This window comes from Hibiscus syriacus, unplaced genomic scaffold (assembly GCF_006381635.1).
Source record: "Hibiscus syriacus cultivar Baekdansim isolate YM2019G1 unplaced genomic scaffold, ASM638163v2 tig00110733_pilon, whole genome shotgun sequence".
NCBI classification, from domain to species: Eukaryota; Viridiplantae; Streptophyta; class Magnoliopsida; order Malvales; family Malvaceae; genus Hibiscus; species Hibiscus syriacus.
Window position 1 is genome coordinate 3,015,812 of NW_024062845.1, and position 72,089 is coordinate 3,087,900.

Genomic DNA, 72,089 nt, shown 5'->3' on the forward strand with positions numbered 1-72,089 from the left:
AGGCTCACATCAAAGGAAGAAGTAATAACTCTTCCAAATGATCCACTCGTTCAAGCCTCAGAAAGAAGTCCAGAACAGTAGCAGACTTGCAACGATTTTAATGGGATCCTGATCTTATTTAGTCAACATTTATTCTGGAGATAAACCATTTGTCTCTTATCTTTCCAACGGTTCTTTAATCTCATCAATCTGATATTGAGAACTCCAGATACGACCATTTTAGTGAAGACAGCATGCAAAAATCCTATTCGAGATTAATACGTATTTATGTAAATATTACGAATTTTCAATATTTTATTAATTATTGTAATATAATTTAATATAGGATGATGTATTATCTTTAAGATTAGATTTATTATTTATTAGGAATTAAGGTTGAGCTAAACATTTATTTTATTAGGAATTAGAGTTAAGACTTGTTTCGTTTGTTATTATTTTTATTCATTATTTATTTAGAACCTTTAGAACTCATCCCCTATATAAAAGAGGCTTCATTCAATTTTAAGACATATTTCTTTGATTAATAATACAATGAGAGTTCGTTTTTGCAAGTGTTGATTGCCTTGTGCCTTCGAAGCTTCTTCTCCTGGAGTTCTTTCAAGTTCTTATGAGGGAGATTAATCTTCATTCTCCAATTTGCCTTTTAATCACGACTAGGAGGGTTGGTTAGAGCCAATATTATCGAGTTTGCCTTTCATTACGACCATGAGGGTTTGATGGGACACATATCCATCTATTTTCCACAAATTCATCCTGACCAACATCATCTTTACCGTTCACCTTCACAAGAGAGATCTTTTGATTTCTTGGTTATCATATTTTATTCTTAATTCTTTGTCTTTATTTATATTGTTATAATCTTGTTTCTTACCTTGTTTCCAACACTTAAAAGAAATCTAAAAGACCCTAGATACGCCGCCACCTTCTCTCCCTTTGTTCTTCATCGAGTCTAGAGCTTTCTAGGTTTGATTCTTCAACAAGAGCAACTTTATTAATCCGCCACCGCTTCCTTATCATTTTGCCTATAATAATATTTATCAATCGAAACAGTCAGTCCTCAAATGAGCGTAAACATAGAACTTTGTTGTGTTGGTCAGAGCTCAATGAAGGGAAAATAGTGGGTCTCAATTTGGTCAGAGAAATAAAAAAAATTATTATTTTAGGGTTATTGAAGGAAGTCTCCGATAGACAAGATCTATGTAGATTTAAAGTGCAAGGATATAGTTTATAATTAGAACAAGGTGTTCCTCAAGGTTCTCATGGGAAGAAAGTACTTCACTTCAAATGCAAGGGAAAGTTGGCCCACGCTTGCTAGGGTCTTACGAGGTATAGAGAGAATTGGACCAGTGGCTTACCGATTAGCTATACTCTCAAAGCTAGAACATCCATAATAGCCCATGTATATTGCTCTGGAGATACCGATCTGATCTTCCCATGTCAAACCATCAGAACAGATTGAAATGATCCAAGACATAACCTATGAGGAATAACCAATAAGGATCTTGGCAAATGAAGTGAGAGCTAAGGAATTAGAGGATCCCCTAGTAAAGGTTCTATGGAGGAACCACGGTACCGAGAAAATGACATGAAAAACTGAGGACATGCACTTCAGTACCTTTCTCTTTTATTTAGGCAAATTTCAAGGATAAAATTTCTTATGAGGCCCAAACACAAGTTATGTCTTGGGTTAACACAAGAGAACTTTAGATCAATTCATTGGCTTGTAAAAAGGCTTATTCCAATTTGGGTTTAGTTTAGGCTTGGTTGAGCCCAATGGATATAAAGAAGACATTTTTAATCCTAATGGAAAGAGGCGTGAGTAAAGAAGAAATATCCCAATCTTTGAAACAAAGGCTGATTTTCATTAATTTTGGGCGATCCATGTTTTGGACACTCTTTTTCTTCACTCTTTTGTCTCTTATTTTCTTCTTCATCTCTCATTTTCATTCTCCTCAATTCTATAAAGGTGATAATTGTGTTAATCATTCATCCGCTTTATGAGATTTCAAGGTAAGAAAGGAAACCTTCATCACATAAGTTTCTTTTCAGCTCATCTTCTCATGTTTTAACCATGGAAAACCTTAGGTGAAGGTTTTATGGGTTTAGGTTGGAGGTTTAATGATGTTTATTTTATTTTTAAAGCTTAGGGATCATGTTCCTATCCTACTTAAGTATCTAGATGGGTTAGTAATTCGTTTTATTACATGTGACTAGTGAAAGAAGTATGAGAAAACTCTAAGGCAAAAGGTAAAGAAGTTGATCTTGGTTAAGACGACGACGTTTTCCAATACCTAGCATTACGGTAACATATTTCTAACATATCTATACCACTTGTAGCTCATTAGGTGTGTATTTCTGGTTAGTTGAGTTCATGAAGAATGATAGGCATTTCATGGTAGATTTCAATTATGTTATTCACATGAAAATGACTCCTTATAACCCTAATAACTCACATAATACTTATAAAATACTTCATAGAAGGGCAAATGAGCAGTTTTAAGGCACATTTTTGTGCTCAAAAATAGGGTATTTCTAGGCTTGGGTATTAGTATTGGATGAATAATACCGATACTATTATTCGTGTAGTGTATAAATAAAGGGTGTTTAGGCGAAAAATATCGATACTCGTTTATGTCGTATAGTACCACCCTAAATTTGAGGCTAGTAGTTTTGAGTTTATCTGTGAGATTTGTGGACCTCGTGGAGTTCATAATTGAAGTTGTTGGGCTGAGTTAGGGATTAACTAGATGAGAATTGGGTCCAATTAACCATGAAAATAGATTGTTGCATAGTGGAAGATGAGAAAGGGATCGAAAACATAATTATCTCATTTTAAAAATATGGGAGCTTTTATATCTCACTATTCATCTTCTTTCATTATCATTGCTTCCTTGTTCCTCTCCAAGTTCTATAGCTCAAAGGTAAGTTCTTGAGTCTCTTCACTTCAATTTATCCAAATCCCTCAAGTAACCTTGTTTAAGGATTCAAGATTTAGGTTTCTTATTTTGCTACAGAAAGCGAGGGTTTTATTATCCAATTCCTAGATAAGAGTGTTGGTTGGCTAAAGGATCTTCTTTTGGGTTTGAATATCAAGGTAGTGTATTTCTAAACTTTTTTAGTGTTGAGGCTTTCATAAGCATGAAGATTTGTGATTTTGAGCATTATAGATTTTATGTTTTATTTCATGTTTAAATGAAATTTTAGATGTAAAACATGTGTTTTATAGTACTTTATGACCCTAAGTAACTTCCTTAAGGTTTAGCGCACGTTTTGGGACCAAACTAAGACCTTTGGATAAATTTTGAATGTTTATTTAGCTTAAACATGTATTTTTAGGTTTGAGTATCGATACTGGATAAACTGGGACAAATATGGGAATTTCAAACATAGAGTATCGATACTAAAGGGGAAGTATCGATGTTGCCACTATAGTATCGATACTGAGGGTAATTGGTACTATTATTGGGCTAATTTTCAGCAATAAAAGTCATTTTTTGGTATCGATACTCAAGGGAGTATCCATACTTGACCTTGGGGTATCGATAGTACTACAAGTAGAGTATCAATAGTACCCAGTTTGGATGGTCAGGTTTGACCTCATTAAGGCTCGTAAGAGTTAAGATGATATGTAATGATGGAACTTAGCCCGTGAGGGACATAATGGCCAAAAAGGCCCAGAAACACTCGTAGAAGTAGGTTAAAACTGAAGTAACCATACTAAGCGTAATATGTCCAAGTGTCTTCAGTCGAGCACGTATCAAATAATTAAGAATGGGGATCATTACAGAGTATGTATCAACTATCGATACAATAAGTAATTAGATTACATAATGCAGAATCGCGTACTTGAAGAAGTTAGTGAACTAAAATGCTAAGTCGTCCTCCAATTCAAGAGGTATTGAATAGAAGTGAGATATGAGTGATTATAGTGTCGCTACTCAGTAATGAACTCGAATCAGGTATCCATTTAGTAAATAATACAACAAGTGAACAGAAGATCGATAATCATCATAAAGTCATGAAACACATAGATATAAAAATAACTAAAATAACCTTAAGTGCTAAGGACTAGAATAGAGTAGCTTAGTAAATTATAATAAATAACAATACTAATAAACATTCATATAACGTTTTAAATGACAACAGCAATATAGCAGTTAGTGAGGGGTTGACCTCACTTTAGTGTGTCGAGCTACAATAGTATGTAGTTAGGCTATCCCAGTACCCTAGTGGGGCATTGTCAGTGTTTATGGCTTAAGCCCTTAGTTAGGCATGTATAGTTTGCATCAGCCCAGTACAACATATATCCTTAAAGCTTGGCTTGACGACTGTTTGAGATCAGGTAATGCTTTAGTTAAGCGGGAATTGTACCGATGTTATATGACACCAAGTTCCCCTCTATGTTCTACCTGATTGTTATGTGAGATTAGGAGATCATTTAGTAGCTTAGTGGGAATTTTATCGATGACATGTGTGCCAGTTCCTCAGTTAACTAGTATCTGTCTATGTAAGACCATATACTAACAATGAGTTATTCATAATATATAGTAGTGTCAGTGTTATATTCAGATAATGCCCAGTAATGTTAGGATAGTATTCAGATAATGAATAACAATTAAATTCATTATGATTAGAGACCCATTAGAGGTGTACACATGGCGAGGCTCTTATGAGAGGATTAAAGGAAGCATAAAATTTCTACTTCATTGACAGAAAGAAAACCCTAAGTAGCTAGCACTTGATTAAGATCATGCATGTACCTACTGCTTAGTATCATGTCTTTATCATGACTGTGTTTATGAAACTCACAATGTTTGCTCTAGATTAACGTTACACTGCTAGGATTTTTAAACTCAACGTTGAATGTTTATGTTCGCATGTTATTAGCTTGAGTCGTTTGTGGAGCCCGTCATGACAGGACTTTCAGTATCTCTTTTAGAGTACTGTAGTGTAGCTTTAGTGGGCATGTGTATTAATAGGACCCTTACTATTGTATTAAGATTTTATAACCTTGGTTGTATTCTTTTGATTTTAAACTATGTCACGGAGCTCTAATCTATAAAAGTGCTTTTATAACTATTATTTTTAAGTATATTATGGTATCATTCAATATGATTTGAAATAAAAAATGAATTGATTTTAAAAATCAGGGGTTGTCTCAATAGTCCAATGTGGCATTTTAGTCCAATCGGGTTTAGGGTGTTACAATATATTGTTCAATGAGTATCGATACTTCAAAACGTAGTATCGATACTAGTATAGCAATTTAGATTCCAATAGCCAATTTTGGTAATGGTATTCATGGGAGTATTGATACTGAGGGTAAAGTATCAATACTCTTAGTAAGGGTATCAATACTATGTTATTTTCCAAAACATCGAAGCAAAATTGGTATTGATACTCGAGGTAGTATCGATACCCTACTGTAGGAGTATCAATACTCTAGCTAAGGGTATCTATACAACCTAGTCCTCTCAGAATCTAGTAGCTATTTTGGCATCAATACCAAGGGTGAGTATCGATACTCAAGGGTCAATATCTATAGTGAAGATTTAGTATCGTTACCCTCATCCTGAATTGGGTAAGAAATCCATTTCGATCTAAGTGTTGATAGAAGGATCAGGGTCATCTGAACTTCATATAATACTACAAGTGAGAACAACAAAAAACAAATACAAGCATAACTAGAAATGGTGTAATTAGGATGACATAAAACTAGCCTTTTGTATAACGCTCGGAACACAGCTAGGAAACCTGAGCTACTTTAGCAATTGATGATCATTTTTTTTTAAAAATTGTGGATTACTTACATTGGTTTCCTTGAAAATCAGCAAAGATAGCAACGACTAATGGTGATCATGGACGATTTGAATCCTATCTTCCATAAAATATCGTCGACCTCTACTCAGTTCACCAATGAAAAGCGTTGAGAGAAAAACCTTTTTTTTTAAAATAATTTCTAGGAGTTTCAGAATTTTCAAAAGGGATTAAGGCTTCTAGACCAACATATCCCTTATATATAGTGTCGCCCTAGCTATTAAGGTTTTTAAATTCAATTTAATTAAAAGTATAATTACATTATTTTAATTAAATTCGGTATTCATGTGTAATAAAATTACTGACATATATATCATAAATATCACACACACACATACATATGTATATTAAATACACATTTTATTCATGTACAATCAATTGTACATATGTGACACATTTATAAGTTTCTTTTTTTAAGCATTGAGTGTGACCCTGTAGGTTCTTGTAATGTAGTAGTAATAATTGAAACTAATCTAATATTTCAAACAATAAGTGACGTCTAGCAATATATCATTGTTACCTAAGTTACGGGAAGTCTGATTCGACATAACATATTTATAACTAACTCTTTTATGTATTATATCCTTTTGTCCTACATCTAGAATAGGCACAAGTCTTGGAAAGTCACACTTGTGTAGCCCATCTATTATTTATTGATATGTAGAGTATACTATAATAAGCGAATAATTTGTGAAATCTCATATCAACTTATTCTAGCATGGCCATGAATTCTAGTCTCACTCAATCAAGTGGCCATGTGATATATTTCCTATTATGTAGAAAGGACGAATCCTATCTCGATCACTCACACCCCACTACATATTGTGATATGTTCAATGTCAGTCTTTATAGTGAAACTAGTTACTGAGAATGTTTAAGTATATCAAAAAACATACAACAATATGCTAATATTGTAATGATCTCAAGTCTAAGGATATACTTATAGTTATCACTATGAGCAATATCGTGACCATCATATAATAATATAAGACATATGCTCAAAGCAGGCCAATCCAAAATATTGTTCTCCTAACAATATATTCATGTATTCATTTTGACATCTTCATTAATCAATAACATGTTAGTCTTAAGCGTATTATTACTATCCATGCCCATAATAATACTTGACTAGGGATCTTCTAATAATAATCACATTAATATACTGACATTATTATCTTTTAGTTTATTTAAGTACATAAATACGATAAAAAAACAATGGAATGCCTTTGTTTGATATATACTGTAGATAAAATTGTCATACAATCATCATATGATTGGTTTTTGGGCATACTCTAACAATATCCCACTAGCACTAAGACCAATCACTCATATATCTAATATCGAGACTCAGTGTGACGATCATGCTTCTACTATGCCAGAGGCTTAGTCAAGGGATCAACAATGTTGTCATCAGTGTGTACTCTGCATATCTCCACATCTCCTCGATCTATGATCTCTTGAATGAGATGGAAGCACTAAGAATTTGTTTGGACTGTTGATGAGATATGGGTTCCTTTGCTTGTGCAATGACTCTATTATTATCATAATTGAGTTCTACAGCATTTGATATACTAATAACAACCCCTAGTTCAGATATAAACTTATTGATCCAAACAGCCTCTTTTGTTCCTTCATTGACAGCCTCTTTGTTCCTTCATTGGCTACAATATACTCAGCCTCTGTTGTAGAATTAGCTATTGTGTCTTGCTTTGAACTTTGCATATCACGTCACATCTGTTAAGACAAAACACAAAACCCGATTGTGATTGTGAGTCATCCTTGTCAGTTTGGAAGCTGACATCAGTAAATCTTTACAGTAAGCTCTTCTTCACCTCCATAGACAAGAAAAGTATATTAGTTCTTCTTAAGTAGTTAAGGATATTTTTAACTGTTACCCAGTGATTTTCACCAGGATTTTCCTGATACCAACTCCTCATGCTTAAAACATACGATACATCTGGTCGAGTACATATCATGGCATATATGATATAACCAAGAGCCGAAGCATATGGAATCTTACTCATTCATTCTCTTTCTTGTAGAGTTGAAGGACAAATTTCCTTCGAAAGAGAAATACCATGTCTCATAGGAAAGAATCTTTTATTGGATTCTTCCATACTGAATCTTTTTAGCACTTTGTTTATATATGTACTTTGACTTAGACCTAGAAGTCGTTTAGACCTATCTCTATAAATCCTAACTCCTAAGATGTACACTACGTCACCCAAATCTTTCATAGAAAAATAACTACTTAACCAAGTCTTAACAGACTGTAAAGTAGGTATATCATTTCCTCTGATATGTATGTAGTCTACATATAAGATTAGGAAAGAAACAATGCTCCCACTAGCCTTCTTATAAACACAAGGTTCATCTTCGTTTCTGATAAAACCAAACTCTTTGATTGCATCATTGAAATGAATATTATAGATTCGAGAAGCTAACTTTAGTCCATAAATAGATAGCTATAACTTGAAAACCTTTACAACATTTCCTGGATTGATAAAACCTTCTGGTTGTATCATATACACATCCTCTTCGAGTTTTCCATTAAGGAAAACAATTTTGACGTCCATTTACCAAATTTCATAATCATGGAATGCAACTATTGCAAGCAAGATTGAAATGGATTTAAACAGCTACGGAGAAGGTTTCGTCATAATCTACACAATAAACTTGTCGAAAACGTTTAATGACTAATCGCCCCTTGTATGTTTGTACATTACCATTCATGTCTGTTTTCTTCTTGAAAACCCATTTACAACTTATAGGTTTAACCCTTTTAGGTGGTTCAACCAAAGTCCATACTTGGTTTACTAACAAGGAATCCAACATAGATTTCATGGCCTCTTAATAAGTTCTAGGCTCATCTTGATCCATAAGAAGAACATCTCCATGTGTGGTAACGAGAAATCTATATCTCTCAGGTACGTAGCATTCTTTTGTCAATCTTGGTAGTGGTTGTGTTTCTAAATCTATTGATTGTTCCTCAACTACTTGTGGAACTTGTTCAACCTTTGGTTCACTGATATTTTGTTCTTAAACTTCTCTAAGTTCAATATTTCTTCCCTTCCCTTTCTTTGAGAGAAATTCTCTCCGAGAAAGACTTCGTTCAAGCAACAAACACTTTGTCTTTTAGGGTTAAAGAAATAATATCCCTTAGTTTCTTTAGGATATCCAACAAATATAGACTTATGATATTTAGGTTCAAGCTTTGTAGGTTCTAATGTTTGATATAAGCTTGATAACCCCAAATCTTTGTAAAAGGCATACTAGGAGGCTTCTCATTCCATATCTCATCTGGTGTCTTTCAAATCGATAAAGTTGAAACATAGTTTAGTTTGAAAACGGTTATTTCAAGTGCATGTACCCATGAAGAAGTCAAAAGATCACAATAAATCATCATTGATTGAACCATATCTAACAGTGTTTGATTTCTCATTTCATGAACCCCATTCTACTATGGTGTACCAAGTGGTGTAAGTTGTGAGACAATCCCACACTCTTTCAGGAGTTCATCAAATTCTATGCTCAAGTATTCTCCACCTCAATCCGATCAAAATGCCTTAATACTCTTTCCTAGTTGATTCTATACTTCATTTTTTGAATTCCTTAAACTTTTCATGTGCTTTAGATTTATGACACATAAGGTAAATATAACCATACTGACAAAAGTCATCAGTGAATATAATAAAGTACTGGAATCCACATCTAGCTTGCATATTCATTGGCCCACACACATCACTATATATTAATCCAAATAAATTTCTTGCTCGTTCACCTCTACTATTAAAGGGATCCTTAGTCATTTTTCCTAACAAGCATTATTCACATACATCATATTGTTCAAAAACAAATGAATCTAAGAATCCATTTTTATGGAGCTTTGATATGTGTTTCTTATTTATATGGCCCAAACAACAGTGCTAAAGATAAGTTTGATTTGAGTCATTTGTCTTTGATCTTTTTGTATTTATGTTATAAATAGTGTTATCTTGATCCAAAATATATAGGCCATTAACTAATTGTGTCGAACCATAGAAAACACTACCAAGATAAAATGAACAATAATTACTGTTTATAATTATCTCAAAACCAATCTTGTCCAAACAAGAAATATAAATAATGTTTTTAGTCAAACCATTGCATAAAATAAAAATCCTCTAAATTTAAATCAAGTCAACTAGGCAAAGATAAAACATACGTCCCTATAGCTAATGCATCAACTCTTTCTCCATTTCCCACTCATAGGTCTACATCTCCTTTAGCCAGATTTCTTCTCTTTTGCAGTCCTTGTATAGAAGTACAAATATGAGAATCACAACTGGTATCCAATATCTAAGAAGTAGATTTTGACAAATGAACATCAATAACATAAATACCTGAAATAAACGTTCCGTTTGCTTTTGCCTTCTTGACTTCTTCAAGGTAAAAAGGGCAATTTTTCTTCCAATGTCCAGTCTTGTCGCAATGGAAACATTTTCCTTCCTTGCTAACTCCCCCTTTAGGTTTCAATGCATCTTTTCCATTCGGCTTGGCCTTACCAGTACCCTTAGACTTTGCCACTATATTTTCTTTCCCTTTCCTTTTTCCTTGAGGACCATCAGAATGGGCTTAGGTCCAACCTTTTTCATGTTACTTTCATCAGTTCATAACATGCCAAGTAACTGTAGCAAAATATTGTTAATTTCATTCATGTTGAAATTAAGGAAAAATTGGTTGAAGCTATCAAGCAACGATTGCAAGATAACATCGGTAGCCAATTCATCTGTGAGAGGAAATCTTAGTTTTTCCAACGTATAGATGTAGTTCATCATCTTGATTACAGGAGATCCTACAGGAGATCCCTCTACTATTTTACATTGAAATAGAGCTTTAGATGTCTTATACCTCTCTTGACATGCTTTCCCTCATATATTTCCATGAGATTTTGAATAATCTCATATACAACCATGTCCTCATGTTTCTTATTAAGCTCAGGAGTCATATTGGCAAGCATTAGACATCCAACGTCTAACATATCATCCATATGTTTCTTAAACTTGTCTTTTTCAGCTCTAAAAGCATTACTTGCTATTTAATCAGGAACATGTTCTTCAATGGCATATCCATTCCTTTCTTGTTGAGAACAATTCTCAAATTACGGAACCAGTTAAGGAAGTTTATGCCATTAAGTTTCTCCTTCTCAAGAGCGATTGCAAGATAGTGTGTTGTTTGTCATTAAATTTACAAAAATGTAAATATTTTTAAAGTAAATTTACCAAATTTAAAATTTATAAATAGGTCTTTATTTACAAATTTCACCCATTTTATTCAAATTAAAAAAATCTTGTTTTAATTCGAAAATATAGCTCGAAAGTTTTTCTAGTGAGTGAGGATTCATATTTCACCCTCTTTATAAATCAACTTTGGCTTTTCTTTTAGGAGAATGGTTTTTTAGGTAAGTAACACCTTACTAATTACATCCCATGTAACTCCATTTGGTGAACAACTCTTGTTCAAATCATCTCATGATTCACCCAAATAATTAACCTCTAGGTTTCTAATCCTATTAGAAAAACCTAGCTATGTTATTACCAATATTTCAACCGGTGAATATCACTTGCTTATTCTTTGTGTTTAACTAAGATAGACTTATGTGTCATGCTTTGGCAAATCCCACATAATATCGATCAAAGTCTTAATGAGGGTAAATATTGGATGGTTAAAAATAACTTAGATTATTTAGAGGGATTTATAATTAACTTATCAATGTTTATTTAATACTATGCCCTTATTTATCTCATAAATATTCATTATAACATTAGCATGCTAACATATCATTCATAGCATCACATATATGATAGATATAAACAGTAAATAAGATGTAATGATTATAGCCCAAAAATATTAAAACTTAGGTTGCCCATCCTAAGCCAATAGGAGACCAAAGAATCCTAAAACTAAGACTACTTCTCAAGCATCTTCTCGCATTTATGTCAATTCGTTCTTATGCTCCATTGAATCTTCATAGGATTACAATTTTGGAAACTCGTTTTACATACAAGGGAGTAAGATGAAAAGAGAATACAACAAAAGTGTAGAGAGGTTGATGTGTGCAAATGTGTGTGTTGTAGCACGCAGATCTGTGCAAGTATACACAATCTATGCAAGTAATATAGTAGTGAGTGAGCATCATCTCCATAGGGATTAGAGGGCTTTTAAAAGATGCTACAGCTAGGACTAGGTGTCACTAACTAATCCTAAGTATCTAAATCTAATGATATAAAGAAGGAAATAGCAATGGTTGGAAAAAGTTTGGCTGAGGCAAGAAAAATGTTAAACTGAAGTGAGCAGAAAAGTTTCATTGAGGTAAGAAAAATATGAAAAGTTAGACAAATAAAAGTTGTCAAGGCTAAAGTTGTCAAAACTCTGTAAATAGACTGGAAACTTCACACAATCAGACTTCTAAAGGAGCACTTGGTTTGGATTTGCTACGACAAGAATTTATTCTATGGCTAGATGATCTAGTATGCTATGCCTATGTTGCCGACAGGATTTACTAAAGTATTCTAGGACTTTTGCTATGACGATACTACTCAGCGTGAACTACAACCCTTGGTTTGTCAAAATGTTGTTGCAGTAATACCCTCAGCGTAAACTGTAGTTTTTCACCTATCTTACTAAGTATATACCCTTTTTAGTTGAATAAAACCCTCTCCTTTTCTCTAAGGTAGATTAAAACATCCCCATCTTAGATTAGTTCCCTTTCATATGATCTAACCTAACTCTCTCGATATTAGGTATCAACTCCTAGAAAAATGGCAATCTCTCAAAACCTCTTACAAAGACTACGAATGTTTTGTCGTGGCACCAGGCAATCTCTCAAAAGCTCTTACAATGCCAACGAAAAATATTAAAACAGTGAACAAAACAACACTTAGTATAAACAAACATAATCATAAATTAACAATCAAATAAAATATCATCCAAGTATCATCCAACGCCAAATAAAACAATTTATGGTGTGGTAAATATCATCCCAAAAATTAATCTTTAAGTACAATCCCTTAAGTGATATATAAATAAAAAAAAAGGAAGAAAAACTCCCAGAACAAAACTCTATCGTGACATCAAACCACCCCTATGACTGCTCTAGCGGCTAGTCTCTGTCAAGGGCCTAGCCGCTGCTCCGGCGAAGCCTGGCTATGGAGAGCACCAAGAAAGGACGAGTGGGTAATAGTGGAAAAGAGTACGCCATGGCCGCCTTTTTCCAAGCCTAGGTTATTTTCTCTATATAATTTTGAACACTTTATGAAGAGTTATAATGGGGTATTTATATTGGGAATTTCTAGGGTTTAGTGCCCTTGAAAAGTCCCTAAATACCCTTTATATTAAACCCTTTTTGTCAATAACATAGCAACTGGTAGTGGTCAAATTCCTTGATGAGGGCATGATATCACGTGAGGTGAATAAGCCAGCTGGCCAAGTGACGTTAGCAGTTCCATCAGACTTGCAAGATAAAACTGTCCTTGGCAAAAATTTGTTCCTCACTATCATTGTTTTCTGTTCCACTGGCCCTATCAAATTAATTTGTCTCGATAGATGAATTCATCCTTAGTCATTTCCTACGTCATCACAACCAAAAAACAACCTTTCTCCTCGGCAACATCAGTTTAGCCAAATAAATTTTGCCTAGGCAAAACTTATCTACCACATGAAAATATGTCCTAAATGCAACTATATGCAGCTAAAATGTTATGTCAATGGATTTCAGACAATCAATAACTTAAGTAAAAACACCTAAAATATAGTCTTTTTACGGAGTTATCAGAGGTACGACACGCAAGCTGTATTTTAAAATTTTACAACCATTAATAAAGGGGCATAAACCATGCATGTAAAACACCGTACAAATCAACATATCATACATATTCATTACAAGTTATTATTAATAACCGATATGGGCCTACAACCTTTGTTTCCTACAAAGGGGTCAAGGGGCGAAGCCCTTTGTAGGGTCTAGGGCAGAGCCCCTTGCAGCACGACCGTCAGAAATTTTGAAAAATAGAACCCACTATCATTGTGAAAAACCTAACGATTTCATAACTTTTATCAACTAATCGTGTTTTGGAATTTTCAATCCCTAATGTTTTTTCACACTAGAACAAACCATTGTCCTCTACAGAAACTGATCTTCCCTCACAACCGTAAGTACACAATATTAACAATTAATATATGAACACTTAATTTAATATCAACAATCATATGATTAACATTTTAATCAATGATAGTAATATTTTTTTACTGGATTAAGAAATTAATCGCGACACTCATTGATTTAAACACAATCGAAAGACATACTCGCCCAAATAGTAAAACGAACATGCGTCTCATATATATTGCATCAACCAAGAATTTTAACTGATTTCGGATCATACAAGTGGCTCTGATGTCACTATAGGACCGTCGGCGCACCCCATGGCACAGCGGAAACAAAACGCGAAGTCTCACCAGCGATCCAAGTACATCAAATCTACAATTGGGAGGAAGGGATACGATTACTTACATTGGATTCCTTGAAAATCAGCAAAGACAGTAGCGGCTAATGGTGATCACGAACGATAGAATCCTAGCCTCCATGAAAATTTGTCTCGATCTATTCTCAGTTCACCCGGTTGAAATCAGTTGAAAGCAAAACCTTTCTCTAAAACTGTTCTAGGAGTTTCAAAATTTCAAAAGGAAGTAACGGCTGCTAGACCAACATATCCCTTATATATATGTGTCGCCCTAGCTATTAGGTTTTTAAATTCGAATTTAATTAAAGTTATAATTACATTATTTTAATTAAATCTGGTATTCATGTAGTTAAATTACTCATATTTTATTCATGTATAATCAAATTGTACATATGTGACACATTTATAAGTTGCCTCTTTTCAACCATTGGGTGTGACCCTGTAGGTTCCTGTACGTTAGTAGTAATAATTAGAACTATTCTAATATTACAAACAATGGGTGACATCTAGCAGTATGTCATTGTTACCTAAGTTACGAGAAGTCACGATTCTACATAACATGTTTGTGACTAACTCTTTTAATGTATTATATCCTTTTGTCCTATAACTAGAATAGGCACAGATCTTAGAATAATCACACTTGTGTAGCCCATCTATTATTTTTTTTATATCTAGAGTAGACTATAATAAGCGAATAATTTGTGATATCTCATATCAACTTATTCTAGCATGACCATGCATTATAGTCTCTGTTGAGTTAATCGAATGACGAAATTTGCCAAGAGGGGGGTGAATTGGCAATAAAAATTTGTGGAAGCTTTTGCAGAAAATTGAAAGTAATTGCACAGCGATTTACAGTGGTTCGACTTTCTCAAACAAAGTCTACGTCCACTACCTTAGCTATCCACACTAAGGATTTTCCAACAAATTCACTAATTTGTTCTTTCTTTGAGGCCAAAGAGATAACCTTACAATTCCCTCAAGAGTATACCCCAACTCTTGAGAACACTCTTTTCTCAAAGAAGATTACAATTTGCAAACTTACAAGAAAACCTCACAAGGTAAGATGTTTGCACAATTCTAGAACAAAGAAAAGAACACTCAAAGATGAATACAATTGAGCACAAAAAGTGTTCTTGAAAGCAAATGAATATTGAATGAAATAGGCTTGAAATGCTCAAACTTGAGTTTGATGCTTTCTCTTGATTCTCTCTTGATTCTAGTTGCTTGATGTTTCTTGTTACTGATCAATGGCTTCTAAGCTTGCTTAAATACACCTTGGATCACTTCTGAACGTTGGGGATGATTAGAGAAGATATTATAGCCGTTTTAGTGTGAAAACATTTAATAAAACAGCTTGGAGCGTGGGGGGAATCGGTACCCCCTATGGGGAATCGGTTCCCTAAGTGTAAATTCAAATATTTCGACCGGGGAATCGGTTCCCTCCGAGCATACTGGAATTCTCGGAGACAAACCATTCAGGGGGAATCGGTTCCCTCTGAGCAATCTGGAATTTTTTGCTTTGAAATGGTTCGAAATACTTTGTAAAATTATTTTGAAATTGTTTTATGATTAAAACTTAATTTTACACTTAAGTAAGGATTAAAATGATTTTGAAATATTTGGAGTAATGTTTGATATTTGAATAGTTATATCGAATATACTTAGAAAATCATTGGAAAATATTAAAATCCATTTAACTTAATTTGTTATATCGAAATATCAAAATGTTTCAACAATCTCCCCCTTTTTGATATAACAAAACATTTTAGCAATTTTAAGATTTTTGAAATCAAGTTTTGAAATTACTCCCCCTTTTTAATTTTATCATGTAAAACATTTAACACCTATTCTTCTCCCCCTTTTTGTTAAATCAAAAAGACATTGTAAAACAAGGTTTTGAAATCATTTAGCCAATTGATTTATTAATTATAAGCTTAAGCTGCTAAGATCACAAGCAAAAGAGAGGTCAGCCATTAGTTTCATCAATATTCATAAATAATGTGATATGGAAAAATTGGTCATATTGCTACTAATGATGTAAATGATGCAATAACGAATAAAACACACCAAACATATAAGTTCACACTATCCATAAATCCAAAATCCAACAATCCACAAAATCAAGCAATTCAAAATGTTGAAATAGTATTTATTTTGTTCAAAGTTTTAAAGCTAAACATAAAATCAAGCATCCGGATCGTAGGAGGAAAACGGGCTCGCATAGCAGCCATTTCATGAGTTAGTTCATTGATACGACGTTTGGTTGATTCATTGTTGCACGCATCTCCTGAAGAATCTCTAATTGTTGAGCTCTCATTGGGATAAATGAGACTCTATAGAGGAAAAGCGCGAGTCCATGGTAGCGTATCGGAAATCGAATGTCTCCATAAATGATTGAAAATATGGAGGCATTTGATGCGTTTGTTGTGCTTGCTCCTCGGGTTGCTCTTCGGGCTGATCAGGCTCATCTTCGCTTCATCGATATCTTGCATTAATTGCTCAAGCTCGGATCTTCGTCAGCTTCGGGTGGAGCTTGTGAAGAACTAGCTCCCGGAGTAGAAGATCGAACCCATTCACCGGTTTCTTTGTTCTTTACCCATCCCGCTCTCGTTAAGGAAAGAAGATTTATTTGTTTCATAAGAGGAAAAACGGCATCTAGACCGACTCTAGGCCCAGCTTTGGAAAACAGATTACTCAAAAAGCAACCGTAAACTAGAGATGAACAAAGTTTCTTGTTAGGAACAAGATTTACGGTTTCAACAATTTCAGCAAAAATAATCTGAGGTAGGTTAATTTTAATACGGTTTTTGAAACAATGTAACCACCAAAGATCCAAAGCTCTAAGAGTAGAATAACGACCTCCGGATGGTCGAAACCACCAAGAAATCATTAGATGAAGAAAACGCTCATGTAGGTCTAAGACACTCGCACTATCTCTTCTTTATAACGAGAACCTAAAATTTGTTTTTCATTCGAAATACCATCATTATCTAATCCAAATGTATTGGCTATATATGCCGGGTCAATATATAAGAATTGTCCTAGGAGTAGGAACGAATTCCTATGGTTTCGGTTTCATCTTGATTTTTAATACAAACGGCATTAGAGTAGAATATACGAACAAGTTGATGGTAAACGATGGGTTCAAGATCAAATAGTTTATCAAATTTCCATTCTTGTAAAATGGGAAGATATTTAAAATCGATAGCTATCATAGCTTGACGAGAAGGAATACGTTCTTCCCGGATTTTGTAAGAATCGAAATATTGATAATACCAAAATCGGTGATTTCTAGACCCAGGATGATTAAAACACGAATTTTGAATAGTCAGTTAGATCAGTGGGATTGGGATTATAAATTGGAATAGAAGGAGGATTTGGAGTGGATTTGGTTGACGACTAGAACGACTAGATGAAGACCTAGGACGTTTACGATTTGACATGGTGAAGGAAATCGAATAGATAGAATAACCTGCAATTTTAAAACAAATGTATGCAATTCAGTTAATCCCAAAACTCAATTGAGTCCTCAATATTTCAAGGTTCTCTAAATCAATCCTAATGGGCAAAGTTTTGAGAAACTTTTGAAAATATGGTTTTGAGAAACAATATATGTATAGTTTTCATAATAACAACATAATTTAATCAAAACACAATAATTTGAAAAATAACATTTTTTTTATTTCGAAAATTTAAAAAAAATTGAAAATTCTTATGTTTTTGATGAAATTAGTTGTAACATCTAGTTTCTAATCACTAAATAATCATGCCCGATCACTATTTCAACCTAGAACTAATTGAAACTAATCCTATGTTCAAAATAATGAAATAGAGAGTTAAAAAAAATTACCTTGAAAGATGAAGATTGAGGGGATTTAGATGTTGTTTGCACAATTTTAATGATTCCAACAGGTTTAGAAGCAAATTCCGATTAATATCGTTGATTTGAAGCAAAAATGGAGATTTGAGAGATTTAGAGATGTTAAACGGCGGAAGAGAAAAGAAAATGAGAGTTTTGGGGTTTTGGGGTATTCTGTTCGATTTTAACAGAACCCCAGGGGGGTATCGATTCCCCTGTGGGGGGAATCGGTTCCCCTTCAAAGGGGGAATCGGTTCCCTCAAGGGGGGATCGATTCCCTCTGCACCAAAATGCTAAAATCCAATTTTTTAAGCACAAAATGCTAAATTAATCTTTTCTAGTGGTATTGGCAACTCATATATCAAAAATTAATTATGTTCAAACAATTAAATTAATCTTTAATCGATTTTTGAACATAAAATTAATTTTCACTAAGAATCACAAACTCCCCCTAACTAATAGCAAGAAGCAATCAAAAATTATTATATAAGCATTTTTCAAGATTTATTAAAAGTGCTAAAATTATTTTAAACACTAAGTGAAGATAGGTTGGTCAAACCTAATTCTCTCCTAAGTGTCCAAAATCTTTCCTTGTCTAAGGGTTTTGTAAAGATACCGCTAATTGGTGCAAAGTATCAACAAATTCTAGAACTACATCTTCCTTAGTGACATGGTCTCTAATGAAGTGATGTCTTATTTCAATGTGTTTAGTTCTAGAGTGTTGGATGGATTTTTAGTGAGACAAATAGCACTAGTATTGTCACACTTGATAGGAATGGTACCTACTTCAATTCCATAATCAAAAGTTGTTGTTTCATCCATAAAACTTGTGCACAGCAACTACCAGCTGAAATGTATTCGGCTTCAGTGGTAGATAATGCAACACAATTTTGTTTCTTTGAAAACCAAGAAATCAGCATATTTCCAAGGAATTGGCAAGTACCGGAGGTGCTTTTCCTATCTAATTTGCATCCTCCATAATCCGCATCAGAAAAAGCATGCAAGCTAAAGCTAGAGTCTCTAGGATACCAAAGTCCTAAACTAGGAGTGTCCTTAAGGTATCTAAAGATTCTCTTAACAGCTAGTAAATGTGATTCTTTAGGACATGATTGAAACCTAGCACACAAGCAAACACTAAACATAATATCCGGTCTACTTGCGGTCAGATAAAGCAATGAGCCAATCATGGATCTATATAATTTAACATCCACACATTTACCTCCTTCATCTAAGTCAAGCTTTGTTGAAGAGCTCATTGGAGTGTTATGAGGTTTCCCATTTTCCAGTCCAAACTTCTTGAGCATATCTTTGACGTACTTAGCTTGATTAATGAAGATGCCATCTTTTCTTTGCTTGATTTGGAGTCCCAAGAAAAATGAGAGCTCCCCCATCATGCTCATCTCAAACTCACTTTGCATTAGCTTAGAAAATTCTTGACAAAGAACATCATTAGTAGAACCAAATATTATATCATCAACATAAATTTGAACTACTAATAAATCTTTACCTTTTCTCTTTAAAAACAATGTAGTGTCAACCTTTCCTTTTAAAAAACCTTTTTCAATTAAAAATTTGACAATCTTTCATACCAAGCTCTAGGAGCTTGTTTTAAACCATAAAGAGCTTTTGTCAATTTTAAAACATGATCCGGAAAATTTGAATCTTCAAAACCTGGAGGTTGTTCCACGTACACTTCTTCTTTTATAAACCATTTAAAAATGCACTTTTAACATCCATTTGATATATTTAATTCATGAAAACATGCAAATGCTAATAAATTCTAATTGCTTCCATCCTAGCTACGGGAGCATATGTTTCATCGTAGTCTATGCCTTCTTCTTGAGTATAGCCTTGAGCAACAAGTCTAGCCTTGTTCCTCACTATATTACAACTTTCATCAAGTTTATTTCTAAAAACCCATCTAGTACCTACAGTAGATTTATTACTAGGCCTTTCAACTAATGTCCATACTTTACTTCTCTCAAATTGATTTAATTCTTCTTGCATAGCCATAATCCAATGTTCATATTTTAATGCTTCTTTGATGTTCTTAGGCTCTATGCATGAAATAAATGCAACATAATTACAGATATTTCTAAGAGAAGATCGAGTAGTTACCCCTTTTGATGGATCACCTATATTTCACCATCCTTGACATAGTTGTACTCTCTTGGAAAAGATACTTCCCTTTCTTCAATGGTTGGATTCTCGAGGGGATCATGAGTTTCCTCATCTTTTGTTTCTTCCTTTGATGATGATTCTCCAACGTCATGTCTAACGTCATTTGCTTGTACAATACCTACATCATCATTAACAGAAGAATCCTTCCTCGGAAGGGGATTATCATCGAAAACAACATGTATAGACTCTTCTAAACTAAAGTTCTTTTATTAATACACGATAAGCTTTAGAATTAAGGAATAACCCAGAAAAATTCCTTCATCACTTTTAGCATCAAATTTACCAAGATTTTCTTTACCGTTGTTTAAAACAAAACATTTACATCCAAAAGGATGAAAATAACTAATGTTAGGCTTTTATTTTTGAGAATTTCATATGGAGTTTTCTTTAAAATTGGCCTAATCATTACTCGATTTACAACATAACAAGCGGTATTTGTGGCTTCCGCCCAAAAATATTTTGGCAAATTATTTTCACAAAGCATGGTTCTAGCCATTTCTTCTAAAGTTCGATTTTTCCTCTCAACAACTCCATTTTGTTGAGGGGTTCTAGGTGCTGAAAAATTGTGGCTAATACCATTAGAATTACAAAACTCAATAAATCCAAGATTTTCAAATTCAGTTCCATGATCACTTCTAACACTAGTGATAGAGTAACCTTTTTCATTTGGATTATTTTTGAAAATGTGATGAAATTTTCTAATGCTTCATCTTTAGTACTTAAGAATAGAACCCAAGTGTATCTAGAATAGTCATCTACCAAGACAAATGCATATTGTTTTCCTCCCAAGCTAGTAGTTCTAGTTGGCCCAAAAAGATCTAAATGGATCAATTGTAATACTCTACTAGTGATACATCATTAATAGATTTAAAAGAAACTCGTTTTTGTTTTCCTTTAGCACAAGCATCACAGATTTTATCATTATCAAATTTAAGCTTAGGCAATCCTCTTACTAAGTCTCCTTGAATTAATTGTTGCAAAACACTCATACTAGCATGACCTAGTCTCCTATGCCATAACCAACTATCATGCTCATCCTTAGAAACTAGGCATAAATTAGTCATATCAATAGAATCTAAATGCACCATGTAAATGTTTCTTATTCTATGACCAACAAGCATAATCCGATTAGATGCAATGTCAATGACTTTACAACCATTAATTTCAAATAAGACATTGAATCCTTTATCGCATAATTGACTAATACTCAATAGATTATGCTTTAATCCATTCACATATAAAACATTCTTAATTTGTATGGAAGAGGTATTACCTATTGTACCAATACCTTCAATGTGACCTTTTGAATTGTCTCCAAAAGTCACTTCTCCTCCATTTTTGGCGTTAAGCTCAATGAACCGGCTTTTGTCTCCGGTCATATGTCTTGAGCATCCAATATCAAGGTACCATGAATTTGAATTTATTTCCCGTGCCTTGTAGCAATGCTCCTTTCCCTACAAACATAGATTAATTTTTGATTTTTGGTACCCAAATTCTTTTGGGTCCATATTCATTAGTTTCCAAAATCCTAGTCCCCTTAGGTATCCATTTGTGTAGGATATTTTTATCTTTAGTAGTAATGAGTTCTTTAGGAACCCACATACTTCTAATGATTTTTCCATTAGAGGTTCTTTGGGGACCTCTATGATTGTAGTTTCTAAAACTTTTTCTAACAAAGTTGGATTTTGAATTTCCACCTTTTTCAAAATGTTTTGTTCCAACTTTATCAAAAGAAGTTTTAAGATCATCAATTTTCTTTTGATGATCATCATTGATCTTTGAAAGTAAATTTTGCAAATCTAAATTTTTCTTTTCAAACTCTTCTAGTTTGATTTGCAAATCTTTGATTTTACTTTCAAGATCATTGTTGGTTTTGGATATGAGTTTGTTTTCATTTTTCAATTTTGAAACATCATTTTTATATTTTAAAAACAATTTCTCATAATCCGAAGCCAACCCATTGTATTCGTCAAATAACTCATCATAAGATAAATCATCAAAATCGGATGAGTTAGAGGTTACCTTAGAATCTTCCCCGAATGCCATCAAGCACAAGTTTGCTACTTCTTGTTCCTCTTCATCGGAACCTTCTTCATCGCTCCATGTAGCCACATGAGCCTTGTGCTTATTCTTTGATTGACCCTTCTTCTTCAATTGTGGGCAATCATATTTGACATGCCCTGGCTTTTTGCATTCATAGCAAATGATCGGGTCTTTCTCTTTTGGTTCATCTTTGAGGCCTTCATTTCGTTTGAATTTTCTTCCTCGGTAAGGTCTCATCATTTTTCTGAACCGTTTGGCAAACAATGCCATTTCCTCGTCATCATCATCATCATTAGAATCACTCTCATCTTTTGTGGATTTGAGAGCAACTCCAATGTTTTTCTTCTTCTCCTTCTCCTTTGGTGTCTCTTCAACTTTATCAAGGTCCACCTCATCTTCAAGCATCATCTCATGAGTGAGGAGTGAACCGATAAGTTCTTCAAGAGTTAAGGACGATAGGTCCTTAGACTCGATGATTGCCGTCTTCTTTGATTGCTATGATTTTGGGAGGGAGTAGACTAACTTCCTCACAAGCTTTTCATTTGAGATGATTTCTCCATATGATTTGAGACCATTGACAATCGTTGAAAATCTATCCGTCATAGCTTTGATGTCTTCATTTGGTTTCATCCTGAAATTTTCATAGCTATGCATTAGAATACTAATTTTTGATTTCTTTACCTCATCGGTACCTTCATGTGTGACTTGAAGCTTGTCCCATATTTCTTTGGCGGTTGTACACGATGAAACTCTTCCGTATTCATCTGGTCCAAGAGCACAAAAGATAATATGGATGGCTTTGGAGTTGAGCTGGAACATTTTTGTATCTCCTTCACTCCACAACCTTGGATGAGTGATAGGCTTAATGTATCCTTCTTCTACGGCATTCCATGCTCCCATGTCACTTGCTTGAATGAAGTACATCATTCTATTCTTCCAATAGGCGTAGTTAGCTCCATTGAAGAAAGGAGGCTTGTTGACGGGCATCAAATCGAGACCGGAGTCGAAGTTTGAAGCGGAGGCCATTGATGACTTTAATAATCGATATAACTCTTCCTGAATCGACTCAAGAGGCGATAAAACCTTCAAATGAGTTAGGCTCTGATACTAATTGTTGAGTTAATCGAATGACGAAATTGGCCAAGAGGGGGGTGAATTGGCAATAAATATTTGTGGAAGCTTTTGCAGAAAATTGAAAGTAATTGCACAGCGATTTACAGTGGTTCGACTTTCTCAAACAAAGTCTACGTCCACTACCTTAGCTATCCACACTAAGAATTTTCCAACAAATTCACTAATTTGTTCTTTCTTTTGAGGCCAAAGAGATAACCTTACAATTCCCTCAAGAGTATACCCCAACTCTTGAGAACACTCTTTTCTCAAAGAGAAGATTACAAATTTGCAAACTTACAAGAAAACCTCACAAGGTAAGATGTTTGCACAATTCTAGAACAAAGAAAAGAACACTCAGAGATGAATACAATTGAGCACAAAAAGTGTTCTTGAAAGCAAAATGAATATTGAATGAAAATAGGCTTGAAATGCTCAAACTTGAGGTTTGATGCTTTCTCTTTGATTCTCTCTTGATTCTAGTTGCTTGATGTTTCTTGTTACTGATCAATGGCTTCTAAGCTTGCTTAAATACACCTTGGATCACTTCTGAACGTTGGGGATGATTAGAGAAGATATTATAGCCGTTTTAGTGTGAAAACATTTAATAAAACAGCTTGGAGCGTGGGGGGAATCGGTACCCCCTATGGGGAATCGGTTCCCTAAGTGTAAAATTCAAATATTTCGACCGTTATACAAGGGGGAATCAGTACCCCCTGGGGGGGAATCGGTTCCCTCCGAGCATACTGGAATTCTCGGAGACAAACCATTTAGGGGGGAATCGGTACCCCCTTGGGGGGGAATCGGTTCCCTCTGAGCAATCTGGAATTTTTGGCTTTGAAATGGTTCGAAATACTTTGTAGAATTATTTTGAAATTGTTTTATGATTAAAACTTAATTTTACACTTAAGTAAGGATTAAAAATGATTTTTGAAATATTTGGAGTAATGTTTTGATATTCGAATAGTTATATCGAATATACTTAGAAAATCATTTGGAAAATCTTAAAATCCATTTAACTTAATTTGTTATATCGAAATATCAAAATGTTTCAACAGTCTCAATCAATCAAGTGGCCTATGATATATTTCCTATTATGTAGGAAGGATAAATCTTATCACGATCATTCAAACCCTACTACATATATCGTGATATGTTCAATGTCAGTCTTTATAGTGCAACAAGTTACAGAGCATGTTTAATTGTATCAAAACATACAACTATATATGTTGAGATAGTAAAGATCTCAAGTATAAGGATTATACATATAATTACCACTATGAGCAATATCGTGACCATCACATAATAATCCTAGACATATGCTCATAGCAAATCAATCCAATATATTGTTCTCTAACAATATATTCATGTATTAATTTTGACATCTCAATGTCACATCTCATTGTCATCAATCCATAATAATACTTGACTAAGGATCTTTTAATAATAACCACATTAATATACGAACATTATTATCTTTTAGTTTATTTAATACACAGAAATACAATAAAATAAGACAATGGTAATGCATTTATTTCATAAATACGTTAAATAAAATATGTCAATACAATCATCATATGATTAGTATTTGGGTATACTCTAATAGAAATATACGAATATATCTAAGCTAATGCTAAGGCACTTTAGTTGTCGACTGGGTGCATATACCTCAAGGCTCGATGGAGTAAGTTGATCGGATGTATGCTTCCGATGCATAAAATTCCAGATCTCACCCCAATACCCAAGGGTATACTAGGTAGGCTAAGGTGTCGTCTTGAGATGCATAAAATTCCTCCAACCACACCATTAGACATATCTCAGCATGTTTTTGAATGCTTTTGCATGCCCATGTCTCCACTGAGCTTGTGAGCTCAGCGTCCATAATTTGTTTCTGTACGCAAGTTAGTAGAGGGATCGACGAGGAGTCTATCGCGTAGTCACATTCCAGATCAGTTACAGTTTAAAGTATGTCCTGAGTCATTTTAGAGGGCATGTGTTATCATAGACCCTTGTATTATTTCAAGTCGTAACTCTATTTAGAATTTATGTATTTTGGAGACTTACCTTTAGGAGCTCCCCGTATTTAGTAAATTTAAATGTTATCGTTTATTTTGTAACTTCTATGAATGATTTTCATGTAATATTTGCAAATGTTTCTAAAGAAAAGTTTTGGGTCAACCACTTCGGTGGTCCCATGTAATACCTTAGTCCTTCGATCTTCGAGGTGGATCAGATCAAGGTGTTACGTTTGGACTTATTGCTTGTTGTTCAACTTGACTCGTCCCTCGTTAAACTCACCATAATTTTCATCTTAATTATTTAACTATAAATAAAATATACTAATACGATATATAACTTAATATAAACATAAATGAACAAATTTAATCAACAAAATAACAAAAAAATGTATCAAGCAATTTTAAACTCTAAAACTCAAAGTAACAATCTAGAAATACAACACACTAAACTAACATATTCAAAACATTTTTGAAAAAAAAAGTTCAACTCGGATTCATCTGCAATGGTAATTGATCACAAAAGCTATTCAATTTCCGGAACTGAGGGTGACCATTCATTGATTTCCAGTGATGATTTTATCCAGTCTGATGCCGTTTTAGGGAAAACCACAATTGAGGTCAGTTTTACTCGAATTAAAGATGATTTTTTTTCTTTGTCAAAGGAAGAAGATCTGAAATTGTTGGCTTTAAGTTCTTATTTAATTGAAATTTTGCTTGCTGCGAATGTGCTAGGCGCCAGTGCTTTTTAAAGGGATTGCACATTCAGTAAATGCGACCAACAGCCTGGTAAGTTTAAGATGTATGGTGCTTTTTCTTCTGTTTAATATAGGCTAATATTTTTGAGGTTTTTTATTCAATGAATAGGTTTTGAAGGTGCTATCTGCGTCCCCTTCAGCCTATTCTGCTAACCCAGAATCCAAATTGTTGAACCCTCCATCGCTTACCGGATCTGCCATTTCATTGGTCTCAGTCGTGCAGGTATTTTGTTTCCTTATTGAATATTTCACCATAAATGAGCTGTTTATTTCCTTGATAAATTAATATTTTGCTTTGTAATTAGTTTTTGCTATGATGACATTTGGATCCATAACATGAGCTTTTTACTTGATTCCTGTTTTCCTAAGGATCTGGGCGGTTACATGAACTATATATGGTTTATAAGTGTCCACATTTTATTGTTGACAATCCTTTTATGCAAATGCAGGCTAGAAATAATGCCCGGATTATGATCACTGGCTCTTTAGATTTATTCAGTAACAAGTATAGATATCATTTGTGGTGTTTTTGATATCTGGACTTAGAATAGTCTTTTATTCGTTTTCTTTGATAACATTGCTCTCTGAATTCAGGCTATTAGGAGCTTCTGTGCAGAAAGCTGGGAGCCAAGATAAGTAAGTGAGATCAGAATATTTCCTTTTTGTTGCATCTCTGTGTAAATTACTTGTAAAAGAATCTTACCTTGAATTTTTTGCGCAATACTATTGATGATCAGTTGATATCGAGCGTACATAAAATTTTCTTCCTGGATGTAGAAAAACATTTCCTTTGAATTGTAATTTCATTGTGAGGATTATATACATAAATTTGAAATGTTGGTTATTGGACTCCCGTTATCATGCACTACATAAAAATGGTTTTTTTTTCTGTTTCGGTGATATTTTCAATTATGTTACACTCTTCATGACTTTGCTTTACCAGATATGACAAATCAGGAAATGAACAGTTTGTGACAGAAATTAGCAAATGGGTCTTTCTTGAAAGGGGTCATTTGAAGGTGAGGCATCCTGAACAGTTTCCATTTTAATGTTGTCTATATAGTCTCTGAAAGATTTAATTGTTTGACGAAGGAAGCCAGTGGTATTGCTTGTCCAACTTGCTCATAAAACTACTTTTGTAAATTTTTCTCAAATCTTGTTCTTAATATCAGGCTGTTAATCTTAGACACCTCAGAGTCGGGGAAACAGATGAGCCTGCAATGTATAGGATCAAAGATGACCTGGTACCAAATACATCAATTTGTTGCATTAGAAGTTTCTGTTGAAAATATATGTAGTTACGAGAACTATTCACATTGAATTGCCCAAAATATATGTTTGATGCAGAAATTCTCTGTTGAGATACATGAGTGGTCTGGAAAGAGCTGGGAGCTCTATGTGGCAGATGATGTTCAAGTCCAGCCATGATGAGCCCTTACGTGCTGAAAACACTATAAACCAACGGAAAGGTAATTTTTGGCCAGGTTCATGTTTTTTAGACTTTGCAGCTGTGCTTTTGCAATCTTATTTTTATATTTATAATTTTACAGGGTTTGTACCATGCATCTTTCAACGTGCCTGATGTGTATGGGGTATTTCAGTTTAAGGTTGATTATCACAGGCTTGGTTACACTAGCTTATCTCTTTCCAAACAGGTAAGTTTTTAGCTGTCAGAGCCTATGCATCTGTTTTCTCAACCAAGTTTATTCTATATGTAAGATATTTTTGGGTTCTGGATTGATTGGTAAATGTTAATTTGTTTGGTAGTTTTTACTTGAAACTTTTTCATAGTTTACAACCAATAAGAAATCTGTTAATATTTATTAAGAAATCTGCTAACATAATCCTAAGCTAAGACAACGTTTTTCTTTTTGGAAATCTAATTGAGGAATATTATTGATTTGCTGATTCCAGTTCGACCCTTCATACACAATGAATACGAGAGATTTATAAAAACTGCTTTCCCATATTATGGAGCTTCTTTTACTATGGTAGTGTGTTTGAGTTTATATATATGTTGGGAAACATACGTCTTAAAAAATGAATCTGTGTAAGCGTTTTCATTTGGTTGAATGCAGATGGCAGGATTCTTTATCTTCAGCATACTGTTCCTGAATAACAAGTAAGACCTGTCAATTGAAATAAATTGTCTAATCTAATCATCACCATAGTCGTTTGGGTTCTTTTTGAAGCAAAAAGGAAGGAAAATTTACAGGTCATCCTTCTCTTCTCTCAACAAATATATATTTTTAGGTTGGATTATACAGTTAATTTATCCAGGGTTAGATTTCAGAATTTCCATCTTTTGACCTTACCGTTTGAACCTATGATAGTAGCTTTATATTGTTGAGTTGAATTTGCTATATGGTAGTGAACTAGAGACTATTTGGAACGCCATTAAATGGAACATTATTATTATCATACACCATCAGACTTTCATATTGTAAGTGGGAACATGACAACGGAAGTAAAGGAGATCAATTTGGTTGTTTCCTTTATTTAGGATTCTTGGGTTCTGTAGCTGATAAACCAGAGATAGGAATCCTTGACTTCAACTTTATTTAATGCATGAAACATGGTTTATTCTTCTCAAATTATTTTTGTCGGACTTTGCTTCTTTATTGATGCTGTCATCTTAGATGTCATTTTCTGGTCTATTATTATTATTATTATTATTATTATTATTATTATTATTATTATTATTATTATTATTCGAAATGTCTATCTTTCTTGGGTATTCATGACCTAAACTTAGAATTCGAGGATCTTGAGCCTTTCACGTGAGACAAATTTCGAGTTTCTTAGAATTCGATTCTTCATTACGCTACGCTTGGTTATTTAGAAGATCCGGTATTCACGCCTAAGATCGTCCGCAAAGTATATGTTATTCATACAATTGGTCATGGAAGGTTTTGATTTTTGCGATGATTTTAAGTGGACGTCTTGTTGAAAACATGCGCTAAATTTTCAATCTATATTTAATAAACCTCTAAAGTTGTTAATCAATCAAAATATTAGAACTCCATGTAAAATCAATACTCGAAGTAAAAAAATCCTAATTTTTCACAGGTCAAGAAGAATTATTACAAAATCAAGCAACTTTATTTTTCTTATAAAATTAAATTTTAAAGAGGATACGAGAGAATAAGAGAAATTGAACACAAGAGAGACAAAAAAAGTTGGAGATATTTAGAATGTTTGTCAGTTGAAATAAAAGACTAATTTATTTTTATAAAACTGATTTCTTTGATAAAATAGTTTTTAAACTTTTTTATGGGATCAAAACGAATATCTATATAAATTATTATGTATATTAAACAGCTTTCTCATATTTGTGGGGTCAACTGACTACTCTGGTACTGCCACACCACAGCGGCCATACGCCAATCTCGAAATCCAATCTTGGTCCATGTTTTGGCTGCTCTTTGGCTCACATTAAAAACCAATGCTCATCCACTGCCATTAAATGTTTAGCTTACAGTTTTTTTTCCTCTCCTTTTTCATCCAACTTGTCTTTGCAGGAGCTCAACATCCAGCTTTTAGTATTTGAAAAGCCTGAACTACGTTAGAATTTGGTACTTTTGTTCGAACCATCCGCAACATTTTTTCTTCAAATCTCTGTTTAAACTCTTTGATTTTGAGCTTCCCAAAATGCCCAATCTTTAAAAATGGCTTCAGTGAATCTGGGTTCTTTAGTTCAATCTTACTCCATTTTCAACCCATTTTCTTCCCAATCCAGTTCCTTTCCCTTCAATCCCCTTAAAAATCATTCATCTTCAACTCTGAAAAATGTTAACTTTACACCTCTTCTTCCCTCAGTCGCCTGTGTCCTTACCAAAGAAGACATTGTCAATGAAGAAGATCAAAAACCAACCTTTGATTTCAAATCCTACATGGTTCAAAACGCAACCACAATTAACCAAGCCTTGAAGTCAGCTGTTTCACTCCGTGTGCCAATCAAAATCCATGAAGCAATGCGGTACTCCCTTTTAGCAGGCGGCAAAAGGGTCCGTCCAGTGCTTTGTTTAGCTGCATGTGAACTTATCGGTGGCCAAGAATCCACGGCCATGCCAGCAGCTTGCGCTGTTGAAATGATCCACACCATGCCTTTGATCCATGATGATTTGCCTTGCATGGACAACGACGATCTTCGTAGCGGAAAACCAACTAACCACAAAGTTTTTGGCGAGGAAATAGCTTTCTTAGCAGGGGATGCTCTTCTAGGTCTTGCTTTTGAACACACAGCTGTTTCTACACTTGGAGTTTCGCCTAGTAGGAAAGTAAGAGCTGTACGGGAATTAGCTAAAGTCATTGGAACAGAAGGGTTAGTGGCTGGTCAAGTGGTGGATATAACTAGTGAGGGACTAACAGATTGGGGTTGGATCATTTAGAATTCATTCACCTTCACAAAACTGCAGCTTTGCGGGGGCAATTCTCGGAGGAGCATGTGATGATGTGGAGAGGTTGAGGAAATTTATGAGATATTTTAGGAATTTTCTATAGATTGTTATCTTAATTTTTTACTATTTTACCCCTGGTTTTTAGGAGGGTCTCTCCTTCAGTTTCATTCACTTATTCATTCATCCTCTTTTATTCCTTTACATTTCTCTCTACATGAGTAATTTGCTTTCTAGCAAAGATTATTTCGGCATCTCTTTTTTCGGTAGTTTTATTATGGTTAAAAGTCTCACTTCCTTTTCTTATGAGTAAAGAGCAATACTATTCAGAATTTTACTTTCTTATTTCAGAATTTCACTTCCTTATTTCGGGTATATGAAATTTAGAAAATTGTGTCAACCCTAGGGCAATGTCTAATTTTAGGGATTACATTAATCCGGACGAAATTATTTCTGAGACAGTGACTACATGACACAGTAAATCATCATATTATCTTTGTTATCTCATTATTTTTTGTTAGTCAATGCTAATGATGTTGTTTTGCAACATCATTATTTTTTACTAACAATTTATAAGTAAATTTTGTATGTTGTTGTTGAAACACCATTGAGAGCGGTGTCACTGTTAATATATTATAGCAGCACAAAATCTTGGGAATCTGTTACAGTGACATCGTTCAATGGTGCTTCGTTGAAAGTCTGGTATGTTGGCTGAAGGAGGGTCTCTCCATCAGTTTTATTCATTTATTCATTCATCCTCTCTTCTTCCTTTACATTTCTCTCTACACGAGTAATTTGCTTTCTAGCAAAGATTTTCAACATCTTTTTTTCGATAGTTTTATTCTGGTTAAAAGTCTCACTTTCCTTCCTTCCGGGAAAGGGTAACACTATTCATTGGTCTACTTCTTTATTTCGGGTATGTAAAATTCGAAAGACTGTGTTAACCTTTAGGGAAACGCCTAATTTCAAGGAGTACATCAGTCCAGACGAAATTACTTCTAAAGTAACGACTACACGGCACATTAAATTATCTTATTATCTTTGTTATTTCATCATTATTTGTTAGTAGATGCTGTTGCAGCAGTATTAATTTTTACTAACAATTTAGAAGCTAATTTTATATGCTGCTGTTGAAACACTGTTGAGATCGCTATCACTATTAATAAATTAGCGCTGGATCAAATCTTGAGAATCTGTTACAGGGGCAGCGTTCAATGATGGCTTCGTTGAAAGTATGGTATGTTGACTAATTATTGATTAGGGGACACATTGTTATTTCTTTCCCAAGCCTTCGTATCAATGAATTTGCTTTGAAACACTCGCGTATGATTTTACATATTCCTATCAATTATGTTAATGTTAATGTTATTTTATTTTTTCAGTGTCAGAACCATGATGCAAGATGGTGCAAAAAAAAAATCAGGATTCATTGCCTAATTAAAATTCATTTTAGTTACGTGAATAATGAGACCATTGTTGCAGGCAAAGCCAATTTAGTTATTTTTATTTATTTATTATATTATTTTGTTTTGTTTAGAATTAGTACAGATTTCATGTGCCAATGCAATGTTTCATACAATAAACTGAGAGTTTTAACGATAAAAAATTAAAAAAAAAGGAACAATGAAATGAAATTCAAAGGAACTCGCGCGCTTTTGAAAGATATGAGGGGGTCGAATTGAAAGGGACATAGAAGTTTGATTATCAAATTCAAATGTTAGAATTTTGAGGAAAATACTCAAAGGCGAGATCAAAAGAAATTGCATCAAGAGTAGAATTTAAATATCGAATTTTGAAGTGTTGCATGTCAAGATTCATGAGCGGTCTCGTAGTATGACGAGAATTAAGGAAGTTAAGAAACTTATCTTTTGATTATTTTTCTTTTATGAAATTTATTTTATTTATCGAGACTAATCTTGTTGATTTTTTTTTTTCTGATTTTAGACATAACAGATTTGAAAGTGATGGTAACTCAAAAAGTAAATGTTGTTGTAAATTTAAAAGTCACTCTGATTAAATTTGATGAGGAGAGGACATGAGATAAAAAGGTATGTTAAGAACGAATAAGTCTACTTGGTTATATTTTAACCGACAATGCCATATTATTTAGACTTGTTGTCTTTTATCTGTGTTTTTTATCGCATGAAAATTGTTTATTTGTGATTATTATATGCTTATGGATGAAAAAATATTAAGTTGTTATGAGACATTTATATATGGTTAATTGAAAAGTAGTGTGATAGAGTAAGAATGTATGTCTAGGATTGGTTCTAGAAAAGACTGTGTTTAAGCGTACCTAGTGTGCCACCTCTCTTTTTCTAGAGACTTACCTAGTGCATTGTTCATTTCTATACTCATTTTTTAATTCATAAAATGATATGACAAGCACACTTTGTAACTTAGAGAAAAAGTTTAAAAGTGAAATTTAATAGTCTATTTTGGTCATAGTAATAGAACTATCAATGATGTCTTCAAACTTAATATTTGTTTAATATGTATGAATAAATGATAGATAATAATTGTAACACCTCGAATCTCGAGTTAAGAGTTTCAGGTTAATCCGAATTGGGCTTTGGATAAAACTCATGGCTTGTAGAAAGCATTGACCCAATTTTAAGTGAAATTGAACTTGGATTGACCCAATAGTGAATAAAAAGTGGCATTTTTAGTTTGTAACCAAAATCAGGAGGACCAAGGAGGTAATTAAACCATTTTTATTTTGAAAGGCTAAAAACCCATTAATTTGGGTGATCTCATGTCTGACTTCTTCCTCATTTTACCAACTCCCCTTTGTCATTTTCTTCCACTTTCAAGCTTCCTTATTCTCTCTTCTTCTTCCTTCAAGTATGCAAGTTAAATGTGATAACTTGCTAACCTTGCAACTCTAGTTCAACAACCTAAGGGGGTGTTTGGTTCAAGGATTGTGGGATTCCTATGGGATGGGAATCCCACATTCCCATGTTTGGTTGATCGGGAATCTCATTCCCGGTAATATTTTATTACCAATAGTAGATTTTTTGGGGTATATTACCGGGAATGTCATTACCTCCCTTCCCTTAGGTATTGTAACATTACCGGTGTTTTGGACTAAAATGCCCTTAAATTTTTATTTTTTTCAAAAATATCATTCTTCTGTCATTGAATAATAAAAATTCTACGAAGGTTAAATTACAAATTTATCCTTAAATTATTTTAGATTTACAAAAAAAAGTCTATAATTAAAATTTTATATGAAGTTTAGGGGTAAAAAAAATTTTACCCTTTCATTAAACCTTTTTTATATTTTAATTTTGTAAAAAAAAATATATAAATATTATGAATTTAATTTTTTAAAGAAAATATATAAATATTTTACAATTTGTAATATTATACAAATATATAATAAGGACAATTTGGTCAAATATACATTCCAATAATCTTTTATTCCTTTAACCAAACACGGTCATCTTACATTCCTGCTAAACCAACCAAACACAAAATACAACATTCCCAGTAATCCTATTCCCTGGTAAGCTTTTATTCCCACCGGTAATCTCACATTCCGTGAACCAAACGCACCCTAAAGGTAACAATCATAATCTTCACTCCTAGAGCTTCGATTCAAGCTCTTAAACACAAGCTTTAGTCATGGTTTTCAAAAATTGGTTTTGTTGGGGTTTAAGGAACTTGGAGGATTTAATATGTTTTTATAGATTTCTAGTCTTAGGAAGAGTTCTTAAAACCTTCTAAACCTCCAAACTCAACTAGTAACCATTGTGTTTGATTTTTTCTTAGTGAGAGAAGTTTGAAAGAGCTCCAAAGATAGAGGGAAAGAAAAACTTGTATTGGGTTGAGCCTTGGACACTTCCAACAGTCTAGACGTTTAAGGTAACTCACTTCTAACTCATCTCTACCACATGTAGATCACTAGGTAAATTTTGGTAAGCTGCATAAGTTATGAAGCATGTTCATGGTATATTTCAATAATTGGATGTTTTAAGCATGTTTATGGACTCTTTATGACTGTAACAATCTAACCCGTACTCGACCCGGATACGAGTCCGAGATATCACTTTGACTTTTTTTTTAAAACAACGTTCTTAAAAAATCACACATTTGAACTTATATTAATAAAATACAAGTATATATCGACGAACTGTGTTTGTTATAACAAATTTTAAAAAAAATACTTTTTCATGAACAATACTATACGTATGAATAGTGTCGTGCACAGTGATGAACATTACCCGTGAACAGTGAATAGTGTACCGATTCACTGCTACAGTACCATGAACAGTGTACCGATGCACCAAAATTTCGAACTTAAAATGTGTATCGATGCACTGTTACAGTACTTTCCGAAAAATACTTAAATCTCATAAAAACTTAATCTTTCATCACTATAAATTTACCATTTTGTTTCCAAATTAGTTCAATAAAATAAATTGAACATTATTAATTACATGCCACTATCTAAGTCAAAATTTTATCATAGGATGTCTTACTGATATTGAAATATACTCCTAGATGCTTGATGTCACCTTGAACTCTTTATTCCACTACTAGCTTTTTACCTACGCGTGGAAATCATCACACGCTAAGTATATACTTAGTGAGGCAATTAAAACAATAAACAGTGCAATACAATTCATGCATTTCAATGTCAAAATCAAAATACTATAATATTTATTATCAATATACATACCATTTAATCCATAAGCTCGTAAGCTTATTTTACCAATATACTTACCATTAAATCTCTAAGCTAATAAGTTTATTTTACCAATATACTTACCATTATCCCATAAGCTCGTAAGCTTATTTTACCAATATACTTACTATAATTTCATAAGCTCGTAAGATTATTTTACCAATATACTTACTATAGTTTCATAAGCTCGTAGGCTTATTTTACCAATATACTTATTATAATTTCATAAGCTCATAAGCTTATTTTACCAATATACTTACTATAATTTCATAAGCTCGTAAACTTATTTTACAAATACACTTACTATAATTTCATAAGCTCGTAAGCTTATTTTACTAATATACTTACTATAATTTCATAAGCTCGTAAGCTTATTTTATCAATATACTTACTATAATCTCCATAAGCTCGTAAGCTTATTTTACCAATAATACCAATTGTTAGTGTATTTACTAACCATTATAGCTTAAACATTAATAAAAATATTTATTATTAATCTTTCATCAACATTTTCGTCCCAACTTAACAATTCTGACCCTTATGCAACGATGCACTCAATAGTGTATCGATGCACTGCCTATGAATCGATGCACTTATTGCATTCGATGTTTTTCAATTGAAGGGTGTATCGATGCCCCACCAGTGTATCGGTGCACTTTGCCCAGAAACCTCATTTTAAGCACGAAATTTCACTCATTTCAACTTTAATACTCCATGTTTCTTTCCCTTTCATGTTCTTAAGTCACATACACATGCTTAAACTCGTTAATACTCATTTATCCCATCTTTAACTTCAAAATCTTTTCTTCTACAAGAGAATCAAGAATCATACCCAATTTTCAACATGTTCTAAATCATGTTCTACACATTTTCATATCATCCTCTCTTTCCCAAGTAACGTCCTCAATATTATGATTTTGCTAAATCACTTTGAGTAGAGAAATCGTCTTGCTATGCAGTTACTTTATTTCTCGAGCTAAGATCCAAATTGATTCTTCTTCATAAATCAAATCTGGTCAGATCTCAATTTCTTATGATGCAATGACATGTGAAGGATCTAATCGATACTTTATAAGCATCAACACATGAAAAACATTGTGTACTTTGTCTATCTTTAGATCTCAATTACCTCCAGAGTTAATGATAACGGATAATCCATCAGTCTAACTCTTTATAATTTTTCATAAGGTCAAATAAATTTTAGACTTAGTTTACCTTTGCATTTTGAGCGCAACTTGTTTTTTTTTCCAAGGCGATACCTTAAGAAAAACTTTATCACCTTCATGGAATTCAATCTCTTTTCACTTCAAGTCTGTATATGAATTTTTCTGATCAAATATTATCTTGAGATTATCTTTACTTTATCCTCAACCTCTTTTAATAAATCTGGCTAATAAAATTTTGATCTTTTAACTCGAACCAATTTAATGGTGTTCGACATTATCTCCAATATAAAGCTTCATACTGAACCATCTTGTTACTCAATTAATAATTGTTATTATAGGAATAATTCTTCTAAAATCAAATACTTTTCTTTCCCATGATTCCTTGGAATCAATCACACATACTCTCAGCATATCTTCTGATATCTGAATAGTACTTTTTGACTTACCATCCGTCTGTGGATGAAAGATCGTACTGAAATTCAATCAAGTACCCAAAACGTTATGCAAATATTTCTAAAATCTTAAAGTGAACTTTGGATCCCTGTCCGATATAATTAATACTGGCATTCCATGTAGCTGAACTATCTCTTTAGTATACAACTTTGTAAATTTATCCAATGCATTGTCCATTTGCTTCAAAATAAAATATGCTGATTTAGTTAACCGGTCACTATCACCCAAATGGAATCCTTTTTTTTGATATAAAAGGTAGTTCCTTAACAAAATTCATAGTGACTCTTTACTATGAACTCGTAATGTCCATACCGTATTCTAAAAACTATCTTTGGAATATCTTCCTCTTTAATCTTTAACTGGTGATATCCAATCTAAGATCAATCTTAGAGAAAATATCTACTTCCTTAAGTTGATCAAACAAGTCATCAATTCTCATAATAGGATATTTATTCTTGATAGGTACTTGTTTAACTATCGATAATCTATGTATAATCACATAGATCCATTTTTTTTTCATAAACAACACTGATTCACCCCAAGGCAAAATATTTGTTCCAATGTATCCTCAATCTAGTAATTCTTGCAATTGGTTCATTATTCTCTTAATTCAATCGCAACTATTCGATATGAACCCATATATACACGATTAATGCCTTGATAACCATTAATATTGAATTTCCACCTCTCAATCTGAAGGATACCCACATAATAAATCTAGAAAGACATGAAAATTCCCAAATTATGAAAATATCATATGATCTTACTTCAGATACTTAAGTATCTCTTACCTTAGCTACAAAAGCTATGCATCCTTTTTACATCATCTTAAACGCAACCATTAATCACAACCATTGCTGATATCACTTTAATGACGATTTCTCTTTTTTATCAAACATTAAAAATTTTAATTTCTCCGCATTTTTTTCTAAATTAATCGCTTCTTGCGACCTTTAACCCAACATTAATGCAGAGACAGCCAACTTATTATCAAAATGATCTAAAACTCATTAATAATAATACCATAAGATTCGCTTGTAACATAAGTTCTTGAATCTTTATTGGACATTTACTGTTTTTCCAACTAACACTTGTATTATGACCCATAGGTCTTCCTCCATAATAACACTCGATAACAAGTAGAATTGAATATTTCTACTTTGAAATTCTTTATTTCATTATTAAGGAAATATGTATAACTTATCCAGATCAATAAATAAATATTCTCGAGTAGTTGAAACATTTTCCATCTCAAATGATAGTCTAAATATCCACATTGTTCAATAAGAAAATTTGACAATTTGTAGCAATAACTTCATAGTAGTTAATGCTAAAATCACACTAGTAAACAAATTTTCTATTTTTTTCCTCTCACTACGAACCTGACACTTTTAAAGTTCTTGAGATTAAATCTTGATCTATACAATAATTCATAGCAGCATGGAAGGTTAGACAATCCATTTTTGCATATTTACCTCCACAAGGTAACTCTATCCATTTTTATGGACTTGATATATATTCTCAATCCAACTCATAACCATTTGATTCACTATTAACTCAACGTTTTGTAAACTTTTAGCGGACAACATATTTACCACTTATTCAATTTCTCTTACTCAAATCAACAATGATTTAAACAATTTAATGCTTAACTTAAATATTTCTCAATTATTTAAGCTTACCTGGAGAACCTCATAATCATCAATAAATTTAAAATTCTCCTCTGGATCCTCATTCGATTCAACTTTTCTTGTAAGTCGTTCAAACTTTTTAATCGATTCCTCCCATTCAGAAACTTCATTAAAAGCTAGAGCATTTCATCCACACAATGGAGGAACATCCCTTACAACTTCCACCCTTCGGAGGTGTTTTACATAATTCATATCGGGTCCCTTTAGGTCGATTTCAATCTCGAGTTTCTTTTCAACATTTTCAAATTTCTTACTTTTGTATTTAATTTCCAACATCTGAACATAGTCAGAATCATCATACATTAGTAAAGAATAAGTTTACTCCCTATAAGCATCATCATAGTATATATACAACTATAAAAAAAATTGACATCCTAGTGGCATGTATACACTTCTTAACTCAAAACAAACTCAGTTTAGTCCTAGAATCGGCTAAACTTGTAGATCTGATACCATTAAATGTAACAACCCAACCCGTACCCGACCCGGATACGAGTCTCAGATATCACATTGACTTTTTTTTTTAAACAACTTACAAAATCACAACACATTTGAACTTATATTAATAAAATACGAGTATATATTGATGAATTATGTTTGTTGTAAAAAATTTAAAAAAATACTTTTTCATGAACATTATTATACGTATGAATAGTACCGTGAACAGTGATGAACATTACCCATGAACAGTGAACAGTGAACAGTGTACCGATGTACTTCTACAGTACCATGAACAGTGTATCGATTCACCAAAATTTCAAACTTAAAATGTGTATCGATGCACTTCTACAGTACATAGATGCACTGCTACAGTACATTTCGAAAAATACTTAAATCTCATAAAAACTTAATCTTTCATCACTATAAATTTACCATTTTGTTTCCAAATTAGTTCAATAAAATAAATTGAACATTATTAATTACATGGAACTATCTAAGTAAAAATTTCATCATAGGATGTCTTACTGATATTGAAATATACTCCTAGATGCTTGATGTCACCTTGAACTCTTTATTCCACTACTAGCTTTTTACCTACGCGTGGAAATCATCACACGCTAAGTATATACTTAGTGAGGCAATTAAAACAATAAATAGTGCAATACAATTCATGTATTTCAATGTCAAAATCAAAATACTATAATATTTATTATCAATATACATACCATTTAATCCATAAGCTCGTAAGCTTATTTTACCAATATTCTTACCAATAAATCTCTAAGCTCGTAAGTTTATTTTACCAATATACTTACCAATATCCCATAAGATCGTAAGCTTATTTTACCAATATACTTACTATAATTTCATAAGCTCGTAAGCTTATTTTTCAAATACACTTACTATAATTTCATAAGCTCGTAAGCTTATTTTACCAATATACTTACTATAATTTCATAAACACGTAAGCTTATTTTACCAATAAATTTACTATAATCTCCATAAGCTCGTAATCTTATTTTACCAATATTACCAATTGTTAGTGTATTTACTAACCATTATAACTGAAACATTAATAAAAATATTTATTATTAATCTTTCTACAAAATTTCCGTCCCAACTTAACAATTATGACCCTTATGCAAGGATGCACTCAATAGTGTATCGATGCACTGCCTATGAATCGATAAACTTATTGCATTCGATGTTTTTCAATTGGAGGGTGTATCGATGAACTTTGCCCAGAAACCTCATTTTAAGCACGAAATTTCACTCATTTCAACTTCAATACTCCATGTTTCTTTCCCTTTCATGTTCTTAAGTCATATACACATGCTTAAACGCATTAATACTCATTTATCCCATCTTTAACTTCAAAATCTTTTCTTCTACATGAGATTCAAGAATCATAACCAATTTTCAACATGTTCTAAATCTAATTCTAACAATTCATATCTCTTAATTAAGTTGATGACAAGTCATATCTACCATAAAACATTCATAAACCTTCATATTTCATCATGTCACTCAAAAACCCATTTTCTTTAATCTCTAATATCTCATCCATAACTTAGTTTTAATCTCCTTTAAACCTTCCTCTAGCTTCTATAATATACAAAGCTTCAATCCTCAACAAAAATTGAATGAAATAACCATTAAATTGAAAACTTACCTTTGAGCTGAAGGGAAGAGTTTTCCACAGCAAGAAGAGAAGAAGATGAAATAAAAGGTTGACTTCCTATTCCCCTCTTCATCTTATCTCTTATCCTAATCCCATTAAATTAAATATTAAATTCAATTTATTCCAAATGACCAAAATATCCTTTTAATCATCCTTTCTTACAACTTAATCTAAACTATAAATCCTATTCATCATCATCTTTCATTATTTAATTTAATTAAATCCTCTTCTTTTAAATCATTTCGATTTAGTCCTTAAATAAATTTTTGGGCATTACAATTCTCCCCCCTTAATAAAATTCATCCTTGAATTTAAAACTTTCTATGAAAACCTTAACTCCCCTTTATAATAATTGCACTTTCCATTTTAAATTCATAACCTTAATTTAAGGTTATACTGACTGGTAAGACATACCCTCGCCTTATGCTAAAACCTCTTCCGGTCTTGCCAACTTCTTAAATTCTGATTTTTCCTCTTTACTTTAGGAATTTTGTGAAGATCATGCAAATCATTAGATTTTTAACATGTTTAATCCAAATCTTCAACCTGATATGAAAATATCTACACATTTTCATATCATCTTCTCTTTCCCAAGTAACGTCCTCAATATTATGATTTTGCTAAATCACTTTGACTAGAGAAATCATTTTGCTATGCAGTTACTTGATTTCTCGAGCTAAGATCCAAATTGATTCTTCTTCATAAATCAAATCTGGTCAGATCTCAATTTCTTATGATGAAATGACATGTGAAGGATCTAATCGATACTTTATAAGCATCAACACATGAAAAACATTATGTACTTTTTCTATCTTCAGATCTCAATTACCTCTAGAGTTAATGCTAATGGATAATCCATCAGTCTAACTCTTTATAATTTTTCATAAGGTCAAATAAATCTTAGACTTAGTTTACCTTTGCATTTTGAGCGCAACTTGTATTTTTTCCAAGGCGATACCTTAAGAAAAACTTTATCACCTTCATGGAATTCAATCTCTTTTCACTTCAAGTCTGCATATGACTTTTGTCAATCAAATATTATCTTGAGATTATCTTTACTTTATCATCAACCTCTTTTAATAAATCCGGCTAATAAAATTTTGATCTTTTAACTCGAACCAATTTAATGGTGTTCGACATTATCTCCCATATAAAGCTTCATACTGAGCCATCTTGTTACTCAATTAATAATTGTTATTATAGGAATAATTCTACTAAAATCAAATACTTTTCTTTTCCCATGATTCCTTGGAATCAATCACACATACTCTCAGCATATCTTCTGATATCTTAATAGTACTTTTTGACTTACCATCCGTCTATGGATGAAAGATCGTACTGAAATTCAATCAAGTACCCAAAACTTTATGCAAATATTTCTAAAATCTTAATGTGAACTTTGGATCCCTGTCCGATATAATTAATACTGGCATTCCATGTAGCTGAACTATCTCTTTAGTATACAACTCTGTATATTATCCAATGCATAGACCATTTGCATCAAAATGAAATATGCCGATTTAGTTAACTAGTCACTATCACCCAAATGAAATCCTTTTTATTTGATATCAAAGGTAGTCCCTTAACAAAATCCATAGTGACTCTTTACTATGAACTCGTAATGTCCATACCGTATTCTAAAAACTATCTTTGGAATATCTTCCTCTTTAATCTTAAACTGGTGATATCCAATCGAAGATCAATCTTAGAGAAAATATCTACTTCCTTAAGTTGATCAAACAAGTCATCAATCCTCATAATAAGATATTTATTCTTGATAGTTACCTTGTTTAATTATCGATAATCTATGTATAATCACATAGATCCATTTTTTTTCATAAACAACACTGATTTACCCCAAGGTAAAATATTTGTTCCAATGCATCCTCAATCTAGCAATTCTTCCAATTGGTTCAATATTCTCTTAATTCAATCGCAACTATTATATGAACCCATATATACATGATTAATGCCTTGATAACCATTAATATTGAATTTCCACCTCTGAATGATACCCACATAATAAATCTAGAAAGACATGAAAATTCCCAAGTTACAAAAATATCATATGATCTTACTTCAGATACTTAAGTATCTCTTACCTTAGCTACAAAAGCTATGCATCCTTTTTACATCATCTTAAACGCAACCATTGCTGATATCACTTTAGTGATGATTTCACTTTTTTATCAAACATTAAAAAATTTTACTTTGAAATTCTTTATTTCATTATTAAGGAAATATGTATAATTTATCCAGATCAATAAATAAATATTCTCGAGTAGTTGAAACATTTTCCATCTCAAATGATAGACTAAATATCCACATTGTTCAATAAGAAAATTTGACAACTTGTAGCAATAACTTCATTGTTGTTAATGTTAAAATCACACTAGAAAACAAAATTTCTATTTTTTTTCCACTCACTACGAACCTGATACTTTTAAAGTTCTTGAGATAATCTTGATCTATACAACAATTCATAGCAGCTTGGAAGGTTAGACAATCCATTTTCTCATATTTACCTCCGCAAGGTAACTCTATCCATTTTTATGGACTTGATATATATTCTCAATCCAAATCATAACCATTTGATTCACTATTAACTCAACTTTCTGTAAAGTTTTAGCGGACATCATATTTACCACTTATTCAATTTCTCTTACTCAAATCAACAATGATTTAAACAATTTAATGCTTAACTTAAATATTTCTCAATTATTTAAGCTTACCTGGAGAACCTCATAATCATCAATAAATTCAAAATTCTCCTCTGGATCCTCATTCGATTCAACTTTTCTTGTAAGTCGTTCAAACTTTTTAATCGATTCCTCCCATTCAGAAACTTCATTAAAAGCTAGAGCATTTCATCCACACAATGGAGAAAACCCCTTACAACTTCCACCCTTCGGAGGTGTTTTACATAATTCATATCGGGTCCCTTTAGGTCGATTTCAATCTCGAGTTTCTTTTCAACATTTTCAAATTTCTTACTTTTGTATTTAATTTCCAACATCTGAACATAGTCAGAATCATCATACATTAGTAAAGAATAAGTTTACTCCCTATATACCGATGCACTTCTAATGTACCGATGCACTTCTACAGTGAACGAGTATATATCGCAACTATTCGATATAAACCCATATATACATGATTAATGCCTTGATAACCATTAATATTGAATTTCCACCTCTCAATCTGAAGGTAACCCACATAATAAATCTAGAAAGACATGAAAATTCCCAATTTACGAAAATATCATATGATCTTACTTCAGATACTTAAGTATCTCTTACCTTAGCTACAAAAGCTATGCATCCTTTTTACATCATCTTAAACACAACCATTAATCGCAACCATTGCTGATGTCACTTTAGTGATGATTTCACATTTTTTTATCAAACATTAAAAATTTTAATTTCTCCGCATTTTTTTCTAAATTAATCGCTTCTTGCGACCTTTAACCCAACCTTAATGCAAAGACAACCAACTTATTATCAAAATGATCTAAAACTAATTAATAATAATACCATAATATTCGCTTGTAACATAAGTTCTTGAATCTTTATTGGATATTAACTATTTTTCCAACTAACAATTGTATTATGACCCATAGGTCTTCCGCCATAATAACACTGAATACCAAGTAGAATTGAATATTTCTACTTTGAAATTCTTTATTTCATTATTAAGGAAATATGTATAACTTATCCAGATCAATAAATAAATATTCTCGAGCAGTTGAAACATTTTCCATCTCAAATGATAGTCTAAATATCCACATTGTTCAATAAGAAAATTTGACAATTTGTAGCAATAACTTCTTTGTAGTTAATGCTAAAATCACACTAGTAAACAAATTTTCTATTTTTTTCCTCTCACTACGAACCTGACACTTTTCATGTTCTTGAGATTAAATCTCGTTCTATACAATAATCCATAGCAGCATGGAAGGTTAGACAATCCATTTTCACATATTTACCTCCACAAGGTAACTCTATCCATTTTTATGGACTTGATATATATTCTCAATCCAACTCATAACCATTTGATTCACTATTAACTTAACTTTCTGTAAACCTTTAGCGGACATCATATTTACCGCTTATTCAATTTCTCTTACTCAAATCAACAATGATTTAAACAATTTAATGCTTAACTTAAATATTTCTCAATTATTTAAGCTTACCTGGAGAACCTCATAATCATCAATAAATTCAAAATTCACCTCTGGATCCTTATTCGTTTCAACTTTTCTTGTAAGTCGTTCAAACTTTTTAATTGATTCCTCGAATTCAGAAACTTCATTAAAAGCTAGAGAATTTCATCCACACAATGGTGGAAAATCCCTTACAACTTCCACCCTTCGAAGGTGTTTTACATAATTTATATCGGGTCCCTTTGGGTCGATTTCAATCTCGACCTTCTTTTCAACATTTTCAAATTTCTTACTTTTGTCTTTAATTTCCAACATCTGAACATAGTCAGAATCATCATACAGTAGTAAAGAATAAGTTTACTCCCTATAAGCATCATCATAGTATATTTACAACTATCGGTAACTTCTAATATCCTAGTGACATGTATACACTTATTAACTCAAAACAAACTCGGTTTAGTCCTAGAATCGGCTAAACTTGTAGATCTGATACCATTAAATGTAACAACCCAACCCAGATACGAGTTTGAGATATCACATTGACTTTTTTTTAAAACAACGTTCTTACAAAATCACAACACATTTGAACTTATATTAATAAAATATGAGTATATATTGATGAATTTTGTTTGTTATAACAAATTAAAAAAAATACTTTTTCATGAACATTACTATAGGTATGAATAGTATTGTGAACAGTGATGAACATTACCTGTGAACAGTGAACAATGTACCGATGAACTGCTATAGTACCGTGAATAGTATACCGATGCCCCAAAATTTCGAACATAAAATGTGTATCGATTTATTGCTACAGTGGATAGATGCACTGCTACAGTAATTTCTGAAAAATACTTAAATCTCATTAAAACTTAATCTTTTGTCAATATAAATTTTCCATTTTGTTTCCAAATTAGTTCAATAAAATAAATTGAACATTATTAATTACATGACACTATCTAAGTCAAAATTTCATCATAGGACATCTTACTGATATTGAAATACACTCCTCGATGCTTGATGTCACCTTTAACTCTTTATTCCAATATTAGCTTTATACCTACGCGTGAAAATCATCACACGCTAACTATATACGTAGTGAGATAATTAAAACAATAAACAGTGCAATACAATTCATGCATTTCAATGTCAAAATCAAAATACTATAAAATTTATAATCAATATACATACCATTTAATCCCATCTTTAACTTCAAAATCTTTTCTTCTACAAGAGATTCAAGAATCATACCCAATTTTCAACATGTTCTAAATCCAATTCTAACACTTCATATCTCTTAATTAAGTTGATGACAAGTCATATCTACCATAAAACATTCATAAACCTTCATATTTCATCATGTCGCTCAAAAACCCATTTTTTTTAATCTCTAATATCTCATCCATAACTTAGTTTTAATCTCCTTTAAACCTTCATCTAGCTTCTATAATATACAAAGCTTCAATCCTCAACAAAAATTGAAGGAAATAACCATTAAATTGAAAACTTACCTTTGAGCTGAAGGGAAGAGTTTTCCACAGCAAGAAGAGAAGAAGATGAAATAAAAGGTTGACTTTCTATTCCACTCTTCATCTTATCTCTTATCCTAATCCCATTAAATTAAATATTAAATTCAATTTATTCCAAATGACCAAAATATCCCTTTATTCATCCTTTCTTACAATTTAATCTAAACTATAAATCCTATTCATCATCATCTTTTATTATTTAATTTAATTAAATCCTCATCTTTTAAATCATTTCGATTTAGTCCTTAAATAATTTTTTGGGGCATTAAAATTCTCCCCCCTTAATAAAATTTTTCCTCGAATTTTAAAACTTTCTATGAAAACCTTAACTCCCCTTTATAATAATTCCACTTTCCATTGTAAATTCATAACCTTAATTTAAGGTTATACTGACTGGTAAGACATACCCTCGCCTTATGCTAAAACCTCTTTTGGTCTTGCCAACTTCTTAAATTCTGATTTTTCCTCTTTACTTTAGGAATTTTGTGAAGATCATGCAAATCATTAGATTTTTAACCTGTTTAATCCAAATCTTCAACCTGATATAAAATATCTACACATTTTCATATCATCCTCTCTTTCCCAAGTAACGTCCTCAATATTATGATTTTGCTAAATCACTTTGACTAGAGAAATGTCTTGCTATGCAGTTACTTGATTTCTCAAGCTAAGATCCAAATTGATTCTTCTTTATAAATCAAATCTGGTCAGATCTCAATTTCTTATGATGCAATGACATGTGAAGGATCTAATCGATACTTTATAAGCATCAACACATGAAAAATATTGTGTACTTTGTCTATCTTCATATCTCAATTACCTACAGAGTTAATGCTAACGGATAATCCATCAGTCTATCTCTTTATAATTTTTCATAAGGTCAAATAAATCTTAGACTTAGTTTACCTTTGCATTTTGAGCGCAACTTGTTTTTTCCCAAGGCAATACCTTAAGAAAAACTTTATCACCTTCATGGAATTCAATCTCTTTTCACTTCAAGTCTGCATATGACTTTTGCCGATCAAATATTATCTTGGATTTTCTTTACTTTATCATCAACCTCTTTCAATAAACCTGGCTAATAAAATTTTGATCTTTTAAGTCGAACCAATTTAATGGTGTTTGATATTATCTCCCATATAAAGCTTCATACTGAGCCATCTTGTTACTCAATTAATAATTGTTATTGTAGGAAAAATTCTACTAAAATCAAATACTTTTCTTTTCCCATGATTCCTTGGAATCAATCACACATACTCTCAGCATATCTTCTGATATCTGAATAGTACTTTTTGACTTACCATCCGCCTGTGGATGAAAGATCGTACTCAAATTCAATCAAGTACCCAAAACTTTATGCAAATATTTCTAAAATCTTAAAGTGAACTTTGGATCCCTATCTGATATAATTAATACTGGTATTCCATGTAGCCGTACTATCTCTTTAGTTAACCAGTCACTATCACCCAAATGGAATCCTTTTTATTTGATATCAAAGGTAGTCCCTTACCAAGATCCATAGTGACTCTTTACTATGAACTCGTAATGTCCATACTGTATTCTAAAAACAATCTTAAGTTGATCAAACAACTCATCAATCCTCATAATAGGATATTTATTCTTGATAGTTACCTTGTTTAACTATCGATAATCTATGTAGAATCACATAGATCCATTTTTTTTTATAAACAACACTGATTCACCCCAAGGTAAAATATTTGGTCCAATGCATCCTCAATCTAGCAATTCTTGCAATTGGTTCATTATTCTCTTAATTCAATCACAACTATTCGATATGAACCCATATATACATGATTAATGCCTTGATAACCATTAATATTGAATTTCCACCTCTCAATCTGAAGGTAACCCACATAATAAATCTAGAAAGACATATGAAAATTCCCAAGTTACGAAAATATCATATGATCTTACTTCAGATACTTAAGTATCTCTTACCTTATCTACAAAAGATATGCATCCTTTTTTACATCATCTTAAACACAACCATTAATCACAACCATTGCTGATATCACTTTAGTGATGATTTCACTTTTTTATCAAACATTAAAAATTTTAATTTCTCTGCATTTTTTTCTAAATTAATTGCTTCTTGCGACCTTTAACCCAACCTTAATGCAGAGACAACCAACTTATTATCAAAATGATCTAAAACTCATTAATAATAATACCATAAGATTCGCTTGTAACATAAGTTCTTGAATCTATATTGGACATTTACTATTTTTCCAACTAACACTTGTATTATTATGACCCATAGGTCTTTCGCCATAATAACACTCAATACCATTAGAATTGAATATTTCTACTTTGAAATTCTTTATTTCATTATTAAGGAAATGTGTATAACTTATCCAGATCAATAAATAAATATTCCCGAGCAGTTGAAACATTTTCCATCTCAAATGATAGTCTAAATATCCACATTGTTCAATAAGAAAATTTGACAATTTGTAGTAATAAATTCATTGTACTTAATGCTAAAATCACACTAGTAAACAAATTTTCTATTTTATTTCCTCTCACTACGAACCTGACACTTTTCAAGTTCTTGAGATTAAGTCTCGATCTATACAATAATTCATAGCAGCATGGAAGGTTAGACAATCCATTTTCGCATATTTACCTCCACAAGGTAACTCTATCCATTTTTATGGACTTGATATATATTCTCAATCCAACTCATAACCAATTGATTCACTATTAACTTAACTTTCTGTAAACCTTTAGTGGACATCATATTTACCGCTTATTCAATTTCTCTTACTCAAATCAACAATGATTTAAACAATTTAATGCTTAACTTAAATATTTCTCAATTATTTAAGCTTACCTGGAGAACCTCATAATCATCAATAAATTCAAAATTCTCCTCTGGATCCTTATTCGATTCAACTTTTCTTGTAAGTCGTTCAAACTTTTTAATTGATTCCTCCCATTCAGAAACTTCATTAAAAGCTAGAGCATTTCATCCACACAATGGAGGAAAATCCCTTACAACTTCCACCCTTCGAAGGTGTTTTACATAATTCATATCGGGTCCCTTTGGTCGATTTCAATCTCGACCTTCTTTTCAACATTTTCAAATTTCTTACTTTTGTCTTTAATTTCCAACATCTGAACATAGTCAGAATCATCATACATTAGTAAAGAATAAGTTTACTCCCTATAAGCATCATCATAGTATATATACAACTATCAATAACGTTTGACATCCTAGTGACATGTATACACTTCTTAACTCAAAACAAACTCGGTTTAGTCCTAGAATTGACTAAACTTGTATCTCTGATACCATTAAATGTAACAACCCAACCCGTACTCGACCCGGATACGTGTCCGAGATATCACATTGACTTTGTTTTAAAATAACATTCTTACAAAATCACAACACATTTGAACTTATATTAATAAAATACGAGTATATATTGATGAATTATGTTTGTTATAACAAATTTTAAAAAAACACTTTTTCATGAACATTACTATACGTATGAATATTACCGTGAACAATGATGAACATTACCCGTGAATAGTGAACAGTGTACCGATGCACTGCTATAGTACCATGAACAGTGTACCGATGCACCAAAATTTCAAACTTAAAATGTGTATCGATGCATCGCTACAGTGCATAGATGCATTGCTACAGTACTTTCCGAAAAATACTTAAATCTCATAAAAACTTAATCTTTCATCATTATAAATTTACCATTTTGTTTCCAAATTAGTTTAATAAAATAAATTGAACATTAATTACATGCCACTATCTAAGTCAAAATTGCATCATAGGATGTCTTACTGATATTGAAATATACTCCTCGATGCTTGATGTCACCTTGAACTCTTTATTCCACTACTAGTTTTTTACCTACGCGTGGAAATCATCACACGCTAAGTATATACTTAGTGAGGCAATTAAAACAATAAACTGTGCAATACAATTCATGAATTTCAATGTCAAAATCAAAATACTATAAAATTTCTTATCAATATATATACCATTTAATCCATAAGCTCGTAAGCTTATTTTAACAATATACTTAACATTAAATCCCTAAGCTCGTTTGTTTATTTTATCAATATACTTACCATTATTCCATAAGCTCGTAAGCTTATTTTACCAATATACTTACTATAATTTCATAAGCTCGTAAACTTATTTTACCAATATACTTACTATAATTTCATAAGCTCGTAAGATTATTTTACCAATATACTTACTATAATTTCATAAGCTCGTAAGATTATTTTACCAATATACTTACTATAATTTCATAAGCTCGTAAGCTTATTTTACCAATATACTTACTATAATTTCATAATCTTGTAAGCTTATTTTACCAATATACTTACTATAATTTCATAAGCTCGTAAGCTTATTTTACCAATATACTTACTATAATCTCCATAAGCTCGTAAGCTTATTTTACCAGTATACTTACTATAATCTCCATAAGCTTGTAAGCTTATTTTACCAATATACTTACTATAATTTCATAAGCTCGTAAGCTTATTTTACCAATATACTTACTATAATTTGCATCACTGATTTCATTAACCCAATTTATTAATCGTTAATGGAATCCATACATTACATATGAAATTTATATAATTCGTATAATTTCCCTATAATATTAGCACTCTTAGTGCTCTATCTGGAATATCATATACTTAATATGATTTCCTTCTCATTTTAGCACACGAAGTGCCCTATTCGAGAATCCATACCATTAGTATGATTCCTTTACCATTTTTAGCACATTAAGTGCGCTATTCGAAAATCCATACTATTAGTATGATCCCTTTACCATTTTTAGCACATGAAGTGCCTTATATGAAAATCCATACTGTTAGTATGATTTCCTTATCCTTGTAGCACCCTTAGTGCTTTTTCTGGAAATCCATACAGTCAGTATGATTCTCTTACCATTTTAGCACATATAATTCCCTATCTAGAAATCCATATATTCAATATGATTTCTTATCATTTTAGCACATATAATGCCTTATCTGGAAATCCATATATTCAATATGATTTCCTTATCATTTTAGCACACATAATACCCTATATGGAAATCCATATATTCAATATGATTTCCTTATCATTTTAGCACATATAATGCTCCATATGTAAATCCATACACTCAGTATGATTTCATTATCATTTTAGCACATATAGTGCTCCATATGGAAATCCATACACTTAGTATGATTTCCTTATCATTTTAGCACATATAGTGCTCCATATGGAAATCCATACACTTAGTATGATTTCCTTATCATTTTAGCACATATAGTGCCATTTGGTACTCACTATACATACATTAATAAATCATGCTATTTTAACTCTTACCACATGTACGTGCATAATTAGATGCACTCACCTGGTTTGCCTTGCTTATATATCCTGATTAGAAAAATGATTACTCTGAGACTTGGCCCTTTCCATTCGCCTTACTCGACTCGGGAGCTTGATTTCGATTTATCTCCCATTCATTGAGTACATGTATATTACAAATTGTTAGTGTATTTACTAACCTTTATAACTTAAAAATTAATAAAAATATTTATTATTAATCTTTCAACACCATTTCTGTCCCAACTTAACAATTCTGACCCTTATGCATCGATGCACTCAATAGTGTATCGATGAACTGCCTACGAATCGATGCACTTATTACATTCGATGTTTTTCAATTGAAGGGTGTATCGATGCACCACCTGTGTATCGATGCACTTTGCCAAGAAATCTCATTTTTAGCACGAAATTTCACTCCTTTCAACTTCAATACTCCATGTTTCTTCCCCTTTCATGTTCTTAAGTCACATACACATGCTTAAACTCATTAATACTCATTTATCCCATCTTTAACTTCAAAATCTTTTCTTCTACATGAGATTCAAGAATCATACCCAATTTTCAACATTTTCTAAATAAAATTCTAACACTTCATATCTCTTAATTAAGTTGATGACAAGCCAAATCTACCATAAAACATTCATAAACCTTCATATTTCATCATGTCACTCAAAAACCCATTTTATTTAATCTCTAATATCTCATCTATAACTTAGTTTTAATCTCCTTTAAACATTCCTCTAGCTTCTATAATATACAAAGCTTCAATCCTCAATAAATATTGAAGGAAATAACCATAAATTAGAAACTTACCTTTGAGCTGAAGGGAAGAGTTTTCCACGGCAAGAGGAGAAGAAGGTGGAATAAAAGGTTGACTTCCTATTCCCCTCTTCATCTCATCTCTTATCCTAATCCTATTAAATTAAATATTAAATTCAATTTATTCCAAATAACCAAAATATCCCTTTAATCATCATTTCTTACAATTTAATCTAAACTATAAATCCTATTCATCATCATATTTCATTATTTAATTTAATTAAATCCTCATCTTTTAAATCATTTCGATTTAGTCTTTAAATAAATTTTTGGGGCATTACAATGACCCCTATTATCAGACATAACTTTAATAACATTTGGGAACCATAGTATAGAGTTTAGAGTGGAAAGTTAGCATTTTTCATGCCAAAAAATAGAGCATTTCAGGACTTGAGTATCGGTATTGGAAGAACAATATCTATATTGTTCTTGTGAGGAGAATAAATAAGTGAATTTTGAGTGGGTAGTATAGATACTCATTCTAGGAGTATCGATACTAGGGTCATGGTATCGAGACTCGTTGGATTGGTATCGAGACTAATATTTCAGTGTGCTTTTTTGTAACGTCCTAGATCTCGAGTTAGAACATTTGGGCTAACCCGAGATAGACTTCAAATTAAATATCAAATTAGTAGGAAGCTCGACCCAAAATGTAGTGGATTTGGACTTCAGATAAGCCCAATAGAGAGTAAAAAGGGTATTTTTAATTTACAGTTAAAATCAGGATGACCCGAAGTATAATTGGACATTTGTTAAAAAAATAAAGTTGAAACCAATTAAGAATTTTGAGATCATGTCTCATTTCTTCATCCTCTTTTTTCCTCACCTTTGTCTTCTTCTCCCAAACTCTCTTCATCTTCTTCATTTTCTTTCGAACAACCAAGCTAAAGGAGGGAACTTTTGTTTATTCTCAACATTCCTTAGTAAGCCAAGGTAAGCAACAAGTTACTCTCTTTTTAAGCTTCAATTCAAGCTCCAAAACATAAGATTTGGCAATGGTTTGCAAATGGATTTTGTGGGATTTAAGAAGCATGAAAGTTCCATCTCGCTTACGGTGATTTCTAGCCTTAGAGAGTGCTTTTAAACCCTTCTTAACCATTAAATTTAGGTATTAATCCATTCTTTGATTTTTTTCTAGTGAGGGAGATTAGAGAAATCTCTACGGCTAAGGGGTGAAGAAACTCACATTGAGTTGAGCATTGAACGTTGCAACAGAAAATTTTAGCAAGGTAACTCACTCTTGACTCATCTATATCACATGTAGCTCATTTAGATGGGATTGGTGAATTGTATAAGCTTGATGTATGTTCATGGTAGATTGCATCATTTGAGTGTTTTTAGTATGTTTAAGACATTTTTATGACCCTTAATATCAAATAAAACACTTAAATATCATTTGAGGACCTCAATGAGGCATTTGGGGTATGAAACTAAGACAATTTTATTCCTATTAATTTTGAAATCTTGGATGATATGTGTGAAATTATAGTGTTAAAGATTACTATAACTTATAAAAAATACATTATTTGAGTATAAGTCTTTTTATATAGAAAAGTTTAATATTAAGATGATTGTTGAAATCCCTCTCTTAGCATAAACTTGATAAATAGTTAATGAAAATAATGTTTGATATTTTTGAGAGTTTTTATACTTGTTATGGCATCTATATATACCAACAATTCAATATTGGATATTGAAAGAAATCTTAATAATTTAAAGTTTTTAATAACTCAGTGATTATAGTTTATCAAAAAAATATCCTACAATCTTAAAAGGATATTATGATTGTGTATTTGATAATGTATCGATAAACTTCTTTTAGCGGGTATGTATTCGTCTTGGGTAGAGCACTTATGGTGAAAGCATGTGAAAAATTATATTAATGATTCTATTGTGAATTTTGAGATGCTAAGTCAAGACTTACCTAGGCAAGCGGTTGAATGCCTTAAGAAACTATCTTGTTGAGAATTCTTAAATAGAGAAAATTCTTTATCCTTTATGGTTTTACGTGATTCATATAAGTGGTTTAAAAAATCAAGTCTACAATGAAAAAAGTAGAAGTCCATAAAAATGATATTATTAAAATTGATGTGCATGAGGATTCAAGAGAATTTATATTATTCTCTTAACATAAAAGTTAAAACGAAAAGCGATCCATGATTTGTCGAGGGGACAACTTTTAAACCCAATTGGTTGAGGATTTCATAGTGGACATTGATCACGTGTAAATGTATATGCTAAGGCAAGCAAATTTATGCAAGTGTACACAATCGATGCAAGTAATATAGTAGTAAGTAGAATTATCGTCTCCTTAGGGATTGGTGGGAATTATTGATGTTTTGCTATAGCTAGAGCTAGGTGTCACGAGCTAGTCCTAAAATTATTTTCGAAACAAAAAGCAATCAATATTAAAGGAAATAAACGAGTGAAGAAATACTCTATAGGCAAAAAATATTGTGAAGAATGGAGTGTAGAAAAGTATAGTCGAGGCAAGGAAAAATTGTAAAAGTAAACAACTAAAATTATTAAGGCAAATAAAAGTGTTTGGTTCAATATATTCAAAAAAACCTCACACAATCAAACTTCTTACGAAGCACTTAGATTCGTTTTGTTTTGGAGTTATTCTATGTCTAGAATGTCTTAGTGTGTTATACTTAAGTTGTTTGATAGGATTACGAGAGTATTTAAGAACGGTTGCTACAACAATACTACTTGACGTGAACTACAACCCTTGGTTTGTCAAACTATTGTTGTCGCAATACTCCTCAGTGTAAACTATAGTCGTTACCTATCCTACTCAAGTAGTTACCCCTTTTAGTCGAATAAAACCCCCTCTTTATCTCTAAGGCAGATTAGAACCTCACCATCCCGGATCAGTCCCATTGTTCACACAGATCTTCCATAACTCTCTCGATATTAGGCATTTATTCCTAGAAAAATGACAATCTATCGAAAGCTCTTACAAAGTATAAGAATGTTTTTCCTAGGCACCATGAAATCTCTTAAAACCTCTTACAGTGTCAAGGAAAAATATTAAAACAATGAACAAAACAACATTAAACAAAACCAAACTTCTTTATTTAATAACATCCAAATAACGTTTAATCAAAACAACAACCAACACCAAGTAAAGTAGTTCCTGGAAATATCATCCAAGAGTTTAAACATTCAGTACAAGCCCTGTAATCAAATTGGAAATTAAGAACTAAGGGAGAAACACTCTTAAATAGAGCTCTGCCATGACATTTTGACCACCACCACGCCTGCTACATCAGTCAGCCTCTCTCGAGGGCTTAGCCACTGCTCTGGTGAAGTCCAACAATAGAGGGCACCAAGGATGGTCGAGTGGAGGAACGGTGGAAAATAAGGTGTTACAGCTGCTTACTCCAAGCCTAGGGTAAATCATTTCCTTGATTGAATACTCTGGGTGGCTATATTGAGGTATTTATAGTGAGAATTTCTACAGCTTTGTGTCCTTCGAAATTACCTATATACTCTCGTTGAGTTACCCATGTTACAAAAGTAAATGCAGCTGGAAGTGGTCAATTTTCTTGAAGGGCATGATTGCACGTGGGGATGAAGCTGGGTAAATGCCATCAGCAGTTGTTGATCCATGTTAGATCTACAAGATAAATCTTGCCTCGGTAAGAAAAATTTGTTCCTCACTATCGTCTTCTTATGTTCCTCTAGCCTTGGGAAATAGTTTTAGTCTCGGCAGATAAATTATTCCTTAGTTATTTCTTGCATCAACACATCTAACTGTAAATAACCTTCCTACTCAGCAGCATCAATTAAGCCAAATAAATCTTGCCTAGGCAAAACTTATCCACCACATGCAAATATGACCTAAATGCAACTAAAATACTTTGATAACGGCTTTTAGACACACAATAACTTAAGTAAAAAGACAGAGAACATAGTATTTTTATGAAGTTATCACACCCCTAACTTAAGATATTGCTTGTCCTTAAGCAATGGATAATAAGCACCAAAAAATAAATTGCCATGGCAAAACAAAAAAGTTAGGACAATCATGTGGTTTAAAATTTCAGCCCTCAGCAAAATGTTTAGCCTCAATATGGTAGACTGTACGATAAGTCAAGTACCTTTCCTAAGTCAAGACTCTTTATAAGTTTGTGTGCATGATTGTATAACAGTCTATGCCTTAACGTGGTTAGAAAATTCCTAAGTAAGCACTTCTGTTTTGCCAAGGCATTAAATTATTCATAAAACATAGTTTTACTCCTATTTATTCAACATGTATCTTCAACTTTTCTCTTTTTTTCATAATTCAAGGGGATTCAGCTCATCATAACTACCATCCCACACTCTAGGTGAAAGAGAGCATACTTCCACCCCGAGATAGTCAGGTAGAGTTATCCCGTGACTGCTTTCATTCACTCATATGCCGAGGCAACCATTTATTTAAGGGATTTTTTTCAGGTCTTACTATCGTACAAAAGAGTGCCTTTACAATTATCCCAAGGCATTTATTTATAATTCAATACAATTCAAAACATCAAGCAGTTCAATTTAGCTTTTTAAACATTAAATGCCATGACGCGCAAAAAGTTCTTTCCTAAACATTTTATAAACATCTTAAGTAGAAATAACATACAATCGTGTTCAAAGAATCAAGTCCTAAAGTCGATTCTAGCCTTCAATAGTCATGTAAAATAATTATGGCTTAGGCAATAAAAATTGCTTTCATCATCGGCCATCATCAATTTTTTTTAAACATTATCCTAATAAAATTCATGCCATGACAATAGATATTTCAACCAATTATTATCACAAATGCAAAAACTAAATATGGAGTACAACATCTCCCCTAAAACTTAAGGGATGTATTGTCCTCAATGCATGAATACAAATGCAAATGAAAATGAAAATTACTCTAAAATGCTAATGCAAATGCAAATGAAAGAAAGATTACCTCATTATGGTGGAGAGGCTTGACTGGACACGCGTGTTCTGTGTCATTTGAGAGGAGGGGGTTTCGGATCCAGTATCTCCTGAAGGAAGTGAAGAGGGAGATGGCCTAGCAAGATAAACAATTATTCCCTTGATGCAATGTTGTATACTCGATGGACTAGCCTAGGATGGCATTTCCTCGGTATGGGTGGGCTCAGTAGGGGTACCTTGAGACTGGCTTGCTTCAGGGTCACGAGCTGTTCAGTATTGAGATCCAAGGGCTGTTCAAATACTTGTTCTGGAATAGGTTGGTCGGGGACTGGGATGAAATCATCATCATCAAAAACTTCTGGCAGGATTTCTCTAGTCTTATAGGAAGAAGAGGAAGAGGAGATGAGATATTTATCTGTCTCATCGTGGCCTTCTTCATGTATAGTAGAGACATGTGCGACAAGAGGAGTGACATGCACAGGGGACTCGGGTGGAACATTTTGTGCCGAGACATAAAATGTGCTACCACTTGAAGGGGTCATGTGTCGTAGGATTTCATTCGAAAAAGGCGGTAAGTCCTCATTGGTAATCAGGAGCAGCTCCTTAAAGAAAGCATTCATTTTTACATCCCGAGCCTTGACATAGCTAAAAAAGTTCTACATGTGACCTTCCAGACGCTCTAACCACTCTTATGTCTCTCTAGTAGATGTGACCACGGTTGCCATTCTTACAGCGACAACTAATTTTGCTCCTCACTCCAAGCCTCGTGTGGAGCATTGTCATCAAAACTCATAAATTCGGACACCTTCTTTTCAGTGATGCCTTCTTTTGACTTGATAAAGTCCTTGAAAGGCTCCTCAATAACTTTTTTCTTCCTGCACAAAGCGGTTATCAGATTGGGAAAAAGAAGATTACCTCGGGTCCTCTTCTCATACTTGTGAATCTGCTCAAAAATGATCTTGTCGACATCAATCGCGCGCCCGTAGATGATAAAGTGCAACAACATAAATCTTCTTACCAATACTGTCGTGTTATGTGAAGTAGGCATCAACTTGCCTTTCAAAAAATGATTCATGTAACACCCCAACCTTATCCGACCCGGATACAAATCTGATGTGTTACATTGACTTTTCAAATCATTTACTCTTAAAAGATGGTTGAAAATGTAAACTTTTATTTGTATACAAATGGTGGAACCCTTGATCAAAGTATATAAAAAAAAGTTCAAACTCAATTTGAAAATATAAACTAAATAATTTACATGGTTTCAATAAAGTATTTTTTACAAAACTGATCAGAGCATATATGATTCAAACATTTAATTACATGCCAACCAAATTAATTATAACAAAATGCATATGGTTCAATTAGTTTATGATATGATCTTCAGGAAGGATATGCTGTCCTGACTTGCCTAGCTTTGATCTTCTTGATTCTTTTTACGTAAGTGTGAAATACTCACACACTAAGTCTTTGACTTAGTGAGGCATATAATGCATAAATAAAACATTAAAACATTTAATCATATACTAAGCGTTTCATAAAATCATATATAAAAAACCATGGAACACATCATAGAACAAAAGCATACATGTGTATATATATCATCATTATGCACTATTCATTTATATCATTTCTTTTATTAGCATATGGTACATTATTGAGAACTTAAGGTATGTGAGTGCATTGAGGTTGTGCACTAATGTTGTTACCACAACTCATATAAATTGCACCAAAGTGCCGCATAAAAATATCCCGAATAATCACATAGATATCTCCCAAAGGACCACATAGATATGTCCCAAAGGACCGCGTAGAAATGTCCCGAACGACCACGTAGAATTGTCCCGAAAGACCGCGTAGAACTCTTGACTCTTGGCATGCCAATTATACCTTTAGCTCTCATATCACATACTTTTGGGCTTTATCATTTATACCATTTCACATAGACAAATAATCACATAGATCATGTCACATAGCATATATCACATTTTCATATAATCACATAGGTCAAGGTCACATAGTTTATATCACATAGATCATGTAGCACGTAAGATGAAATGTAACACATAAACTATGTAGAACAGTGCATATAACACTTAGACATATGGTTGTATCCATGTACACATAGAAACTATATAAACAATATACTAGTATTCATGAAATCATGAATTTAAAACACTGGAAATAGACTCACCGCAAGTCTTATTTCTATATAATCATATGTTATAGTAATATGCACTCACCTTAGCCTCACTTAGTCAAAGTAAAACTCTTCTCTCTCTCTTGGTCAATCTTATATCGTCGATTCTTCCAGAGCTTGCTTTTGTTCGATATCTACACAAAGATACGGTCGATATGAATATCGGAATTCGAATCACTATTAACCAATCATCAATAACTTAAGCTAAAAGAAGCACTTAATTCACAAATTTCATTATCCACAATATCGGTACCCCAGGCCCAATACCGATACTTCCTTACTATGGTATCGATACAACACTTTAGTATAGATACCCATTCGACATTGTGGAATTTGACATCTAAAAATGGTAACAATGCTTGTCCATTAGTATCGATACCCTTGGTATCAATGCTACTCCTTCGGTATCGATAATGTTTAAAGGATTCAAACTATTTTACCTTATGGTATAGATACTGTTCTCCTAGTATCGATACCCAGCCCAGATTTCACCTACTTTTGCTTTGAAGTATCGATACTTATTATCCAGTACCGATACCCTTGTCCAAAACTTAAATATTTCATTTCAAAAATTTACAAAACCTCAGCTAAAACCCTCACTTTTAACTCCTTTAAGGCCTTTAAACTCTAATATACTTATTAATACTAACTTATATCACTTTAACACACTTAAATTTCCAAAATCTCACATAATCACTTGAAACAAAAAATCATACCAATTATCAACATGTCCCAAATCCATTTCTAACACTTTAAATTTATTATTCCAACTTATGACAAGTCAAATATGACTTCAAAATCCATTTAATAAGTCTTTCTAATCAATTCACTCAAAAACCCTTTTTGTTCAATCATTCGTAACTTGTAAATCTTTTAGTTTATACTTATCTTTAAGCTTTCTCAATCTTTCCTAACACTCCAAGAATCAAAACAAACTTAAAATTGAAAAAAAATTCAACTTATGACCAACTCACCTTACTAATGGAGTCACATGAAGAGAAAAAGAAGAAAAATGAACCAGGTCTCCAGAAATTTCTTTTCCCTTTTTTTAGCCTCCACATCATTAAATATCTCTTAATATGAATTTTATATTCATAATATGCTAAAAGACCTTGTTACCCTTTCATTATTCAATCTTTTCTATTTAATCCTATATAAATAAATTTCTAATTAAATCCCTAAACTTTCTAATTTTTTAAAATTGACCATAAAGTTTTAGAATCTTACATTTTGGCCACTAGCCCGATATTTGGGATGTTACAATTTCATAACTTGGTTACAGACATAAGGGCTTGACGGCCCACACGCTTTCGGTTGGGCGCATTCCCTTCAAACTTAGCCCAGCTAAAACAAAAATCCTCCAGCACACCATCATACGTCTCTTGATCTGCCTTGGCAAGAAATTTTTTATGTTGATCCTCTACCTTGCCGAGTTTGAAATAGTGGTTTAAGGCCGAGGGAGTGAACCATATGGATTTCCCTTTAACATACACCATGTGTTGGGAAGGGTCACCTAAGTGGGCGTAAAACTCTTGGACCATTGTCGGTACCACGGCCATTGGATGCCGGACAATTTTCTCCCATTTATTTTTTCGTATAATATCCATCACCTCCAGTCTAAAGGGTTCTTTACCAACCTTCAGGAACACAAATCCTTCATCCAAATAAACTTGCCATTTCTGTAGGATTTTTGTACTTTGCCTCAGCCTCAGCGGTTTGGAAATGCTCGAATCTTGAAACCGTGGTAGAGGGTGTAGAAGCGCCTAGATTCATCTTGAATTTGGCCATGGTGGTTACTGTGATAGATTTTTAGGGAAAGAGCATAGGATTCTCACCGCAATAATGGAGGGTTCTGGGTGAAAGGTGCAAAATCAAAGGAAAGAAAGGTTGAAGAATAAGTTGAAAAAAAAGAAATAAACGGTGAGAATAAAAAGGAAGTGGGTAGTTTTGGAGAAAAATAATGGGTAATGAGATGTTTCTTGAGAGTAAAACGGTAAAATGAAAAGGGTAATGAGATATGGTATTAATTATGAGATATGTGATTTGACTAAAAGAATTAATAATGGAAAGGAAATATATCTTTCTCTCTTAAAAGTGCCGCCAAAACCAATTTGTTTAAGGTTTCTCTCCCTCCCATGCATAAGCTTCATCCCTAAGCTTCAACGTGTACCCTAACTACAAGAAGAAAAAAATAGAGAAAAAAATAAAAATAAATAACTTCTGTAGAATAAAAATGGATTATTTATGTACAGAGTGCAAATATTTGTTGCCCAGGCAACCAAATATGTGCAGGAAAGAAGGGCAAACTCTTGGGCATCGTGAATTAACGACGTCGGTTTATCATTCATGATGGGTGCTTCGTTGTACGCTTTCAGTCGTTGACCATTCACCTTAAAGGTTGACTCATCGTTTAGGTTCTTAATCTCTACTGCACAGTGGCTATGGACTTGATGTACAATGAACGATCCTAAACATCTAGATTTCATCTTGCCTGGGAATAGCTTGAGTCGTGAATTATATAACAATACTTGTTGTCTAAGAAAAAATTGCCTAGGCAAAATTTTTCGGTCATGTCATCGTTTCATATTTTCTTTGAAGATGCGGGCATTTTCATACGCCTGAGCTCTAAATTCATCATATTCATTAAGTTCTAAATTCTTCTTTCTCCAACAAGCTGCGCGTCCATATTGAGTTTCTTGATGGCTTAAAATTCTTTGTGTTCCAATTCCATAGGAAAATGACACACCTTGCCATATACTAGCTTGAATGGTAACATTCCGAGTGGCATTTTGAACGATGTTCAGTAGGCCCACAATGTCTCATCAAGCTTTGGCAACTAATCTTTGCATTTTTGATTGACTATTTTCTTAAGAATATAGTTTGATCTTGCGATTAGAAACCTCAACCTGTCCATTAGTCTAGGGATGATATGTCTTTACAATTCTGTGACGCACCCTATATCTTTGTAGCGTATTGATAATTAATTTGTGAGTACCTTCATCGTTGATAATTTCTCTTGGTGTTCCAAAATGTGTGAATATATTTTTTTGCAAGAATTTCAACACAGTCTTGGAGTCATTACGGGGTATGGCCATGGCTTCAACCCATTTGGAAACATAGACTACTGGCAAGAGTATGCACATATCACCAAAGGACGAGGGGAAAGATCCCATAAAATCGATCCCCCATACATCGAAGAGTTCAACTTCCAAAATCTTTTTCCATGACATCTCATTTCTCTTTGATATGTTCCCAATGCTCTAACGTGATCAAATAACTTATAGAAGTCATGTGCATCCTTGAATAAGGTGGGCCAGTAAAAGCCGGATTGGAGGATCTTTCCAGCAATCCTCATCCCATCGAAGTGTCCTCCACACGAGGATGTATGGCAATGAAAAAAGATGTCCTTATATTCATCTTCGGGGAAGCACCTGAGGATTATTTTGTTACCATATTTCTTGAATAGGAATGGTTCATCTCAGTAATAATGGCGTACGTCATGTCCAAAATGTTTTCTGCCCTGGCTAGGTAAATCTAGAGGCATAACACCACTAACAAGAAAGTTAACAATGTTAGCATACCACGTCACAACCGTTGGAAATGAAATTTTATCGCCAGGGAAATCCTCCTTAATATCCTTTATGTCATGGTAAATGTTTTTGTTCTCTAGCCTAGACAAGTGATCTACTACTTGGTTTTCAGTACCCTTCTTATCATTTACCTCTAAATCAAATTCTTGCAATAATAATATACATCTAATAAGCCTAGTCTTTGCATCCTTTTTATTAACTAAGTACTTAATAGCAAAGTGATCAGTATGTACAATAACCTTTGTTCCTATAAGATATAGCCTAAACTTATCAAAATCAAATACCACGGTAAATAATTATTTTTCAGTGGTGGTATAATTAAGTTGTGCATCATTAAGGGTACGACTAGCATAATAGATGACATGGAAGATTTTACCTTTTATTTGCCCTAGCACTGCCCCTACATTATAGTCACTTTCATCGCACATCAGCTCAAAAATGGCATCCCAGTCAGGTGGAATAATAATTGGTGTCGAGGTAAGTTTTTTCTTCAGATCAGTGAAAGCATTGAGTAATTCATCTTTGAACACAAACGGTTTATTTTGTTGAAGCAGCAGATACAAAGACTTTGAAATCTTTGAAAAGTCCTTGATGAACCACCTATAGAATCCTGTATTCCCTAGGAAACTTATTATGCCCTTCACAGTGGTGGGTGGAGGCAAATTCTAAATTATTTCTACTTAGGCATTATCAACTTTGATGCCTTGGCGAGAAATTGTGTGTCCCAACATAATTCCTTTAGTCACCATAAAATAATATTTCTCTCAGTTTAACACATGGTTAGACTCCTCGTATCGTTCAACACTTTACATAAATTGTCAAGGCATCAGTCAAAGTCATTTCCCTAGACGAAGAAGTCATCCATAAATATTTCCATGAAGTCTTTCACTATATATAAGAAAATGGTCATCATACACGTCTGAAAAGTTGTCGAATCATCACATAGTCCAAACGACATTTTTCTAAAGGCAAAAGTACCATACTGGCAAGTGAAGGTAGTATTCTCCTGATCTTTAAGTGTTATATCGATCTGATTGTATCCATAATATCCATCAAGGAAACAGTAAAATGCCTTGCCTGCTAATCGATCAAGCATTTGATCGATGAAAAGGATGGGGAAGTGGTCTTTCTTCGTTGCCTTGTTGAGCTTCCTATAATCCATGCATATCTGCCAGCCCATGACGATTCTTGTAGTCAAAAGTTCATCATTCTTATTCTTAACCATAGTCATGCCACTCTTCTTTGGTACGCATTAAACCGGACTAACCCATGAACTATCAGATATGCGATAGATACTCTAACATCAAGCCATTTTATGATTTCCTTCATCACCACTTTTTTCATTATTTGGTTAAGTCTCCTTTGTGGTTATACATAATTTCTATAGCTATATTCTAATTGGATCTTACACATGCATATTGTAGGGTCAATTCCCTTTAAATCAACCATGGTCCATTCAAGAGCTTTTCTGTGATGTGAAAAAACATTCAACAAACTTCCCTCTTTCTTGGGGTTAGACTATAGAAAATTATAACCGATAAAGTTTCATCACTACCTAAATAGGTGTATTTCAAATGTGATGGAAACGGCTTAAGTTCTAAGGTAGGTTCATGTTGTAGTCAAGGTTTTATATCTATCTCAGCACTCGTATATAGATTCATCATTGCTTTGGCGAAAACTTACAATGTCATTGTGGAGTTGGGTATGCATGTTGGGCGGATTGAAGCAGAGTAAAAAACTTTTGCATTAGTCAGCCCAAGATTCTATTGATCCAGAAGATACTCCACTAAGCCAAGCTCTTGCTCGGTCACGTAAAGAGTAAGGGAACAGTTTAAGCTTCATCGCTTCTTCATGCACTCTTTGTTGTCTGAACGAATCGCACACTTCAAGGAATGCATATACATGTTGTCTAGCATCCTTATTAAGTGAGTCACCAAATTGACCAATGGAGTTTAGCATGTTGAGCATCACCAGTTTATGTTCAAAATGGGTTATATGTATTTCAGTGACATGATTCCAGGGTTGAGATCATCAAGAATCAGATTTAGTGATCTCATATTGCTCATGGTCTTTCAGCATTTCTGGGGAGATTATTTTCTGCGACATCGGGATCTGCCTGATCTTTCATACTATTGGCAGCTTGATACTACAGTCGATTCATATAGTCTCTAGCACGCTGGTTACGTCGCCTTTGTTTTAATGATTGTTTGATCTCAGGGTCGAATGGTTCTAATGGTTCACCAGTAGATGTTAGGGTCATGCAACGACAAAAAACTTCAAAAGAAAATAAGAAAATAAATGATTTAAACTAAATAAATAAAATGTGACAAGAAATAAAAATTTCTATGGCATAAATTATCAAAATTCCTCCAGTTTTCAATCTCTGACAACGGTGCAAAAAACTTGATCACGTGTAAATGTATATACTAAAGCAAGAAAATATGTGCAAGTGTACACAATCGATGCAAGTAATATAGTAGTAGAGTTATCATCTCCTCGGGGATTGGTGGGAATTATTGTTGTTTTGCTATAGCTAGAGCTAGGTGTCATGAGCTAGTCCTGAAATTCTTATCGAAACATAAAACAATAAGTATTAAAGGAAATAAACGGGTGGGGAAATACTGTCTAGGTAAGAAATATTGTGAAGAATGGTGTGCAAAAAAGTATGGTCGAGGCAAGGAAAAATTGTAAAAGTAAACAAATAAAATTATTAAGGTAAATAAAAGTGTTGAGTTCAATATATTCAGAAAAACCTCACACAATCAGACTTTTTACGGAGAACTTAGATTGGTTTTCGTATGGCGAGAAGTTATTCTATGTCTAGAATGACTTAGTGTGCTATGCTTAAGTTTCCCGATAGGATTACAGGAGTATTCAAGAACGGTTGCTACAATAATACTACTCGGTGTGAACTACAACCCTTGGTTTGTCAAACTGTTGTTGTGGCAATACCCCTCAGTGTAAATTGCAGTCGTTGCCTATCCTACTCAAGTAGTTACCCCTTTTAGTCGAATAAAACCCTCTCCTTATCTCTAAGGAGGATTAAAACCTCACCATCTCAGATCAGTCCCATTTTCATGTAGATCTACCATAACTCTCTCGATATTAGGCATCTATTACTAGAGGAATGTCAATCACTCAAAAGCTCTTAAAAAGTCTAGGAATGTTATACCAAGGCATCAGACAATCTCTCAAAAACTCTTACAGTGTCAAGGAAAAATATTATAACAATGCACAAAACAACATTAAACAAAAGCAAACTTCTTCATTCAATAACATCCAAGTAACGCTTCATGAAAACAACAACCTAAAGCAAGAAAAAACAGTTCATAGTATGAAAAATATCATCCAAGAGTTTAAACATTTAGTACAAGCCCTATAAGAAAATTGTAAATTAAGAACTAAGGAACAAACACTCCCAAACAGAACATTAACTTAATATTCTGACCACTTTAACGCCTTCTCTAGCGGCCAGCCTCTCTCGAGTGCCTAACCGCTGCTCCGACGAAGTTCGACTATGGAGGGCACCAAGGACAGTCGAGTGGGGGAACGGTGGAAAATAAAGTGCTATAGCCGCTTACTCCAAGCCTAGGGTAAATCCTCTCCTTGATTGTGTACTCTGGGCGGCAATAATGAGGTATTTATAATGGGAATTTCTACAGTTTTGTGTCCTTGGAAATTCCCTAAATACCCTCGTTGACTTACCCATGTTACGAATGGAAAGGTGACTGGAAGTGGTCAATTTCTTGAAGGGCGTGATTGCACGTGAAGATGAAGCTGGGCAAATGACGACAGCAGTTGTTGAGCCATGTCAGATCTGTAAGATAAATCTTACCTCGGCAAGAAAAATATGTTCCTCACTATCGTCTTCTTATAATCCTCTAACCTTGGGAAATATTTTTAGTTTCGTCAAATAAATTCTTCCTTAGTTATTTTCTACATCAAAACAGACAACAAAGAACCTTTCTCCTCAACATCATCAGTTAAGCCAAATAAATCTTGACTAGGCAAAACTTATCCACCGCATACAAATATGTCCTAAATACAACTAAATGCAACTAAAATATTATGACAACGACTTTTAGACACATAATAACTTTAGTAAAAAGACAGAAAACATAGTATTTTTACGAAGTTATGAGATGCCCAACCTAGTCTTCTAAGTTCAATGTGGTCAAACTAAGTCATGGAAAGACTCATAATGTACATTCTTATCTATCCAGATGGAAAATAATGTACATGCATAAGGATAAGTTTTTTCTCTTACTGAATTTATAGCCCATGTTTTGGGTAGTCCTAGTGAGAAGGACTTGATGAATCTACTGACATAAAAGGATTAACCTACACCCTCAATGAATTCATAGCCTAGGATTTGGGTGGTCTTAGAGAGACGAACTTGATAAATTCACTGACATAAGATGTGGAGTTTTACACTCTTAATGACTTTATAGCCCAAAATTATGGGTGGTCCTTGTGAGAGAGATTGATGAATTCACCGAATATTAGGGAAAAAAGAGGTTAAGGTTTATAAATTCTCTTAATCACTTCTGTGGACAGTCGTTTTTGTCCGAATTTGATTTCAATATAATTATATATTATTATATTATAATTACGTTATTATTATTATTATTATTATTATAATTAATTATTACAATTTTACATGTCCAATACACATTAAACCCGAAGGCCCAATTACAACTAAGGCTGATTACAACAAAACCCAAGTGCCTAATCCCAACAGATCAAGACCCAGTTCAGACCCAGTTCCGGCCCAGACTTGACCCGAACAACCTAACAGACCCAGAAGTAAACCCAAATGTTACTAGGCTTTCATCTCATCTCCAGTGCTGTATGGATCTCAGTCGTTGGATCTGGACATGAGCTAAACCCCCGCTCTTATCCTATTTAGTTTTATAATACCCCAAAATTTAAATAGTGACCAAATTGAAAATTTTGAAAGTTTGGTGATCAAAGTATAAATTTTGGAAAAGTTTAGGGACCAAAGTGGTAAGATTGTGATTTTTGGAAAAATGCAAGGGTAAATCGGTAAACTAAGATTTTATTTGTTCATCTTTGACTTATGGATATGATAAGGTTGAGATGTCTTATTTTGGAAGATGATAAGGTTAGGTGTCTTGGTTTAATGGTAATTATGAAGATTCATTAAGGGTGAATTGGTAATTTCCTAATTTAATGAATTTAAAATTTATTAAAGTGAAATTTAAGATAGACTTAGCATGAAAAATATCTAAATTTCATGCCAAAGTTGTTCATCTTTCTTTCCATTATCGTGAGTCATACCATGGAAAGGGAAAAATATTTGTTTTCCATTTTTAAGCCATTTCCTTTGAATTTCAAGTTATGCCGTGAAATAGGAAAATGATCTAGTCGAAAAACCTTATATTTTGGTACAAATTATGATTGCTCATCTTGTTTAATTTTAAAGATCCTAAATCTTAGGGTTTATAATCATGTTAAGGTTCAAGAAATTGATTATGAGTATTGGTTTTTTGAGGTTGTAGATTCATTTCCAATCATAAATTATGATTAAAACATGTTCAAACTTCCTAAATATGATTATATAAATTTTGGTCAACAGAAGAAATTAAAGAACTTGGTGTTTTGATGAGATTTGATTAGGGCTTTGATTTTAGAGATGTTGTAAGATGGATTGGAAAATGATTTCATGCTTGAATTGAATCAAAATTGAGAAAAATCATGAAAACTTAGCTTTTAAGTTTAAAATATTCGGCCATGAGGAAATTGAGTGAAAAAAATTATGGAAAAATTATATAAGGGCTGAAAATGATGGAGGCAGTATTCTACAAGCCTTAGAAAATTTGGGGACCATTATGTAATTTATGAAAAGTTTAGGGACAAATTTGATAATTTTAGAAAAGTTATCATTGGTTGTATTATTGTTTAATAATTTATATACTATGTCGAAAATTATTGTTTTGGGACTGAAATGAGTGTTTAGAGGTAAAATATGACCATTTTGGAAGTTTAAAAAGGTTGGTGATTTAAGTACAACATTCGTATAGTTGGGGTACTTAAATGTAATTATATTTTTGTAAAAGCATTTGAATGGTAATAATTTCAATGCTAGAATTTTGGTATTAAGAATCTAAGTGATAAAATGGTGAATGACCATTTTGTGTAAATTGGAAAAGTTGGTGCTAATACTAAAAAGGAATTATTAAGTGTTAAGTATTTTGGTAGAAAATGAGTTTCAAGTATATTATGAATTTTGTTTTGGGTATATGTTATGTTAGTACAATACTAACATAAGTATTGTTATGAATTTGTAATTTTGTACAGATCGTGATTAAATTATGATTGAAGCAAGTCAAGTATAAAAGAGTTATTATGGACCATATTGAGGCACATATTTTTGGATATATAAAGTGTCGAGGTGAGTGCAATACATGCATGACATGATACATAGATGTTTTATACATCATCAGGAAGACTTGCGACAAGTCAACCTTGTTTTATCAGCATGAGATTTTGACATGGATGTTATTTTGGGTATGAACTGCCGTAATGTTTATACATGGTTATATGTTTATACATGGTTATAAGTTCAGTGAGAGAGATTGATGAATTCACCGAATCTTAGTGGAAAAAGAGGTTAAGCTTTATAAATTCTCTTAATCACTTCTGTTGACAGTCGTTTTTGTCCGAATTTGATTTCAATATAATTATATATTATTATATTATAATTACATTATTATTATTATTATTATTAATTATTACAATTTTACATGTCCAATACACATTAAACCCGAAGGCCCAATTACAACTAAGGCTTGATTACAACAAAACCCAAGTGCCTAATCCCAACAGATCAAGACCCAGTTCAGACCAAGTTCCGGCCCAGACTTGACCCGAACAACCTAACAGACCCAGAAGTAAACCCAAATGTTACTAGGCTTTCATCTCATCTCCAGCGCTGTATGGATCTCAGTCGTTGGATCTGGACATGAGCTAAACCCCCGCTCTTATCCTATTTAGTTTTATAATACCCCAAAATTTAAATAGTGACCAAATTGGAAATTTTGAAAGTTTGGTGATCAAAGTATAAATTTTGGAAAAGTTTAGGGACCAAAGTGGCAAGATTGTGATTTTAGAAAAATGCAAGGGTAAATCGGTAAACTAAGATTTTATTTGTCCATCTTTGACTTATGGAATATGATAAGGTTGAGATGTCTTATTTTGGAAGATGATAAGGTTAGGTGTCTTGGTTTAATGGTAATTATGAAGATTCATTAAGGGTGAATTGGTAATTTCCTAATTTAATGAATTTAAAATTTATTAAAGTGAAATTTAAGATAGACTTAGCATGAAAAATATCTAAATTTCATGCCAAAGTTGTTCATCTTTCTTTCCATTATCGTGATTCATACCATGGAAAGGGAAAAATATTTGTTTTCCATTTTTAAGCCATTTCCTTTGAATTTCAAGTTATGCCGTGAAATAGGAAAATGATCTAGTCGAAAAACCTTATATTTTGGTACAAATTATGATTGCTCATCTTGTTTAATTTTAAAGATCCTAAATCTTAGGGTTTATAATCATGTTAAGGTTCAAGAAATTGATTATGAGTATTGGTTTTTTGAGGTTGTAGATTCATTTCCAATCATAAATTATGATTAAAACATGTTCAAACTTCCTAAATATGATTATATAAATTTTGGTCAACTGAAGAAATTAAAGAACTTGGTGTTTTGATGAGATTTGATTAGGGCTTTGATTTTAGAGATGTTGTAAGATGGATTGGAAAATGATTTCATGCTTGAATTGAATCAAAATTGAGAAAAATCATGAAAACTTAGCTTTTAAGTTTAAAATATTCGGCCATGAGGAAATTGAGTGAAAAAAATTATGGAAATATTATATAAGGGCTGGAAATGATGGAGGCAGTATTCTACAAGCCTTAGAAAATTTGGGGACCATTATGTAATTTATGAAAAGTTTAGGGACAAATTTGATAATTTTAGAAAAGTTATGATTGGTTGTATTATTGTTTAATAATTTATATACTATGTCGAAAATTATTGTTTTGGGATTGAAATGAGTGTTTAGAGGTAAAATATGACCATTTTGGAAGTTTAAAAAGGTTGGTGATTTAAGTACAATATTCGTATAGTTGGGGTACTTAAATGTAATTATATTTTTGTAAAAGCATTTGAATGGTAATAATTTCAATGCTAGAATTTTGGTATTAAGAATCTAAGTGATAAAATGGTGAATGACCATTTTGTGTAAATTGGAAAAGTTGGTGCTAATACTAAAAAGGAATTATTAAGTGTTAAGTATTTTGGTAGAAAATGAGTTTCAAGTATATTATGAATTTTGTTTTGGGTATATGTTATGTTAGTACAATACTAACATAAGTATTGTTATGAATTTGTAATTTTGTACAGATCGTGATTAAATTATGATTGAAGCAAGTCAAGTATAAAAGAGTTATTATGGACCATATTGAGGCACATATTTTGGATATAAAGTGTCGAGGTGAGTGCAATACATGCATGACATGATACATAGATGTTTTATACATCATCAGGAAGACTTGCGACAAGTCAACCTTGTTTTATCAGCATGAGATTTTGACATGGATGTTATTTTGGGTATGAACTGCCGTAATGTTTATACATGGTTATATGTTTATACATGGTTATAGGTTCAG

General features: G+C 32.8%; 2 pseudogenes; both read left to right on the plus strand.

The window, feature by feature from the left end:
- Window positions 1-2,840: 2,840 nt before the first annotated feature.
- LOC120139266 lies at window positions 2,841-28,410 on the plus strand (annotated as a pseudogene).
- Window positions 28,411-29,952: 1,542 nt separating this feature from the next.
- LOC120139267 lies at window positions 29,953-30,787 on the plus strand (annotated as a pseudogene).
- Window positions 30,788-72,089: the final 41,302 nt, after the last annotated feature.